Source organism: Amphiura filiformis, chromosome 3 (assembly GCF_039555335.1).
Source record: "Amphiura filiformis chromosome 3, Afil_fr2py, whole genome shotgun sequence".
In the NCBI taxonomy this organism is placed as follows: Eukaryota; Metazoa; Echinodermata; class Ophiuroidea; order Amphilepidida; family Amphiuridae; genus Amphiura; species Amphiura filiformis.
In genome coordinates this window covers 44,618,940-44,691,028 of record NC_092630.1, presented here as the reverse complement: position 1 = coordinate 44,691,028, position 72,089 = coordinate 44,618,940, and the positions used below count along the sequence as shown (strand labels likewise).

Below are 72,089 nucleotides of genomic sequence, written 5' to 3'. Positions count from 1 at the left end.
TTTATGCAAGAAATTAACTGACATTTATCAAAAATGGTACACATGTAAAAAATGGAAAAAGTTGATTTAAATCAGTGATTTTTTTTTTTTAATCAAGTGATTTAAATCACAATTTAAATCAATAAATCAGTGTGATTTAAATCAAACAACCCTGATTTTTGGCCAAAATTAGATTTTGGTACCAAAATAATCCTTACAACACTGGGCACCTTATGATTGTATGGCCATAATGAAGCTATAGCTGTAGAAACTTATCAATTAAAGTGTAAAGTGTGAGAGCTAGAAGGCCCTAAGTACAAAAAACACCTGTATCATTAAATGGCATTTTTGTACTTAGGGCCTATTGGCTTGGATCCCTCGATATGTTTGTTGAATCCCCCTGCTAAAATGAACATTTGATGAATTCAATGCGTAGCCAAACTAATGGAGAACAGCATTCTGGATTTTGTTTAAAAACAAACATTTCAATTCTTCAAATGCTGTATGATGCACAACAAAAATCACCATTGTAGTCTACTGTGCGTTTGGGTCCTATAAATATATAAATGTAGATTCTCAATAAATAATTTTCATAGTGTGTGTGTGTTATATTTGCAGTAAAGATACCAACAGGGGTCTTGTTCGTGAGTATGTGGTGCTGATGAGGCTGATCCCATCAATGCATACTGTACCTGAAATATGTGTCTTTTATGACACTTCATTGTTTGCAGCTTTTCTGTTAGATTTGCTGTATTCCTTTTGGTCTGTGCTTCCTCTGATATTTTACGTCTCTTGCAGTCAGATTTTTTATGTTAATGTTACATATTTGTGTTGTGTCATGTCAAAAACAGACACTTTTGGGCATGTTATCAATTTTGAGGTTTTAACATATCTTAAATATAGAGATATTTTGCTCCTCAAGACCTCAACGCCGTTTCCCCAATGAAATCAAAATATTGAGTTCGTAAATTATGGTATTAAAAAATTGGAAATTGAGCCTTTAAAAATATTATTGACAATGTTGAGAGTAGGAATTACCTTGAAAATGTCTCAAAAATACAAGATGCCAGTTATATTCCTGTCTGAAACTATCAGACAATATTTTAAACATAATAATGTCACAAATTCGCAACAAACCCAAATTGTGAAAAAATCACCCCGGGCAGATTTTCGAATATTTCTCCATTTACGATCCCACCCAGAAAGTGTCTGCTTTCGATAATCCACATATGTACATCACATTTATGCCTGCCATATTTTGTGTTAAATATTTAGATGTACCTTTTGATGTCATAAATATGTGTATATAATTATGTGCTTTTGTATTTTTTTTTATGTTGATATATACTTGTTGTTACTCATAAGCCACAATTGGTTGGTCACCGATTCTTATTTGTATGATGTGAGTGTGACACGGTCCCTGGTGTGACTTAAATAAATATTAATGAAACTGAAACTGGTATAAATGCATAAATATATTTTAAAATAATTATATAGAAACAAATTATTGATTGCCAAACTTGGGTTGCTGGCTGGTATCCTAAATCAGTGATGTTTGAAGGGCTATGTACACTAGAAATATGTGACCCCTCAGCACAACTGAGCCCTGAAGTCGCCAATCATAATTTTTGAGATATTCAACCAAAATATTCTGCTTGAAATTAGCTTTAAAATGATGTATATCATGTCTATAGTACTTGACATTTAATTAGTGAAAAATCAATAAAACATTTAATAAATCCTTTGTTTCCTATTGTTTATTGTTAAGTTCAATGGAGCAGATCTCAATAGTGGCACTGGCGACATCCGGGCTCAGTTGTGGAGGATGGTCACATATATGATGTAGAATTCTACATCAATCTATTTCAATTCATTTTTTAGCTTCTAACAAATGTTTAATAACAGAAAATCAATTATATTTGTGGAAATATATTTTTGATTATAAAAATAATTTTAAAAAACTTGTTAAAAGGTAAACATGACTGGAAAGAATTATGGAATAGATTAAATAGTGAAGACATGTTGCATTAGATAATTCTATGTTACTTAAATGTTGTGTGGAATGTGTATAGAATAAAAGAATACATTTCATGCTACTCAAAATACATCTCATTTGTACTTTTTGTGTGGAGTGTTTTTATTGTTTACTGTAATCAATAGTATTAATACAGTGTTGGCACACATTGGGAGTACTTGTAAAGCACTATCAGTGTTCCCACGAAAGGTTCAAAATTATCTGATATTTTTGAAAATATATAGCATAAAAGTGAAGGATAAGCCTTAGTGCAGCTGCTAAAGCTAAAACATTGTGAACTTCCTGTTATATGTATGAGAATTCCCAATGATCGTAAGTGAGGGTATTCCATGAAACTTTAAGTAACGGTTGCCTTGCCAGAGGTCTATACTTTGAATTTGTATCAGAATTCCCACATGTGGTACAACAATAGGTTGTAGATGGACAAACTATGCATTGTTTTGATCCTTGTGAAATTGTGATCAGACAAGTAATTTGGTATATCTTTCAACAAGATCAGAGTATTTTCAATATTTTGCCCCAGTATGACCTTTTGTGACCTTTAGCAGTCATCAGGGGTTAAATTTGAAATGGCTCCACATCTTAAAATCAATATTGGACCTTGTACTTCATTTGTGGAAACTCCCATGCAGTAAGTGCACAATAGTTCCCAGTTTGGGCGCTTTATAGCAGCTGTACTGTTTGTTTCATATTATGTAAGAATATCAGTGTTGAGAAAATTTGAAACTCCATTCAAATAAATGTTGCTGTTAGTGTCCATACAGGCATAAGCCAAAAGAATATATTTTAACACACCATACAATGCAAATATCTTTGGACGGAGACTACTCTCCATTCCAGAAAAATTAAGCACTAATTTTTTGGAATTAAAAAAATATTATTAAGTTCTGCCAAATGAAACATATCTCAATCCTAATCATTCATTTAGTCCTAACTGGAGATAAAAGAAAAAGTTCACTTTTTACTAATTTCATGAAAAAAGAGTCAAACACATGCATTTTCGGCATGTTTTCTGACAAATGATTCACAAAAATCACAGAGTCTAAGCATTCAAAATATTGAGTATATGCCAAATTTTGCTCTAATGTCCACTTTTTTGAGTTACTTTAATTAAATGATTGGTTATAAGAATGAAACACTTCTTTTCCAAAAATTAGTATGCATAAACTGAAATTAGTCCTAGTACAAGTCTTTGGGCTTGTCATAGTATATGAAAAACACCCTTAAAACGCATATTTTTTGCCCTTATTTCCAAAAATTGACCAAATATTAAAATTTGACTTTTGTGCTAGTTAGGACTAAGCTATAGCTATATTTCATTTGGCAAAACAGGATAATATATTTTTAATCCCAAAAAAATTAGTGCTGTATTTTTCTGGAATAAGGAGTAAGTTAAAACCCCAGCTTTATTGGGTACCTGTGCAGTGGCAGCACCACACAGGGCATGAGAGGGACAAATGCCACCCTAGTCAGAACTTTGCCCCCTCCCCTGTTCCTCGCAGTAAAAATCCAAAATTACACAAATTTTCACTTTTTGCTGCAATTTTATGCAACCTTTGTTGATTTTACCCCCAAAAAAAAAATCACTTTGCCCCCCCGCCGCCACGTAATAAACCTATGTTAACACCACTGAAACCCTAACGAGATCGACCAGTAATGGAGTAGGCATATACGTAAATGCAATGGAAATTTTTAATCATTCATATAGCTTCATCAATAATTTGGTTTGACCTTTAATTTAAATGTTATCAAATCTTTCTTGCTTGTAACATTTTCCCATGTGGGACAGAGTACATTAGGACTCTGGATGTAAATAAACAGACAAACAACACATGTTCATTTCCATATTAAGGCTATTTGGAGAAACCAACCAGTTTGTTTTTTCTTTTTCTTTTTTTTATAACAAACATCAAATAATTGCCTCTCGTTAATATATTGCAGTAATCCGGCAGTAATGCAGACCCATGTTGCACTATATATAGCAACTTGAATCAGTACAGAAAATTGAAATGGGAGAAATGCATTATGGGAAGTGTAGGATATCTTCTCTGATTTCCCTTAGCCATGCTAGCCCTACTATAGAGCCTTTTAAAGACGCTATATTCAAGAACCGCTTAAACCCACCAACCGCTCCCTTCTGGGGAATTGGCAGTCACTGGGTTTAGCAGTTCTCTGGATATATAGCCAGGTTTTCTGATATAGCATGGTTTTGGATCACCACAGTCAAAGCATAGCCATGCTTACTTTTGCGCATTTATTTATGCAATAACCATGTGAATATTCAAGCTCTTTTTCATTACACTGGGCAGCTATTCCAAGATCATTAGCCAATAGGGGCATAGTGACAAGAAACTTCCTCAATGAACAGAGCACATCCTGATCTTGAAATCTATGTTTGTATCTTGACTACCGACCCATGTTTAAATTCTCAAAATGAAAACAAAGGGAAACTTTATAAAGTAATGGGAGTGTCATTTGATGAAACATGGGATGTATCATGTTGCAAAGGATTCTGGGAAGGTTGAGATTTCTCTCTGAAAGGAAATTAAGCCCAACTTCAATTTGGCATGACTGAAGCAATGCTATATGGTTTTAGCTTTTTAAAACTCAGCCGGTCTTGTCACAGATCTATGTCTCCAACAAAATCAGATTTTGAATTGTTTATAAAAAAAAAAATATCAAAATAGAAGAGTTTCCAAATCACCTTAAAACATTAGGCAATGGCAGATTCATTTATAATTTAAACACCAAAACCCTGTGATCTATTACTGATTAAAGAAACGATTGGATAACATATGGTAAAAAGGAGTTGAGCTTGTGCAATCTAGGAGTGGATACACCATTAAACTTAAAGAAGGTGTTCTTTTTAATACCAGGGTGTGAGGTTTAACACTGAATACTGACTAAAGTAAAGCAAGTGATTTTAAGAGCACGTGCAAGTTACATAGTGGTGATATAAAACATTCTAAGACTCTAACCTAACTCGCTTTCAACAAACCGTGTTGTGTTCTTGACCATAAACAAATCTAGAATTGTCATCAAATTTTGATTTTCTTATTCTTTACTCAAAATGCTGAAATAATATTAGTAATAACTGTCAGGAAAGGTCTCTGTCCATTTTAAACCGAAATAACGAGGTAAAGTTAAAGAAACCCCGCTGGCTATTATGGGCCAGTTTCTCAAAGCATGGCTAGTGTTCAGGCTTCCTAAGCAATCAGGCTTAAGCCTAATTAGTCCTATATCAGCGATTACAATTTCAAATTGTATATCACTTGGAAAGATAAGGGATCCACATTGATATGGCTAGCCTGCTGGATATAGGAAGCCTGAGAACTAGCCAAGCTTCGAGAAATCAGACCTTAATGTCTATGAAGGACTTAATGTCTGAATACGACATTATGTCAAAATTGCTCTGTTGACCTGGCAAATACAATGAATTTGGTTGATTCTGTTTAGGTGAAGTTGGAACATAATATGAAGAGCTTAGTTTCAAAACCCCTTACATCCACTTGTCCAATTTTGAGAACACATAAAAAAATCATCAAAATAATCACTGATATAAGGTGTTTTTCAACAAAAGCAGTTTTTGGCAGGATGCTCATCCTACCCATGCATCCCGCCAAAAACTTGCTTTTGTTGCAAACCCCCATCAGTGATTTTTTTGATAATTTTTTGATGTGTTCTCAAAAATGGGCAAGTGGATGCATGTAAGGGGTTTTAAAACTAAGCTCTTCATATGTAAACATTACAAATATGCAAAACAAAATGAGGTTTGAATTGAAAATAATGCCCTAAAGGATATGATATAGGGCCTACACTACCACTGTGGTCACCACAATTCACCACATTTTTGTTCACACCATCTGAACAAAATTCTTGAGTGCTAAATTTTACTGGGGTATAAATGAGAAAAATATGAGCTTTCGTCTGATACCAAAATCTCAGTTTTGATGAAGACAATTAGGGGATGAGGCTGTCAATAAGGTCAAACCCCTTTCAAGTTTCAGTCAAAATACAGTGTTTTTTGCATTCGGAATTGGACCCCTTTTTAACAACAAATTCATGCAATCTCCTTTTATCCTTTGTATTGCTTTCACACTAAACACATGATAGTTTAAAATCTTAAAAGTAGACACACATAAGGCCATTTTGGCATCATCATAATTGAAGAGCTTTGTTTCAAAACCCCTTACATCCACTTTTGGCTGAAATTGAGTTATTGACATGACATTATAGTGTAGGTGGTTCTTTGACCTTCATACCACTTTCCCTTCCCGTTTGGGAAATCTTAGGGAATTTCCGCAAATCTGAACATAAAATGAATATAGAATTGTTTTGTTTTAATTTTCTGAGGTATACTAGTAGCATGGAATGTTCTTTACCTATTAAAAAAGGGAACTGTTTTTGGGTCCCTATTTTTGAAAAAATCATTTTAATTAACAAAAGGTGTGGCTTCGGAAATACTCAAAAAGTGCCATTTTCCCAAAATTGAAATTAAAAATTCATAATTAAAAAAGTAAATGAGACATTTCAATTTTTTTTTTATTTGAAAAGCATTAGTCAAGTTACATAAAGTAGCGCAAACAAATGGGCTCAAATATGATTGCAAAGGTGGTTTCTAGAAAAGGGGAAAATTTGTTTTGTTACAAAAGCCCTTACATCCACAAAAGGCGCGATATAAAAGATATAATAAAATAAATAGGAAGGCTTCAAAATTGTACCAAACCTATTCTTTTAGTTTCTATTCATCAACACTTTCTCCAAACCCACATTGAATCAAATCGAACCGGTAATACTTGCATAATTAAAAAAAGCTGTTTTTCTCAAAAAGTCAAAAGTGGATGTAAGGGGTTTTGCAACAAAGCTCTTCATATATGAACGGAACGATTTTAGGGAAATCTGCGTCTTCATATATATGGACAGAACGTTACAGTTTATGGCTTTTAAAACGCCGATCTGTCATCACATAATGATGTATGAGAATGCATCGTGCATATTAATTAATATCGTAAGATCAAAACTACAAGTGTGTATGGTTTAATCATCTTCATTATCACTGTGACCTATTGGGCTATTCCAGTTGAAATCCATACACCCCCTATGGAAGACATGACCTTAATTTGGGAGTGTGAATTTCAAATGGGGGTTACCTGAACGGATGACTCCGTTTGAAATATCATCACACCCTCTGTTGTAAATTTATAATAAGGTCATGTCTTCCATAGGGGTGTGTGGATTTCAACTGGAATGGCCAGTTCAGCGGGACATGTGACATTACACCAGTGGTATATGATCATCAAAATTTATTACAGATCATATTTTTATAAAACCATATTCTCCAGTGTGATGTACAGTTTTAATTAGGAATGATGGTACAATTTATGAGTTATATTTCAACCAACGTATTAAGGGGACTGTGCTTTCAGAAGAAAAAAAAAAAAGCGCAGTGATTTACAGTACGCTACGCACAGGCACAACTCCTAGACGTTGATCCACAAGCCTCAGCACACTTTACAGGTTGTCGCTGACCACTATGGCCCCACATCATTCCAGAAACCATTAAACAACAATTCAGGGACTTTTTGCTGCTTCAAGAGCGCACACCCTAGACAATCCACAAATAACCATCGCAACCACTCCAGGATCAGCTCCCCGAGTTTCCACAATTCACCACATTTTTGTTCACACCATCTGAACAAAATTCTTGAGTGCTAAATTTTACTGGGGTATAAATGAGAAAAATATGAGCTTTCGTCTGATACCAAAATCTCAGTTTTGATGAAGACAATTAGGGATGAGGCTGTCAATAAGGTCAAACCCTTTCAAGTTTCAGTCAAAATACAGTGTTTTTTGCATTCGGAATTGGACCCTTTTTAACAACAAATTCATGCAATCTCCTTTTATCCTTTGTATTGCTTTCACACTAAACACATGATAGTTTAAAATCTTAAAAGTAGACACACATAAGGCCATTTTGGCATCATCATAGTTGAAGAGCTTTGTTTCAAAAACCCTTACATCCACTTTTGGCTGAAATTGAGTTATTGACATGACATTATAGTGTAGGTGGTTCTTTGACCTTCATACCACTTTCCCTTCCCGTTTGGGAAATCTTAGGGAATTTCCGCAAATCTGAACATAAAATGAATATAGAATTGTTTTGTTTTAATTTTCTGAGGTATACTAGTAGCATGGAATGTTCTTTACCTATTAAAAAGGGAACTGTTTTTGGGTCCCTATTTTTGAAAAAATCATTTTAATTAACAAAGGTGTGGCTTCGGAAATACTCAAAAGTGCCATTTTCCCAAAATTGAAATTAAAATTCATAATTAAAAAAGTAAATGAGACATTTCAATTTTTTTTATTTGAAAAGCATTAGTCAAGTTACATAAAGTAGCGCAAACAAATGGGCTCAAATATGATTGCAAAGGTGGTTTCTAGAAAAGGGGAAAATTTGTTTTGTTACAAAAGCCCTTACATCCACAAAAGGCGCGATATAAAAGATATAATAAAATAAATAGGAAGGCTTCAAAATTGTACCAAACCTATTCTTTTAGTTTCTATTCATCAACACTTTCTCCAAACCCACATTGAATCAAATCGAACCGGTAATACTTGCATAATTAAAAAAAGCTGTTTTTCTCAAAAAGTCAAAAGTGGATGTAAGGGTTTTGCAACAAAGCTCTTCATATATGAACGGAACGATTTTAGGAAATCTGCGTCTTCATATATATGGACAGAACGTTACAGTTTATGGCTTTTAAAACGCCGATCTGTCATCACATAATGATGTATGAGAATGCATCGTGCATATTAATTAATATCGTAAGATCAAAACTACAAGTGTGTATGGTTTAATCATCTTCATTATCACTGTGACCTATTGGGCTATTCAGTTGAAATCCATACACCCCCCTATGGAAGACATGACCTTAATTTGGGAGTGTGAATTTCAAATGGGGTTACCTGAACGGATGACTCCGTTTGAAATATCATCACACCCTCTGTTGTAAATTTATAATAAGGTCATGTCTTCCATAGGGGTGTGTGGATTTCAACTGGAATGGCCAGTTCAGCGGGACATGTGACATTACACCAGTGGTATATGATCATCAACATTTATTACAGATCATATTTTTATAAAACCATATTCTCCAGTGTGATGTACAGTTTTAATTAGGAATGATGGTACAATTTATGAGTTATATTTCAACCAACGTATTAAGGGGACTGTGCTTTCAGAAGAAAAAAAAGCGCAGTGATTTACAGTACGCTACGCACAGGCACAACTCCTAGACGTTGATCCACAAGCCTCAGCACACTTTACAGGTTGTCGCTGACCACTATGGCCCCACATCATTCCAGAAACCATTAAACAACAATTCAGGGACTTTTTGCTGCTTCAAGAGCGGACACCCTAGACAATCCACAAATAACCATCGCAACCACTCCAGGATCAGCTCCCCGAGTTTCGTACGGGTTACAACGAGACAAAAGCAGTGAGTTCCTTGTTCAGGGGAATTTCAAGCTAACTCAATTTTTCCACGAGAGCGTACTAAATACATCAATTGAACCTAATTATTCATGCAAGATATATAAAGTATACATTTTTGGAAAGGAAATAGCAACCTACATAATTATATAACACACATTTGGTGTGTGTTTTTTGTAATCTGGACATTCCACTCATTTTCATTTTTGGTAATGACTGTTTCAACCAAACATGTTAACAAGTTAATATTATTGACCTAATTGACTAATAATTCCAAAAATAGGGCCAATATCCAATATTATTATGTTTTGATAAATCCAAGGGTGTGAAAATATTGGATCCAAAACATAATAATGATAAAATTGGATGCTTTACGCCCAATATTTATTGGTTTCGCTATGAGTTTTAAAATATTGGACTCGACGTCCAATATTTTAAAATTCATAGCTCGACCTATAAATATGGGTTCAATCAATCCAATTTTATATCAAATTTAGGCTCTAAAATAGCCCCCTCTTTAGGTGCACCCTTGCTTTATGTGTACTTTTCCTTTCCGGACACTCCTCATATTATAAGACTGCTGCATGTTGAGAAGTAAAGGCATAAGACGGAGATTTAGTCATACCGTATTAAACTCCAGTCGAGGTAAGCTAATTCTTCAATATTTAGTTAGAATAACTCCAGAAAAATGAGACAGCGGGGAGATAAAATGTTTTATACAAGAATGAAACACATAAAACAACTACTGGTTACAGAAGTTACAGACATGTTGCCATTGTACCCGAACAATCTAAATGTTTAGGCCCTACGCATCTTACACATAGGTTGAGTGCTGGTGTAAATATTTTGCTCTTAATCTTTCTTACTCTATAGAGATTAAATAACTTCCAGAGTACAATTATGGTAAAGATTGGATTTCCTAATGCAATATGCTAGTTCCAATCCTAAATTAGGAATATGACTGTTATTGTGGTTTGTCTTACACCTCCCCTCTAGCTTTGCATAACTGAGCATAATATTTGAGCTCGCCTTTGACCCTAACCAAGCTTAAGTTCACTGTCAAGCAACATATTAACATGTGAATAGTGCATAAATCTTCTCCCTTACCTCCCCTAACTGACTTGAGAATTCCAGATCTGTTGTGGTAGAATGTATTCTAACGTTGATATGTGTAAAGTGGTAAGGTATTTGACATGTTTGAGGTTTTCCAAGCTAAATGTCTTTCAGAACTTGTTTACTAAAGAGTGTTAAGAAGTATCATGAATGTTGCAACACTGTTGCAATGTTTTACATTTACTGGTGAGATACATTTAGTTTTCGAGTTTTAAGTTTTCAGTTAGCATGGTTAGTAGCACTTTGTTTCAAAAGTTATGTTGTGTTAATGAATGTCAGATTCGTTTATTGGTAACGCTAAAAAACGCTAAAACAGTACCAACTGACCAGTAGGGGAACTTTGGATAGCTGGGATAACTTCTTGTGCAGCATTTCTTGATTTAAATTTGGGATAATAAAGACGCACTGAGAAAATGTTACTTTATAATTTGGTTAAACAGTTTAGTTTTTAATTTGATTTGAAAGTTTGAGTTTAGTTGGTTTAAACATTGAAAAGTTTGCGGCGTATACTTAATTTGTATATATTTGCTTGATTTGTTTTACATGTTTTTTTGTTCTTTCAGACACAAATGATAAACCACATTGCCGAAAATATATCTGGTATCTCGGACTATAGTTGTTTTGCTGTAATCACACCCGCATCAAAGAATAACCAACGTGAGAAATATAAAATGGAGTCGGTGTACTAATTTCACCCGTTTATATATTAATAGGCTACCACAAGCAATTGCTGAAAACATATCTTGTATCTCGAAATGAAAATGAAAACCAATAGCGCTAACTATAACAACGGCGAGCAAACATATACCATTGTATGAGCACCTATAAGAAGTGTCATATTTTGTACTTTTGGACCAGACTTATTTTCATACAAACGGAAGTAAACTTTATAAGTACATGAAGTGGAAAATCAAATGACTGAGATGGCGCAAGAAGCATTAATGTTGAGAATGTTCATGCTTTCCAATGTACAATTTATATAAGCAGAAGGAATGGTTCTATTTTATTACTTTGAATTGCGATATCAAGTTGTGTGATTTATAAGTGCCCTTAAAACGTGATGACGAAACGCTACCTGCAAAAAAGAAGAACTCATTACTGAATCGCTCAACTGTATATCAATTTATTATTAACCAGCTGCAGTTTAACACAATCTAGACTGTATATGTGTGTCACAGGCTTGTCAAATGATCGGACTTACTAGCAAATCTTAAAGGACGGGTACATCCAGCCAAGTGACACATTCCCTGCTGTACAGAGGAATTGGTACTTTACAAATACAAAATCCATATGACACATTTGGGATAGTGCTATATTCGGATCAATATTAAGTTTCTACACAAACTGTTTTTTGAGCCAGCGATAATGTTCAAGAATATGCCATTGCTTCTCTTGCATATGTGTGTTATTATCATTACCCGTTTACAGTTGGTGTGTACCATCATGAATACTACTACAGGTATTGTGAACCCATATGATTCGATTTACGACTATGAAACATATGAGTCGTCATTCAACTATTCTTACTACCAAAATGGCTCTCAAATGGGACTGGACTTTTATGATGAACAAAGTACATCCGATGTCAAATTGTTACTTGTCGATCCATTGGTACCACTGGATAAGATGATAACCGTTTCTCTTGTTAATGCAACATTTGAACCATACGATTATGCGCTACTTATTCAGATTTCTTCTCAATGTGCGAAAGTGATCCAAATCAATGACACCCGCTGCAAATTTAATCTGAAGAATTTTGAATGGTACATTCGACTGTTTATACGATCTGCAGCAACTGAAGAACTCACAAGAGACGATATTAACGTGGAAATGATGAGTGATAATTTCAGTTCCGTTGCCAACGTAACCGATAGGGGTTGTATGGAATGGTCTATGGATGGCGAATGTCAAGGAAACCAAGTTTATCATACTTACATGGTCTGTAGACCTGTTGCAGGAGATAGTGTTCCGTTTTGGTCTCCAGAGTATGTTCCTCATTTGACGCCATTTGATTGTCTTCTTGGTTGCACAAGCAATTGTAGTTGTTTCTTACTTAACGGGATCTTAATAACTTCATGCGCTAACAGCACTGAATATTCAACTGCCATTGTCTGGAATGCACCTGGTTTGGAAAGATATCTAGCTATATTACTGCAAGGGAATGTAGATCGAATCGGACGAGATGCATTCTCAAGCTACTATTTTCGTGATGAAGTTACGGAATTGCAAATTAGCAGCGATCAAACTATTCGCCTCTTCGAAAAGAATTCATTCAATGGATTTAGCAATCTCTCTGACCTCAGTCTTGGTTATAATGGGATACAAGAAGTGAAAAACGGTACCTTTAATTTCCTGTTTAAATTGAAATACTTACAACTCAGCTGGAATGAAATCAAACAGATTGAAATTGACGCTTTTAGTTCCTCCAAAGTCTGGAAGATTTGCGAATGAGGCATAATAGAATCACTCATCTACCTTTTGGTTTATTTACTTGTTTACACTCTATGAAATACTTGCTACTCAGTTATAACCAAATACACAATATGCGCCCTGGATTATTTGGCGGTCTTGATAAATTAGAAACGTTGGATCTGTCATATAACAAAATACATTCACTTAAACGTGAGGTGTTCATAGGGCTTTTCAGTTTACATACGTTATATTTAAAGGGGAACAATTTGCGACGTCTGTCCGACGGTGCGTTTATTAGACACAATCATTTTGTAGAGAGCAGAAGAGCAGGAAACATTCTGTGTTATACGAATGACAACACCTCATCACAACATATCAGTACTTGCCAAGAGGAAGATACTTTGTCAAATGTTGACAGTGTAGAACGGATTAGTCCAAATATGTCTTTACCAACATGTCCTTTGCAGTTAGTCACACTCAATGAAAACAGTATCACTGATTTTACATTCGATTCTTTTAAAGGTTTGATAAATGTAACCGTAGAGGTCGATCATGATTGGCTTTGTTGCTTTTTGACAAGTTCTAATTGCGTAGTTCCAACCAGAGTACGTGAAAAGACAAACTTTTTAACATGTAATCGCCTGCTTCCAAATATAATAGCGAAGATATTACTCTGGATTTTTGGTTGCTTTGCTGTTTTTGGAAATATCTATGTCATATTCTGGCAACTACGTTTGAAAGCAAACAAAAAGGTTCAACCATTGCTGATTGTCAATTTGGCTATATCAGACCTTCTGATGGGAATGTATATGTTAATTATCGCATCAGCAGACGTGTACTACGGGGATTATTTTCCCGCCCAAACTGAAACCTGGAGAAACGGCAATACGTGCCTCGCGGCGGGAACGTTGTCTATGATATCAAGTGAATCCTCCATTTTATTGGTTACGTTAATTAGTATAGACAGATTGATGGGTATCAGATATACTTTTAGCAAATTCAGACTGCACATTAAAGGTGCTAGGATAGCCGCCCTTTTAATGTGGTCTGTGTCTTTGACGCTTGGTTTATTACCAGTATTCGCCAATTTATCAAATCTGAATTATGAATTATCAGAGGTTTGTGTGGCTCTCCCTCTGAGTATGAAAATCGCGTACAGAGTAAAAGGCCAGAGTGCCGTGTCTTATTCGGCAGTTCAATACACATATTCTGTGTACAAATCAGAAATGTACTACTCCATTGCAGTTTTTATAGGTTTAAACTCATTATGTTGTTTAATTATAGTAGTCTGCTATGTTTGGATCTTTGTAACTGTCAAGTCAACAGCATTGCATGCGGGACGACATCGCGCCCGCCAAGAAGAGGTTCGCATGGCAATGAAAATGGCGGTGATCGTATTAACAGATTTTTTTTGCTGGGTGCCCGTTATCATCATGGGTATTATTGTACAAGCCGGTATTAAGGAAATCCCACCAGTAGCTAATGCATGGATAGTAACGCTTCTTATGCCTATAAATTCCGCTATAAATCCTTTTCTGTACACCCTGGCAACGGTTATTGCGGATAGGTACCAAAAGACTAAAAGAAAATGGCATTCGGTAAGACTGGATGTGATACATAAACATACTGCTGACACGCGTCTTTCTAGCCTTGAGCACTCCTAACTGGAAATGCCCAATCCACTTTTTACGTAGCCATGGTAGCCATTGTGCTGGGTACGTAAAATGGGGGGGGGGGTGGTTGTTCGTATCAAATGTTTTATTTCCTTAACAGGCTGGATGTTGAACCAACACGAGGAGAACTCATAGTCACGGTAATATTGGACAAGGTGCATGACACGACAGACAATTGATGAAAGCTCATATTTTTTCATAACCTCTTTATGCTTTAGGCCTGAGGTATATTCACTTTATATGGTATGTAAAAGAGTTGGCCTCAACCATTGCCCCCCCCCCCCAATCGTTTGCTTGTCTTCGTCCGTCCGACCTACCTTCCCAAACGTTTTTCCGACCAAAATATTCGCTGACAATAATCGAAGATCGTGCCTCTGGTTGTTAGTGATTTGCAAACGCTGAGTGATAATGCTAGCATATAATAGTAGGCACTTACCAGTGGACTTCGGGTATATATATAAATGCGCTTTTATAAATGCGCACGTGACATCTACAAGTCGCCATACCGTGTTCAACGATGTAAGGTACCCGGATGTATACAAGTTCCACACGCAAAAGTATAGGCGAAAATGACAGGTTACAAGGAAAATTGTTTTTGCAAAACGGTGGCATTGATTGCAAAGGGCAAAATAATTTGAGCAAAACATTCACTCTTTATTTAGATTTTCCATTACGGACAAAAAAAAATTAATGACGGAAAAGCTAGATATAGCTGATTTAAAAACTTGTATTTCAGTATTTCCGTGCTAAATGGGCGTGGCAATTGGCTATATTGATGACGAAATGTGATTCTTACTGGCATTAAGGTCAGAACTGAGTAGCTGCCGATGATGTTATTTGATAATTTTTGCATGTGATGATAGGGAACTTAGGGGGCTGTCATTTTCTTCGGGAGGAATGGATCATGGATTTATTTATTTGGGAGTCAAGATAAGTATTTCCACTCCCCCACCCCCACCCCCCTCCCCGTAGTGCCGCCACTGAACATAACCCTGACCCTAATTTTAACTCTAATTTTAACTTAAATTGACGAAACTATATAACTTTAGCCCTTTTCGGAATAATGACCCTCTCGAACTTAATAGGCTAGATGCCCCCGCCCAACCTCCTCAACCCAACTTACTCATTCGCTCGCTCACATTCAATTAAGAAGTATCAAAATGGACAAAAAAACCGAATTCAAAATGTGTTTTTAAGCACCTTTTTGTGTCCCCCATGCTAAATCGGTAATCTGTACACCCTTTGACGTACAATTTAGAGTATTAATACGTAGATGACTGTACATGATCTAATCATCCCGGCTGGAAGATGTTGAGGAAGACTCGTATACTACACATCACGCTCATACGTTATATGACAATTTGACGTATAATCACGTATGTTATGCATGGTATATTCTTCTAGTATGGTCGTCATACACATTATTGTCATGGTATTATATATTGTAATTGTATACGTCAATTTTGTTCAGTTTGGTTCAAACGGCTTATAAAGTTTTACTTTACACGGAAGGGGAAACATAGCAAAAAAACAATTAATTTATAAGTGTAAAAGGGGGGAGGGTGGGTTTTGCCTAGCCGAAAGGGGGAACAAAAAATATTTATAAAATTACAAGGAAGGCTAAGAAAAAAAGAAACTCTGTTCTACGAGCGGACGGACCTTTCAAGTAGGGTCGGTCGGTCGGTTTTTTGTTGTTTTTTTAAAAAAATTATTTCTCAATTTGTTCAAAATCTGGGTTGGTCGGGCCCGTAGAACAGGGTTTTCTTTTTTCGTCGCCTAAGTACAAAAGTAATAATAAATAAAAAAATAAATAAATAAAAAAATAAATAAATAAAAATAAATAAATAAATAAATAAATAAATAAATAAATAAATAAATAAATAAATAAATAAATAAATAAATAAATAAATAAATAAATAAATAAATAAATAAATAAATAAATAAATAAATAAATAAATAAATATCCATGATTTATCCTTGCAAATTTATAGCATCGAACCTCCAGCCAATGTTCCTTGTCAGTGCTAGCCACGAAACAAGGTCACAACTGTAGCCACTCCTTCAATGGTCGCCATTTCAGTGATTGACAGTGATGTAATGCAAATATGGCGCTGGCCATCTGGTCAAATGCGCATTTATAAAAGCGCATTTATATATATAACCGAAGTCTCATACTGCTTACGGGGACAGAAAAAAGAAGAAAAACAAACGACTGACCTGACCCATCTATGAAAAGTGGTATGTGGGCAAGCAAACTATCTAATTTTTTTTCGGGCCTGATGGTACACCAACGAAAGAGTATGTATTGTTCTGTGAGCCCGAGATCGCGATACCAATTTTTGCTTCTAAAATATGATCACCCACCTTTAAATGGATATTTTGATACGATACTACACTGTATAACAAAATTGTCATTAGTTTTGAATAAAAACAGAATTAGTTACCAACATTTTGTTACAGCTGTCTTAATTTTACATTCTTGTATCGGATCGAATCATATTAAGTTTTTAATAGCTACTTCCAAACTTGCATTTACAGATACCAATTTTTGCTTCTAAAATATGATCACCCACCTTTAAATGGATATTTTGATACGATACTACACTGTATAACAAAATTGTCATTAGTTTTGAATAAAAACAGAATTAGTTACCAACATTTTGTTACAGCTGTCTTAATTTTACATTCTTGTATCGGATCGAATCATATTAAGGTTTTAATAGCTACTTCCAAACTTGCATTTACAGAGCTGTCGCTTTCATAGCATATCTATATAGGTTCACCGTCTTTTGGAAGACATTTAATCGCATACGGTAGTTTCATGACATCGCTGTAAGATAATAAACTTGTCGTCTCTTGGAAGACATTTAGTCACATATTTTCATAACATCTATGTAAAGGTAGACTTAGATCAGCGTAAGTAGCCAAAAGTTGACAAAGCGCTAAAATTTGACAGATGTAACTAAAGACTGTGGCGAAAGTTTTGTCGAGTAATCCACAAGATAAAGGAGCTCCAGCAGCATAAATATTGATATTGGTAAAAAAGGTAGAGTAGTCGAAAACTTGTATTTTTATATGATGGAGTGTCCGTTTCTCTCGTTAGCGATTAGGCCAGACTGTAGGGTGGGGGGTTGCCACACCTCCACAGCGAGTCGGTTACCTTCCCATCATTTAAGAATGCCGGTATTCATTTATACACCTGGCACGGCCCTGCAAGGTGCTAACACTTCAAAGTGTTCATAGTTCTAGTCGCTAGGGTTCAAATCCCCGCACAGGCATGGAATCCTACGTAATATGTATCATGTTCGCTTCCATCTAGCGATCAATAACCTGAATAACCATTGTGTAATTCAATTCAATGCACAAGCTCATACACATGTGGTTCTTTGACGTCAATCGCATACAATATAACCCGTGATCAATAATGAACGTTGGTCAAAAGACGAGCTTACTGAAGTGAAAAATTATGTACATGCAGATTCATCATTTATGCATAATGCCTTGAAAATCATAAAAAGCAACTGCTTGATCAACCCAAATGATTTTATTAGCGTTATTTCTAAACCAAATTTCAAAACCACAAAGTGTTTTACCTGACTTTTGACCCAGAAATGTATGAATTCAATGAGAAATTGTGATGAAAAATAATATTTTACAAGTCAGATTCAGAAAGAGAAAATCTCATTACACACGTTAATTACATCACAATCCAAACATAGATGGTTAAGTTCATAGAGAATGTTACAAACTGTTGTATGTTTTGCCATATTGTTTTTCTATAGGGAATAATGTTTAATCGTTAAAATCGGACATGAAAACACAACAAAAACGTGCACCGCTATTTGTATGCATGAAACAAATTATAAGAATTGTACAGAAGTGACCTAACACTTATGAAGGCTGTATCTTGAGAAAGCGCATGGTCTGATGCTAGAATCTTGGCAAGGACACTCTGGTGAAATAAAGAAAAATATATGTGATTGATTTTGTGTGACTTTTGAGCGTTAACTGTTTCAAAATTTAAAAATGAACAAAATGCGAGTAACTATGATGTCATCAACATGACAATAATATTCATGATAAATAATTATTGCTCCCTAAAAAGAAATGGTTAACAGATGGTTTGAATACATCGCACGACTTTATAGTAACTGTATCTAGAAATTTGTGCAAGTTACTTGTCAATTTTCGCCAGAAACGAGCTTTTTCTACGGTTACTGCCCAGCTCATTAGCGCGATATGGGATATTCTTTACCTCGAGTTTACTGCCCTCTGTTGACGACAGGGCTTCGAACTCTTATCAAGGCGATCTAAGAAGTGCAGGGCCGTGCTGGGTGGAGAGGGGTAATCGACATAAAGTACCATAATCAAGGGCACAACACGATAACGTCGCCCGGGCTCGAACACACAACCTTCCGATTATGAGTCGGAGCCCATTCTGTTAGGCCCCCGTGCTCCCTTTTTGGGATGCGAGGGCAGTGCAAAATGATAGAAATTGGGAAATCCTCTTAGTGGAAGCCAAAAGATTCGATATAGATATCCTAGGCAAATATGAATCCTACCGAACTAAAAGGTCTAGATCGCAAATAACACAGGCATAGATCTCCAACAAGCAAAATGCCACGCACACGGAATACCATAATGGATGATGATCATTCGGCAGAGAGCAAGTACGGTACATTTTACCCTCTTTCGACAGGTAGATATATATACTGTCTCCTGAAAGAAAACATTTAATCACATACCCTGATCACAACATATCTATGTAAGGTAGACTTACCGTCCCCACGGTTGTGTGATAGCATGTAAAACTACGTCATTTTTAAGAAAAGGTGAACACCTTCATCTTTACAGGGGTATAGGCCTACACTAGTATAATGGCATTAAAACAGAAGAAAAAGATTAACAGATAGCAGCGAAATTTTCAAAAAAACTTTTGATCATGAAATGTTAGGAATAAATTATATTATTTGGCTAAATTGAATTAAAAACATGTAAATAGCGCCCTCAATTTGCACACAAATATACAGTTCATAGAATAACAAGAATATCTTTAAAAAGACAATGCCACGGATGAAGACCATGTTTCATAATTTGCATTGATCATGTTGATAGTCCATGATATGCTGGTAATTTGTTTTATGTGTAAACTAATTACCGGATGGGACATATGGGTATTTATTGGTAAATACCACCAAGGATATAGGAAATACAAATTTACTCTTAAAATGTGTGCTAAGTATATCTAATTCAGAATTGTATAACAAAAATCTCCATGCATATCAATCCAATCAAGTTTCCTGACAATCCGACAATCAATATTCAGTTGACCTCAGATAACCTGAAAAATGTTCCCCACTGAAAGATGATAACACCAATCCAACAGCAGACCTCAGATGACCTTGACATGACCTTGAATATGTTTGGCGCTTAATGGTGATCACATCCACCGCGTTTCATGAAATGCTCAATTGACCACATGCATGACCTTGACATGACTTTAAATTGTGGGCGCTCAATTGTAATAACATCAAGTAAAGTTTCACGACAATCTATGACATTTTTCGCGATTACATCTACCATTTCATGACAGTCCAAAAGACCATCAATAATGGGACATGCACCCTTCAACAACAAACCAAACATAAACTCCTATCCTAAAACTTTTCTGTCAACTCTCTGATTTATAACTCCAAACAAACTTTTCTGTCTTTTACCAAAGTTTAATATATTATTAATGTTAAATTGTATTTTCTATCTTTTATCAATGTTTAATAGTATTAAACATGTTTAAGAAGTACACTGTGACTTTTTTAAAGGTTATACATAGCTATAATTGATCGCATTAGATCAATTTAGGGGTCTTTTAGAGCTGAAATTAAGGGTCTTTCAACGCACTGTTTTGTTCAAATTCAGGGGTCTGTGGGAATTGCGCTGTCCAAAAGCTGGGGGGTTCTCTTATATATCCGTATGGCCATTTAGTTAGGTGCCCCTCGAGCATTATTTCAAAAGGAAAGAGAGCAATGTAGGAACAGTATTTTAAAACAAACATGACAAAAGATCGTTAGACATAATAAACCATAGACCATTCAATTGTCTATGTACAAGCTTGTCAGATTCATGCCTACATATGATCAGTGATGATTAATTATGCTAGTTGTATTTATAATATAAGTCATAGAAAAATAGGAAAAACTTTATCATGTTTATTTCAAACCCGTTTTTTTTTAATTGAAAAGACAAAATTAATGTTAAAAGTATTATTTAGTTCAATTTATTACATTTTGAGACTACATTTAACCAACCGAATCACATGAATGTTCTATTATAAAGACGTTTTGCTTAAATCTTGTTGGACCAAAGTCATTTATAATTAATAAATAAGTTATTTAATTAATACAATAATTTATTTATTTTCCTTCCTATTTACATGTACAAGTCAAATGGGGGTACATTTGTTCAATATTATAGCCTACGTGTATAAATTATGCCTATGTCATAACTATGCCCTAAAAAACTTTATTTTGCATGGGATTTTTCCCGTTGAAAAGACAAAACTGATGTTAAGATTTCAATTATTTTATCAATAACATTTTGAATCCTTTTTTTTATCCATAAAACGATAAAGGATAGGAGATTTACTGAGTCCTACATGGTATACATACTAAGATTTTAATTCTATATACAATATTAGATCTGTTATCAACATGATCACAACCAAACATATCACACTATGCTCAGTGGTCGTGCAGGTCTGCAAGGATACTACCGACAACTAAAGTATTGTTGATAGGAGGAAAAATGCCAAACATTACTTCAAAGAAAATATCATATTTTCATCAAAATGTTAACAATTCTCGCGATTCCAAATACAGCACGCCACCAACGACGGCAGTGAAAATTGGCATTTCCCGTGTCTGGGGTTGACATCCTTTTTCATCAACCATAGCTGACAATGTTTGTGATTATTACTCTAAAAACACAATGTTTTATAGTACTTTTTGAAATTTTTTGAGATTTTCTGTGTTGAAATGAAATACCGTAAAATTCCGTCTACAAGCATATATATGCCTCTAAACGAGGTTTTTTTGACACAAGAGACAAGAGGCAGACACTCTCAACAAAAACGTTATTTGGAGTTTGAACAACTATATTACTGATAAAGACGGCTGTACAAACATGTATATCTGTAAGACCAATCTATTGCAATGTTTTTGAGAAGGGTATTGGCCTTTCATATCTTTCGTTAAAAAAAACCCTCGTTTAGAGGCATATATGCTTCTAGACGGAATTCTACGGTATTGCAGTTTGATATTCACAGATGTCCTTTTCTAAAACCCGCAAACTTGATGTTGATACTAGGTGTTTCCTTTTTGTTATACATTTTCTAAAACCGCCCTTTTTTGTTTTTAAACTTTGCGATGCTTTTCAGCCCGATACGCGCGAGCCTAGTCAAAGCGAAGTAGGCCTAGGCCTGTCCTTTTTTTAAATGGAAAACGCATAGGTTTTATTTTGGTTATTAAAATAAATTGTTTTTTAATTTTTTCTGAATTTATTGTTTGTTCAATACGATAATAATATAACACCAGCATACTTAAGAACATCCATACTATAGGTGTTGCGTTTTTGTAATCGGCCTACATTTTCTAAAAATGGGGTTTTTTTGAACGAATGCGCTTATAGCGGCCCGCCGCGCGGGATAGGCATACAGCAAAGAAATTCAAGTAAATTTTAAAAAGATTCTTAATGTCTCATTACTTATAAACATGCATCACATTGGTTTGCCGTTTTTGTTATTATTGTAATTGTTTGATTTGTCTTTATTTTATTTTTAGCCTAAATTTGAAGAATTTGATTATCCGGGGTCGGAGTTCATACCGGTATTTCAGTTTTACGTGTACAATTCTTCATCCGAACTCATGAACTGCTGTCAGCAGTACATAGCAAGTCCATATTCATCATTAAAATTGGGAGGTCGGACACTCGGAAATGTTTTCCTTTTTTTTACATTTTAGAGCCAACATGGTAAAGCCTATAATCGTAACTTTATTTACAAGACACCATATTCATTAAATTAAGAAATATATTGAAAGGAAATTTGTCTATTTTACCTGAACAATCTTCCACATTGTGGAATGTCGTTCCTGCCGAAAGGCCAATCGGCCTTTCCATTGCCTGATTCCACAGACTCCCCGTTGGTGGAATTGCAAATCCCCTCGAGTCGATGGGGAAGTCGCTCTCAGCATCATCATGATGATCATCATCTACCCCCGGATTCACCAATCTACTAAATCTAGCCCGCTTGTTACTAGTAGATTCACTTATAATACTTTGGCTGGGTGCCATTTCTTCATCATTTTCTGAATCAAAGGGGTCTCGCCTCGCTGGACTCGCCATCTCGATCTCCCAGATCTTAGCAAGGTTCAAGTTCACAAAGTTTTTCCCGCGCATAGCAACAACTCAGATAACAAATAGCCGATTATAAAAATGGCTAAATAGGTTCAAAGGAATCACACACAACAATTTTAAGAAAACAATACTGTGTCACTTTTATTTTTAGGCGAACTCCAATTTATTCAATTATACAATGTCTACATTATGGAATCCATAGCATTTGTTGCTATGAAATAAATAATGCCCAATCAATTATATAATCTGATACTTTCTAACAGAGCATATTATTGGTTGAAAGTTAATCAAGAAAGAGACCACTTCTGTGATTGGTTGAAACTTTTCAGTTTCAGATCGTCACAAAAATATTTAGCTGATGAATTTTTGTATTATATTTTGGTGGAAAAAGCATCCATTTCTTCAAAACTGTTGCAGATTAGTAAGTTTTAACAGTGTAATGAGAAAGTTAAAGGAGGATTTTGTGATCCTAGCATATTCTTTTTATGACATTTTCCAGTACATATCCACGAAAAAAGCCTATTCCCAAAATTTCAGTTGATTCCGATTTTGCGTTTGCGAGTTATGCATGATTATGTGTATTACACTGCTACATAGACAATACGTTGTAATTTCGTTCTGGTGCACCAGAACGAAATTCAAATTTCACGATATCTTTGCTAAACGAATTAATCTGCAAGAAATATTTTGTACATAAACATTATGTAGCCAGAGGTTTCCAGTGATACAAAAATCTCGACTTTTTTTGAGAAAAGTGGGGGGATGAGGCTGTGGATCACGAAATGCCCCTTTAAGTTACTTGTACCTGTTTCTGTATACAATTAATCCAATAATGGTGTTACGAGATTGATTAAATTACCTTCACAGTGTAAATTTTGACAGCTCACTCGTCAGTTCTATCACCATGATCACAGTATTTTGAATGGTTTGACCAGTATTGCGGACACAATTGGTCCTGATAAGACAAGGCTGTCGAAAAGGGTGCAACTCTACCATGTCTACTAGTCTTAATATAAGACTGCACTACCATAAACCATACTCGCGTAAAAGAGGACTGTACTCAAGTCTAGCAAATTGCACCCTCTTCGGGTAATTTGCAGAGGATGATTTAAGGAAGCCCCATCATGCACTGTAAAAGTGTTATCACTAGAGTTTCAACTGCCACTTTACTTTTCAAATCCCATTGAACTCTGTGCAAAAGATGTTGTTTTAGAATTGCCCGTGTGTCATTATTACTTGGTCGATTTCAGATCTAAAGTGATGTATGCATGAAGGATAATTCACACCTTCTGTAGATAACATAAAATGTGAAATCGACCAACTTTAGGAAGGTGTTTTTACTGTAAATATATCTGTCCAAATCCAAATTTAACCATGCACGTGTGTATGCAGTGGACGGGCAGTGGTGTCATGTTCACTCACACAGCTGTGCTAACCGCAAGACCTGCTGGGAAGTGCTTAAATCATCCTCTGGGTAATTTGTTGGCAAAATGGTTCATTTTCGAGTGACAGATCATAATGTGCCTATACTAACTAGGCTTGGCCTAGCCTCAAGTTGGTATTTGAGGCATCTTCATGACGTTTTTAACAGATATATTGAGTAGGTCATTGAAGCTAATTGGACATACGGCTTTCGTAATATAAACATTTTAAATATCTGACCTTTGAATTGTATTTATCAATAATTAATACAATAAATGAACGACTTGAAAGTGCTCATTAATATATATGCATTTTTTTTACTAATAGTTTGCTCAAAATCCTTAAATGTTTAAATGAATATTGGCTTCAAACTTGGTCAAAGTGTTCCTGATGACTTCCAATATATTTTATGAATAATAACAGCTCAACTCCCTATTCAAGAAAAAAACAGAAAAAAAAAGTATTTATCCTGTTTTGCTAAATGAAACGGCTAAATAGAAGTCAAATTTTAATATCAAGCCAATTTGTGTAAATAAGGGCCAAAAACATGCGTTTTTCGTATGCTGTGACAATCAACCCCAAAGACTTGTACCAAGACTAATTTCAGTTTTTGCATTATAAATTTTGGAAAGACCTGTTTCATTCTTAGGGACACACCATTAGATTCTCAGGTGGGGGTAGGAAGTTTTTGAAAAAAAAACTTCACCCACTACATGAGCAAAAAACTTTCCCACCAACACTAAAAAAAATTGAAAAACTTCCCCACCTAGCTATATACAACAAAAAATTTCCCCTGACCCCAAATTCCTACCACATGGATAATCTAATAGTGCGTCCCTTATAACCAACCATTTGATTAAAGTAACACAAAAAAGTTCCAAGTCTGGGTTTGTTGTGACTCGATTGTCGAAAAACATGCCGAAAATGCATGTTTTTGGTTCTTTTTTTAAAGAAATTAGTAAAATAGTGAACATCACCACCTGTGTATAAAAAAAAAACTGCCGGCAAAAAAAAAAATTTCCCCTGAGGCTGATTTAAAAAGAAACTGTTCTCGGGCGGACGTACCTTTCAAGTAGGGTCGGTTTTTTTTTTTTTTTTTTGGAAATGACCAAAAAAAATCACCAAAATCTGTAAATAATTAGCAATTTGAGAAAATACACAAAAAAAATTTGTTCCTGAAGTTTCCGAAATTTGGGTCAGCATTCAATTGTACAGGAAATTTTTTTTTTCCCGATTTGTTCAAAATCTGGGTCGGTCGGGCCCGTAGAACAGGGTTTTCTTTTTTCGTCGCCTGACCACAAATTCCTACATCATGAGAATCTAATGGTGCGTCCCTGATAACCATTTGATTAAAGTAACACCAAAGTGGAAATTGGAGCAAAATTTCGGCATATACGTAAGATTTTCAATGCTTAGACTTGTTTGTTGTGACTCGATTGTCAGAAAACATGCCGAAAAAGCATGTTTTTGGTTCTGTTTAGAAATTGGTAGAATAGTGAACTTTTTCTTTCATCTCCAGTTATGACTAAATAAGGATTGCGCTAGATTTCATTTGGCCGAATTTGATATTTTTTAATCCCAAAAATGTATTGCAATATTTTTCTGGTATGGGGGGAGTAATCCCTAACCCGTTCTGGCAAATACGGTCACCTAACTGTTATTATTATGAGTCAAACAGTGAAATAATTATGTAGTGTCGTAAATACCACCCCCCAAAAAAAAAAAAAAACTAAGGTAAAGTAGGCCTACTACTGCAAGTTGTTAATTAACATCATATCTGTTCAGCTTTAAAGGGATACTACACCCATTGATAAATATGGTCATGTGCCATGAATTGGGGGCCAAATGCGTTACATACTAAAAAATTGAACAATTTACATGTTTTTGTACTTAAACTGGTCTAATTCATAAACTGTTCATCAAGACCCAATAAAACTCTTACAGCAGTGGGGTAACTCCTTCAAGAAATATGACCTTCAGAACATTTCAGAGCATAAATGAATAGTTAACACAGTAACGTATAGGAAAAGCTTAGAACCCATGACACAGAATGCAGCACACTTACAAATTAACCTAGCTTGGAGTAAAACTGGTCAAATTGTAAACTAGACATCAATACCAAAACAATGGTACATAATCCATCTCAATATCTTGCTGAGTTACAAAGTTGCAGTAAAAAATAAATTCGGGAGACACGAAAAATCAATATTCCCTTTACTTTAACACATGCCTCAACCGTAGGCACCTCCACCCCTGACTCTGCATCGTTTGAATTGCAATATTTAAAAAAGTATAGACAGTGTGAAGTTTTTACTTTCCACAATTTTAGCTAGATCAATTAGCAACAAAATGAGACCAAAACTAGCCCAGTACCCCTCTCCATTCTTGAGATCTGGGACAAAACGTCCCGAATAAAATGAAAAATGTAACGCCTCCACCTTTTCCTATACCCCAATTCATAACGCATACGACCATACATCTTTTTTTTTTTTTTTTTCATTTTTCTCAAAAACTAATAACACAGTGGTAACAAAAGTTATGTATGTGGGCGATTCCATAAGGCACCCACTTTGTGACATGCCTATTTCAGCCCTAAAATCAGTTAATTAACTTCGTTGAAAATAATCTTTGAAATTCTGCATATTGAGTAATTTCCCAACAAACCGTGATAAACAAATAATAATTAAAAATAAATTATAACTAAAATCACAGATTAGCACCCAAAAAAGCCAAAGTGTCCAGTGTTGCTTAATATGGATTCCACACTCAAACTTAAGGCCCCAGATCCATAGGCTGTTCCCTTGTTCCCCATAGACCTGCCACACAGACAACGAACCTAAGCAAAACAAAGGTTTGTTGTCTGTGTGGCAGGTCACATGGGAACAAGTGAACACGGAACAAGGGCACGCGCCACAAGGGAACAGCCTATGGATACAGGGCCTACGGTTAAAGTTCCATGTGTAAGCAGGACACCCAAACCTTGCACATGAAACCATTTATAGAGTTTCGCTCATGCTAAAAAAATCCATCATTTGATGTATGATTTCAGTTTATAGTTTTTAAAATTGGTTTGTTTCTATCGTTTATGAGTTATGGCCCTCTTTTTAAAATACAGTTTACTTCATTGTCAAGCTGTAGGCCTATCAAATTGACAGCAAGGTCAAAATGTCACAAATTTTTGTCCAAAAACTTTCATTGGATTCCTTGCCCCAATAATATACAAACTTTTGTTACCAGTGTGTTATTATTTGTTGAGAAAATTGCAGAAAGTAGTCACAAACTTACCACAGGGGTGTAGTACCCCCTTAATTTGTCTGCAGATTGGCCGAAATTGCTGAAATAGTATATTTGGTTAATTTATTATAAATAATTATTCAATGATAGATTTTTTATTTCGTTTTCTTTAACGTGTAGTACCACCTTAAATGAAATTTTCATAAAATATATATTTTAATTCAATTTAAATGCAGAACAGAAATGAAAAGGCGAGCTTTAAGCCACCAATGCTTTGATTGTGGATTGACATTTCCCATACCATCAAAATTAAGCAAACACCATGAAGGACAACTTCATCTACAGCATGTGCTATTTACACAAAACACATTTGAAACAAGCGAACCAATCATACCTGACATGCAACGTCAACCAGAGATTGAAAAGGGTCAACCAGAGATTGAAGATGTGATAGGTAAGAGGTGTTTAATTTTTTTCAACTGAATAACATGATCTCACTTTACTGATCTCAACATTTCTTCTTTCGCTTTGTAAGTTTTCATAATTTACACAAAGGTTAAATTCAAAATAACTTCAGAATTGGTTCAAACATACTAATGTAACTCTAATCAACAACATAGAAGGATAGTAAAGCAACCTAGAATAAAGGGCATGTACAGGCTTGACATTGAATATTTATCTTCGCAAAGTGACATTACTAATCTTGAAGGGGTCTGCATAAACCGCACAGGCTAAATGTTACTTGGAGCGAGTCGGGAGATGGTGTAAAATAGTTGTTAGTTAGAAAATTGTGCTTAAAAACCCATGGGAAGCACATTTTCTATTGAAAATTATGACACCATCTCTCCCGACACACCCCAATAAATATTTAACCTGTGTGGTTTATGCAGACCCCTTTCCGATTAGTCTTGGCACGATTTTCAAGTCAAGTCTGTATTTGATCTATTCTACTTCTGAATTCCCTAAACATCCTCCAATCTTCTTCAACCTAAAAGCTACTTTGTCCAGACCTAAGTTAGTCCAATCTCACTGAATCCATGTCCCACTTGACTTGGGTCATTCCCACTAGGGCCATGACCCACTTAGGCCATGTCCGTCTAGGTCCATGTCCCACTAGGGCAAGGCATTTGCAAGAGGGGTGTCCAGGTGTCTTGAAAGTGTAACAATTAGGCTATTGTAAGCATCTAAACCCCTTATATTTATTCCAATTATTAATATGAAGAAATATTATTTACCATTTTGGACAGCCTAAAGACAACCCTGTGGCTAATGCCTTGCACTATTTCCTATGGGGTTGACGTAAATTTTTCATGGCCAAAAGAGGGCCCTGAAAATAATTTTAGGTCATTCCCCTAACAAACGCTTGTGAACAGTCCCTAAGATAGTCAATGTTTCATTTCATTTTATATGCACGGAAAAGCCCATACAGATCAGCCATTGAGTTGGTCTTCCTGTGGTCTGGAAATGGGATTGGACCAAATGGGAATAAGCCTCATAATACAAACCATGTTCCAGCTCTTAGCAAAGTTCAAGTTCACCAAAAATTTTTTTAAAGAAATGATTTTCAATGTCCTCAAAATACTGGTAATTACTGAGGATGATGTGTTTAACATTTTGAGTATGCTAACAGCTGTTCCAAAGCTCATATACTAAATTTTACCATAGTCCCTTAATTAATGGAATCAACCATTATTATTAACAAAAACAAATTATGTTACAGATGATGAAATACCAAATTTCTTGAATGAAGATGTACATGCAAATCAGGATGAAGAAGACAATGAACAATGCTCAACATATCCATATCCTGATGAGCTGTTTTTCCTGTTGCATTGTTATGCAAAAAACCTGCACAGACCAAAAGTAAGTAGTTTCAACCACACCATCACATGCTCTGCTAGTGCAGATGTGCATTAGAATGCACAGCGATTTCGCTTAGTCCATTCTGTAATGAAGAACAATAGTTTCAACCATCCATTATAGTATTTCTCTTTACCAAACAATGTGATAAAATGTGGTAACTTAGTTCAATCAGTTGCAACCCTGGTTCCAAAGTTGTTCCTGCGCATACCAACAACTCAAAAGAACGGTATCGGAGTCCATGTCGTTTTTGTGCTACGGCTCTGGAAAATTTCTGTAAAGTGTCCAATATATTTGTCTAATTGGACTCCATCCTCTTTGTAATCTCTTGTAGGCTACTAGGTCTATATACGTGAATATAGTCACTGCAGACAGATATAATTTGCCTGTAGCGGTGAAGATGATGTTGTGTATCATTAGGTTACTTATTTCACTTTATTTTGTTCCTGGATTTGTCATTCTTCCTTTCCCTTATCCTCATGTAGTATGTGCACTGCAAGAAACAAAGGTGATAATAATACAAATAGTGAGCAAATGTGTTACCAGGCCGGTGGGTTCAGTCTTCACTGACGATGTGTACGCATGATGGTTCCAATTAGGGTATACTTTTCAAGAAATGTGCGCGGAATTTTCGAGGACAAAATTGTTCGCGATTGTCCAAATTAGGGGTGTTTTGGAGCAAAATTGTCCTTGAAATGAAAAATAGGGTGTATTTCTAGGACTTTCGTCCGTGTTTTACCGCTACAGTTTTCATTTTTTGTATTTTTTCTGTCCGTTTTTTTAGTAGTTCCACACAAAAATTGATAGGGTATTTTTCCGATAAAATTGTCCTCATTTCCCCGTGAAATAGGGGGGGGGAATTCAAAAGCGTCTTTGAAATGGTAAAAATAGGGGTATTTATTTCGGAAAAAATGTCCTTGATTCCTCGTGATAAGGGGGTGAAATGAAAATGCGTCCTCAAAATGATAAAAATAGGGAGGTATTTGGGGCAAATTTTCCTTGATTTCAATCGCAAAATAGGGGTAAAATTGCTGCAAATGTCCTCGATTCCATGTGAAATAGGGGTCATTTTCAAATCCTGGAACGGTCATACGTCCTACCTTTAAATACAAACTGAACCCACCGGGGTTACCAGTGTGCATGATTTCATTTATACCCCAAGGTCTTCTGGATAGCATTGATGAAATGAATCCAATGCAATCTAGGATTGTTGCATATTTAGTATATTTAAAAAAAAATGCATTTTCACCTACCAAGACAGGTATTTTTGCAGCGGATTATAAACAACCATTAACCCCAACTAATTAATAGTTTAAACCCGACCAGCGACTGAATATTACTTACGAGAAATTTACCAACATAATGCACCTGCACTAACATAAATTATCTGTAAAAGCATGCCATTTGCGTGTAGAGCATTTGACAGCAAAATGGCCAAGAAACAAAAAGTTTTGAAGCATTACCATATATTGTCGTTAAAACATATATATTAAAATACATGAACACGTTGAGCTCATGCTTCTAAACTGTAAGTTGTAGCAACATTTCATTTTGAAATTGAATTACAGTGATTATTGCTAAAAACCATTGTTTTCTTAAATTTCAGTCTGAGCAAGATCTGGAATTCTTATGGTACATCCTTGAATCGCAGGGATTAAACCCACCTTCGATGAGCAAAGTCCTCAATTTTGATCCTCTGGGTGACAGCGGCATCATCCCTAAGCAGGTTTGTGACTTGTACCATACTATGTGGTTGAACCTGAAAACACAAAATAGCAGATTACATTGATAAACATGCACTTTCTACAAACTAAGGATAAGGTGATGAAAAAAACATCAATACGCTTGACAGGCTATTCAAGTAGGGTCAGTCGAGATTTCTTTTATCATGTGGATAAAAAAAACAGGTGATTTTACATGGTTTTTGCAAACTAAATAAAAACTCTAAATGCAAATTGTAGGCAAATTAATCGTTTATTGTAGTTTCTTACAATTTTTTACAATTCTCTACTTCTATTGCAGATTTCAATACAAGGCCAACCACTCTCTTACATTCTGCCTAGTGACATTATACGGCATCAGTTGAAGATACCAATGGTCGCAGAAACAGTTGCCCGTTTTCCAATGCATACAGAAGGTTAGAGTGTTTAAAGCCATAAGTAAAAATTTCATAAGATTTTCATGAGACAAAAACTACAATTTTTACAGCCACATTGCAACACTTATCTATTTATCTTTAATTTAATTTACAGATTACGTCAAAGAAATGTGGGAAGGAAGGAAGTGGAGGGATGACCCGATATACAAAACACCTATGATACCCATTTCAGTAAATGAAAATGTTTATCTTCATGATCTAGTTGAACTAAATGGAGAAATTCCTTTTGGTAAAGTCATGGACTTTTTCAAGAAAGGTATGATATTATTGACTTTGATCACCATGATATTAGTACCGGTGCTTCATTGATATAGGTGTGCTCATTGACATTTCTTGATTTGATTTGTTACACACATGTGCCACAGATTATTGGTACACTATACAATCATCTATACGCTGAGGTGATGTAATAATCGGATTACTACAATAGCAGTAAGTTAAAACAATTTTTGAATTATTAAGTCACTTAGCCAGCGTATATAATACTGCATATGGTAACTCAATTAATACAAAGTTATCTAGGCCTCACAATTTCATTTGTGATAGCAGTAATTTGTCCTATCAGGTTGCATTATAAACTTATTGTTTTAGCCAATAAGGAATATCATTAACCGTAACCACACTTAATGATTCAGAATTGAACAAAAAGAAACCAAAATTTCTTGGTACAATGTATATGGTCATTTACAAGAAACAAGGCCTTCTTTGTGCAGTATTAGTGATGATTTAAACCATGATATATCCACCATGTATTAATTTTTTTATAAAAGTTCTTCTCATCCCATTTTCATCATAATATATATTATCATTTAGATGGTGAAACATGGATTGAAGTGATTGGAATCCTGGATCAACGTACAAGTGTTTTGTGTGGTCTTGACCTACCCGCTGGGTACCAAGGCTATTGTATGACAGATATGGTATTACAGCTACCATCCCGTTCAATAAAGAAAGTTGTACACAACCCAACAGTGAAGTATTCTTGGAAATCATCAGAAAATGAAGTACAGAAACTTGATGAAAATGTGAGAAAGGACAATATATCATATTTGATTAGAGCTCGTCACAAAAATATTTATCTTAAGGGGGTACTACACCCCTGGCCAATTTTTAGCCTATTTTTGCATTTTTCTCAAAAAGTATATAGCGCATTGGTGACAAGTAAGATATGTATATATATTAGGGGCAATGACTACAACTACTGCACTGAAAATTCAGCAAATCAAGGCAAGTAGTTATTGATATATTGATCAAATATTGGTTTCCCTCATTTTGTACTGTAACTCCGCAACTTTTGTCTGTGTTGAAATAAAATTTCCAGTGCAGCAATTGTAGTCCTTGCCCCTATAATATACATATCTTACTTGTCACCAATGCGCTTTTTGAGAAAAATGCAAAAATAGGCACAAAATTGGGCAGCAACGGGACTAATTGATTCTAAGCCATAGGTAATTCTTTGTAAAATGTAGGCTTTCATTTGATTAAAATTTGGTATACTTATGATTAATATACTTATTTGAATTGAAATGTTTAAGAATGAGAATAAAGGTATTGTTGTTAGCCGCTGTCGTGCATCTATCGTCTCTTATGTGACCATCCAGCACAACTGAGCCCTGAAGTCGCCAATCATCTTTTTTGAGATATTCAACCAAAATATTCTGCTTGAAATTAGCTTTAAAATGATTATCATGTCTATAGTACTTGACATTTAAGTAGTGAAAAATCAATAAAACAGTCAATAAACCCTTTGTTTCCTGTTGTTTATTGTTAAGTTCAATGGAGCATATCTCAATAGTGGCACTGGCGACATCCGGGCTCAGTTGTGGAGGATGGTCACATATAACACGCGACATCATTATTTTTGGCGTAAAAAAACTCGGCGAAACTTAAAATAATGATGTCGCTCGTGTTACATGTATATGAGACGATAGATGCACTCCAGCGGCTAAAAACAATACCTTTATTCTCTAAAAATAAAATTGTCTATATTTTGGCTGTAAGTGCCATGCGGAAATCCATACTTTAGAGCCAAAAGTAATTACTTAACTTTAACATGTCCTACATAACAATTTTTGTTTACAGATAAGTAAAGAATTTCAAGAAGTCTCAAATGTCAGAACAAAATGTCAAGGCAGGAAAGCAGTGTGCCTACCTATTATCCTCTACAGTGATGATACCTCAGGAAACAGGAGTAAGAAGTATAACTGCTTCAATTCCATGGGGATGATGCTTGCAGGATTATCCAGAAATGAAAACCAAAAGCTTCACAACATACATTTTCTCTGCACGTCTAATAAGGTATCATTGTCGTATTTCTCTATCTCCAATAATAGAAATCTGAAAAAGAATGAGATAGCAACTGTCGATACTGAATATCAAAAATTCTGTAAAACTGTGGTGTGAGTGATCACCGGTTAAAAAAGGCTGAAAAAATCTGAACTTTGAAAAGTTCCTACAGATACTTTTGTACTGGAGGAAGTGCAGAAAAAGGTCAAAATTGAGAGCGAGGGCGCTTTTCAAGATTTTTCGCAAGTTGTTGATCATTCCTTGTTTGTTTGCAACAGCTCCTAGAATGTCTATGGTTATGCTAAAATTGAACTCTATGGGATAAAAGTGCATTGACCCCAATGCATTTGAATAGGAGCATTGCAAATACATTCAAAATCAAAAACATTTTTAATTCAGATGAATGAAGCCTCAAACCTTCATGATACAATTGACTTGGATTGATACTAGAGACCTAAAAAAATTGTGGATTTATTTTTTCTTCTCAGATTCATCCTTTAGACATGGCAAATGTAATTGCAAAGGACCTGAAGACATTAGAGTCAGGAATTCTGGCATACGATGCCCTGACACAAGAAGAAGTTATAGTATATGCACCTGTTCTTTGCGTCATAGGGGACAACCCACAGAGTTCGCTACTGTCCAGCCATCTAATATCAGCACGTGCAAAACAGTTTTGTCGCATATGCAACGTACACATAATTGGTTAGACTAAATCCTATTATCTACTCATGAAAAGATGTAACTTACCTTGATTGCACAAATTGTTCTTCTTGATACTGTGTGAATGTTCCATGCTGTATTGTTTCGAGACCAAGCCATGTATTTCCATGATATAACATAGTATGAATCTAATCATGTCTCTTTGTACCATAAGAATTCCAGATCTTGCTCAGACTGAAATCTAAGAAAAGAATGGTTGTTAGCAATAATCACTGTACTTCAATTTAAAAAACAACTACCGTATTTAGTCAAATAAACGCCCGAGCGTTACATTTTCAAACAGGCGTTTATTCAAGGTCAATTTTAGAACGATAATTCCCGTTAAAATCATTAGGTAAAATTAAAACTCACGCTAAAATGACGAACTATGAACTAGAAACACTGACTTCTGGTTCACTTCGGGTTTCAATCCAGATTTTAAGCCAAAAAGTGACGCTATTATCGACCATGTGTGCAACTTGGTAAGCTTACTACACAAGATACCAAGAAAATATCGGTATTTTTGAAACAAAATAAAAAAAAAAAGTGGTGGGGGCGTTTATTTGAGTGGGGGCGACTATTTGACGAAATACGGTAAATGAAATGTTGCTACAACTTACAGTTTAGAAGCATGAGCTCAACGTGTTCATGTATTTTAATATATATGTTTTAATGACAATATATGGTAATGCTTCAAAACTTGTTGTTTCTTGGCCATTTTGCTGTCAAAAGAGACATGATTAGATTCATACTATGCACTTTCCCTTCATAACTTTTAGGTTGAAGAACATTGATGGAGGATGTTTCGAGGCAATATTCGTACCAGAGCATCTGTGGCTGCTGACATAGTGAAAATAAAAAATGCTAAGTGAGTGTAAATTTAACATTCGCAACTGTAATTAAATTGCATGCGAAAAACAGAATGCTGAAGAATCACCAGCAATACTTTATGTAGGATACATGTATAAAGCAAATGAATCACTATTGATGACCAGTACCCGAGAAAATTACTAATAAAAACATCAATATGTTTAGAGTCATTATTGTATATATCGCTGATTTGCTGGTTTTTAATTATTTTAATGCTCCATGCATTGATCTAGACTGGCACCTTGTTAACATTTCCTGCAGTGGAATAGGTGGGAATAATAGAAACATAACATACATAAAATAATTGACATTTTTAATATATACGAGGGGGTATCAAAAAGTTTTAGAAATTGCCCAGAAGTGAAAGAGCTATATCAATGAAATTTTGTCAGTGCAATTACTGGTCCTTATGTACATTATGGTGCAAAAATGGTCTCATAAGTATGTTTACTTTTTTTTTACAGGAGCTAGATGTCACTACCTGCCTATGTAACCGCATAACCAGCAAAATGGAGAAAATTGAGGCATGCAGCATGATTAAGTTCCATTTTAATGGTTACAGTGCACAGAAAATCTGTGATGAAATAAAAATGCCTTTTCCAAAAAGCAACAGTGACATATCACAATCACCACCGAAGATAGCTTTCATTTCATCATCAATTTTCTAGGCACTGCAACCCTTTAAAAGCAGGATCTTAATAATGCTGCTTGCCTCCATTTTCTCAATCTTGCAGTTTATGCGCAGTAACTGGGGCAGCGGGTTATTGGCATCTAGTACCACCTGTAAAAAAAGTAAACATACCTATGAGACCATTTTTGGACCATAATGTACATAAGGACCACTGATTGCACTGACAAAATTTCATTGATATAGCTCTTTCACTTATGGGCGATTTCTAAAACTTTTTGATACCCCCTCGTAGAACACAGACAGAAAGAAGGCAGAAGATGAGCGAGACAGGCGTATCTCCAAAGGAGAATCTCCTAAATGACCTTAAAGCCTTTGACGGTGAATCGTAAGTTCCGCTTGTTTCGTAACTAATTGTAATTTAATGTGGGTAAATTTACCTGAAATAAGTCATATGAAATTTAAAATGGTTACATTCGAAGGACTTGATGAGACAAAAATATATCGAATAATTCTTTAAAAGTTATGTTATTGTTCCTTTTTAATTTCTTTTATACACATGTATAAGAGTTTTTGAAAGTGTGTCATTTTTTCGATGTCGGCGTATCTCTGCGCCCCTCAGGATATTCTTCAATTATAAAGCACAATAGTCCAAAACAGAAATGTTTTGTAGACTCCTAACAGAAGCGATCTTACCTTTCCGATGTTGATTAAGATACTTCTTGCATCGATCCCGAGTGCGGAAAAAACCATTGAGAGGATCCAGTCACTGGCAGCAATTGATCTGCATGCATTTTCTATGGCTGTAAATAAAGACAAAACCGGTTTCAAAGAATGTTCATTAATTTTCATGTCAACTAAAGCAATGTTATCACTGCATTCAAGCGAATGGGTGAGTCCACTGGGGGATCGTTTTTTTTTTTGTTATTTATTCATTTATCAGGCATGGGACTACGCATTTATGAAAAAGTCTGGAAAAGCGCGTAAAATTGGACAAAAACACCTGACAAGGGGCTGAAAATAAATAAAACTGTGGGAATTTTGACATCAAAAAAGACTGGTTCCAGTGTTTCCACTGGAAAATCCCATGCCTGATTTATGTGGGACAAAATGACCATTCGTTTTTTCCAGAAACGGTAAGATCGTCCGGTGTACGGAGTCTGTTGAAATTTTTCATAATACCCTCAAAACAACTGATGCAGTAGTTATCCTCATAGTGTAACTACAAAGGTGTTGTGGGTGCATGTCACAATGTAACCAGCACTGCAAAATAGTAATAAAATTATTTAAACACTACCAGTACACTGCTATAACATTAATAAATGATTATCCTTATTTCACAGTAAAACTCCTGTGGAAATTTTACATACTGTGTCGCTGGGAGTGGTCAAATATTTGACAAAAAATACATCGGAGGTAGGTGAAAAATAGCGGAGATAAAAAAATCCTATTTTCCAAACAATGGTGGAGTACTACATGTAGGATAGGGTGTGGGGTAGTACATGTAGGGTCAGGCAGTAACATGATAGGGTGGGGTAGGGTAAGTACAGGTGGATGGGCATGGCCTGGGTGGTTTTATAGAGGTAGGGTGGTGGGTAGGATGATAGACGGTGGTGGTAGGGTGGGGTTGGAGAAAGGGTAGTTGTGGTAAGGGTGTCCATATTTACCCATGGATTAGATGACATTTACCCCTAAAAAAAAAAAAAATTCTGAAAAATTCTGTCAGAATAATTGAATAATCTTAAAGATAAGTTGTATTCTACGACTAGTACCCAAAATTTGGGAAGCCAAAATATTTACATATTAAATTGTATTGAGAAAGTCTACAAAGAAAGGTGCTGTCCATAGGACGTGGGTTTGTCTCAACCAGTATAACCAAATACTGCGGTTCGTTTTTAGGTGAGGACAATTTTTGTATGTCAATGAATTTGATGAAAATAAGCCAAATGTTCTATATACCGTATTTTCCTCAAATATTCGGCCCATTCAAAAAAAAACCACCAGTTTTCGCAACAAAGATCTTTCAAAAAAGCTGATATTTCTGTGCCATCTTGTGTAGTGCGCTTACCAAGGTGCACACATGATGGTCAAAGTCTGGTCGTAAACCCAGAAGTCATCATCAGCGTTCCTAAGTTCATAGTTTGTCATTTAAGTGCGAGTTTTAAGCATAATGATACCTAATGATTTTAAAGTCATAATGTACGATCTTTTTTCAGAATTTACCTTTATTTTTTTCAAAACCGATTTTTTGGCATATTTGTAATACTTACACATGTTCTAATTTAAATCTATGAGCAAACTGTCAAATTCGTCCTATTTGTAGTAAAAGCGGGACGATTTTCTGTTGGTCCGACATAAAGTCATAATTTTTTTAGATTATGACTTTATGTCGGCCATGATCATAAACCGTAGTCTCCTACAAAACTAGCTTGAGTTACGCTCCCTCCACATGTGGAGGGAGCGTAACTAAACTGGCCGCGTGGGAGACTAACTCTGAGGCCGCACTCGCTGTCCTAATCAAAATCGTGCGAGATGTTTGAGTGATACAGGTGAAGTTTATGATGTTGTTTCTTTGCAAATTCCCAATGTTTTTCGCGTCCAAATGTATTGGGAACTTTCATAATGATTGCATATTATCATTTTAGAAGAAAAAAAGAAAAATCTAAAAATTTAAAAAGATCGTACATTAAGGCTTTAACCGCAATTATCATTCTAAATATGACCTCTAATAAACGCCCCTTTTAAAAAATACAACATCCTTGGGTGCAAGTATTAAGAGGATATACGGCACATTGTACTTCTTGAATGAAACATTAATTCATTTCATTTTGAGAGTGCATTTTTTAAAGTGTGTGTTTCACCGTTTGCAAGAGCAGAACCCATCATCATATTCCAGGAATCTTTCTTTGTTATATTGATGTTTGCTTTGACTTTCCAACATTTCAATTTATGGCATACATCAATAATTTCACATTTTCTTTATCTCCTTTCAGGAAGAGATTTTAAATCTTGGATACAAATTGCACCATTCATAATGGACAGCTTCATTTCACCTGAGGACTTGGAATTACTCGTGACATTGGCAGAGGTATGTAACCAAAGACAATGATGCCACATATTTGAAATAATGACAAGGAACTGTGTTCATGTGGAAACCAGCACTGCAATGTATGTGTATCAAAATTATGCTCACATTGCGCAGCAGCAATGGTTCGCTGAATCCCATCGGCACAGTATAAAAATGAAAGTTTATACCGTGTAATTACAATGTATGGCCCCAATTTGATTGCAGTTGAATTTGAACTATCCACATTCATGAGGCTTATATTTACAAGTTGACCCTGATTTTTGACCACAGTATCTGACCTTAGATTCCAACAATACATGAAGGTAACCACAATACATCGATGATTGATTGTAATACAGTTTTAATAGGATTGAGCTGTTCTTTTTTCTTCGGATGCCCTAACATGTACATTTAATTGTATCCCATGTTTTCTATTATTTATACAAGACTGTCTCAAAACAATACATTATTGAAGGAACATTCACAGTATCAATACTGTACTATTTATGTAACATGCAGGTAGCAAGAATTGCATTTACACCACAATTTCAAGTGAGTGACCTGGAACAATATGAAGACACAATCCAGCACTTTGTTCTGCAGCTCTGATGATGAACCTGCATGAGGAGGAGTTTGTAGAGAAACCAAAAGTTCACTACTTGCTGCACCTCATACAAAATATGAACGATTTGGGACCGGCAGCAGGATTTTGCACAGAGAAGTAAGTCTTTGGTTTCGATTCAATGTCATTTAGGTTTTTTAAGTTTTTAAGTCTGTGTTTTCCATAAATTCAACAATTCAGAACTATTGAAATGCATTAATAGTACTTTGTATTTCACAGATGCGAGTCTTGGAATGGGATTATCCAACTGTTTGAAATGACATTAATTGTACTTTGTATTTCACAGATGCGAGTCTGGGAATGGGATTATCCGACTCGCGAACATTTTCAACCATTTGTCACCCTCTAGAGACATCTGCCGCACATTTGCAGAATTTCAGAAATTGAGATTCGTCCTGTTGGGAGGGTATTCTGCAGAATTTGAAGAGTAAGTTTAAAGCAACTTTGATCATAAAATATCAAAATCCCAGAGTTTACTTTTGACAACACTGCATGAATTTCGTGAAAAGATAACTTGAAAAATATTCAAGCAAAATGATAACTTTTTGCATAAATTATCATTTAGAGCACATCAAAGTCTAAGGAATGTTTTCATTAAATAGGGAATGTTTTCATTACATAGGTATTTCAAACATAATTATGGTAAATGTTTGCTTGAATGGAGTGATAACATTGCCCTAGTTGGCATAAAATGAACATATTGTGAAATTGGTTTTGTCTTTATTTATAGCCATATAAAATGTCTTAATTTCAAACATTTATTTCATGCATGCAGATCATTTGCTGCCAGTGAATGGATCCTCTCAATGGGCCAACACCCCAAAATCAAGAAGTATCTCCTGGCAGAAAAAGAAAAAGATAAACCCATATTCAAAACAGGAGCATTGAGAAAGGCAAGTATTAACTCTTGAATCATTTCACATGAACACAAATTGATTCCATGCCTTGAACTTTGAGGAATGCTGGAGCTGTCACTCTGCTACAGCTCTCATCTCCTTGCTTTTGATATGAGCTGTAAATTTTAAAATAACTTTTAAGTTTAATCAAGGGAGCTTTTCTTTAATTTCATGACTTATCTCAATAGTTTCACACAGTTTATTCACAAATTATGACCTGATATCCTCTATTGAACTCTATTGATTATAGGTTAATACATGAGTATCACTTGTTGGGAGTGAAATTGTACACAATAATGCACACGTACTGAGATGTTGATACGTCTAATGTACTACGCGGAGTGCGGGCCCGTGCAATTGTACAACATTTATACACGGCTAGTAAGTTACTAACGTTTCATCTGATTGGCTCTCACCATCTAGGAGTGTATGAATAGGTTTTATGATCCAATTCAAATTCTAGGTCCACAAAATATCAAATAATTTTATCAAGTATTAATCATTGATCAAATCACATCCTATCTACATCTACATACAGGGTGTCTGCACAGAAAGATCCAACAGCATCAAGAGGCCTCCAGTCCACCAAGTGATCAAGCCTGAAGATCTGGAACGTAGCTTGATAGAATGGCAGCCATCTCTTCAGTTACCCTGGCTTGTTTGCCAGCAAGTAATGTTGTACAAATGTGAGGAGTACAAGGCTGTAATTAATGGGGATTGAGGAGACCATGGTCAACAGTGGCGAATCCTTCTCTTTCATGAAAAAAGGAGAGGTAAATTAGAAAAAATATCACTGTCTATTGTCTAACAATTCAATTTCAAATTGATAAGATATTGTGACAGGCTGTGGGTTATCCAAATTAATGGGAGCCATTTTACAAACTGTAACTATAAATTTAAATATATAAACTTGACATAAAACTCTTCAGAATTATATCGTGAATTTCAAAAATCAAAATTTATTTGATATCAGTTGGACATTCCGTGGAGGCTTGGAATCAGAATGCAATTCGATACAAGTTTGATTGTGCTCTGTCCCATCAAATATTTTGTACAAAACTGCAAACGTTGCTATCCACTCCCTTAAGGGTTGAGTAAGTATTGTTAATCGAAGCAGCCAAAAAAATAATTTCATTGCCTAAATCAATAAATTATTAAAGAACACCTTGATGTTTTACATAAATTTAGATAAAGCTCCTTACCCTTAAGGGATGCCAAAAACTTGTGTACTGGGAACCATGTTACTAACCTTAGGTACTACATCCCTTGATAAATTTGAACTATTTTTTGCATTTTTCTCAAAAACTAATATAACACTGGTAACAAAAGTTATTTATATTATAGGGGCAAGGAATCCAGTTTCTACACTGGAATTTCAGTGACTCAAGTAGTTATTGATTTATTGATCAAACATAGGGTTTCCCTCATTTTTTAACTCCACAACTGTGGTCTGTGCCGAAATAAAATTTTCAGTGTGCTGAAATAAAATTTTCAGTGCAGTAGTTGTAGTCCTTGCCCCTACAATATATACCGGACATATCTTACTTGTAGCCATATCTACATGTAAATCATTTATGATTATTATCATGTTTTTTTCAATTACAGGTTTGTTATGCCAAATTTACTTCTGCTTTTAGACTCCTAAATTCAGCAAGCCATGGACTTGAGGATGCAGACTGGATAGCATGTACCGAGTACAGACGATGTGGCGAAGATGAAGAGATGGAGATGAGATACCACTGTCCAGTCTACATCCTTGAACAGGATATTTTTTACATTCCAGCAACTGTGGTGGGAGAAAAGATGTCTTTTATACCTTTTTATACATAAAATCACAATAACAAATATTTCCTGAATAGATTCAAATTTAGTTACAAACCATGTAAGTCGTTTCAAGAATATTAGGGACCTTTATTTCAATTTGAGTCATTAAAAGCCAACTCATGCATCACCAGGGGGTTTGCAGATGACCCAATCAGAATTTGCTGTTACTCAATCAAAAGATGTTGTATTTTGATCGCAAATGAATGCACTGAAAACAGTAACGAGCCCATGTCGTTTTTGCTCTAAAATCTTTAGATTTTTAGCTATTTGATCATAATTTTGAGGGCTCAGTGCATTAAAAGGCATTCTGATTGCATAATCTTAAAATTTGTGTTTAAGTTACATAGAGTAGCAATTTGTACTTAAACTTCATATGTACAATGTACTTGAACTTCATATCCCCAAATGTTACAATAATGAGGAACTAAACAAAGAGTAAAAGTGGGTGTCCAAATAAATTTTTCACATACCGTAGCACAAAAATGACATGGACCATTAAGTTGCTGCTTTCGGTGCATTTATTGTGACCAAAATAGAATTAGAATACTTTGATGAAGTAACATCCATTTCGGAAGGGATCACCTGCCAAATTTTCTGAAATTTCAGTGAGTTGACAGGGAATGACCCATTTGTTTTATCTGGTATTGAGTAGTCTTTTTTGTATTTTTATATCTCATTTATGTGCAATATATATGACATTTAGAATGCATTTTTAGCAGTGTCAATTAGGGATTCATCATTCAATCATGTTTTACTGTTGTTCATCACTTTTTAACAACAATGTGTCAGCGTGTTCTGTGTGGTTTACTTCGCAAGGGCAGCTTTAGTTGATAAAGGTGATGAACAACTGCAAAACATTTTATCCCTTTCAAGACAAGCTAAAGATCATCCAATTCACATGAATATTTAATGAGGAATGTCAGTTATTCATTGCCACTAAGCCTTACATAAAGATCAGCGATTTCTCTGCAGATTTCAGCAATAAAACTATGATACAGAATAAAATGGCAATGTTTTTTAAATGTGCTACATCCTAACATGATCCCAAGCTATGAATTCAGCTTGTAAGGGTGCTCTGTGGAGATAGTAGGGTTAGCATTTTGTCTTGCTAAGTGGCAGCAATGATTTTAGGCATCCTTGCACCTCAACAGATAAAACTATAATATGTTCCATTTTTCTATGCCCCTATGATTCCCACATTGGCTGAATTCGGGTCGCAGGTCATTAAGGGGGCCAAAATGTAAAATTGTTCTATCACGCCCTCAACGGCTACTGTTGACTATAAAAGGAAGCAGTCAAGATGTGATGAGTTGCAGTCTGAAGAAACCACTAGTAGTGGTGAAACATCACTGAAAATGTGAGTAGATCAACATCATTTTGCACTGGAATTGTTCAAAACGAACCATGTTTACAGTTCAATCCAAAATTCCAAATGAACTTGTTCAAAGATTTGTTCTATTATGTTTTAATATACCTCACATTATTCCTCTCAATGTTGGGAATAAAAAGTCATTTGTCATATTGCGCTAGGGTGCTTAGTTCAATCGCGTTTTGTCTCAATTTAGTCTTCTCGACAAACAAAATAGGAAAACAATTTGTTTGGGAATTTGTAACCTCGGAATCGAATGAAATTATGGGTCATGTATAGGTTATGCATGTAGGCCTACATATTTCTATTGGACTATGGCTGCATTAACTCTGAAATGGGACATGACAATGCAAAATTGCACCAAAATTTTAAATTAGATATATGTTTGTGATTTCTTAAGGGGAGTAATTTGACACCAGTTTCGATGCAATCGGATCATTTTTAAATTTTGACGTAAGGCTATGTGTATAAAAATTTTGACATTTGAACTATAAGATTCGACCTGATAACTACTGAACTAAGCACCATAGAAAAATATGACAATTTACTTTTTTTTATTCGCTGTGATGAGAGGAACAATTTGAAATAAACTAGTACAACATGATAGAACTATCTATGCGAGGATAATGTGACCCCACTGTGACCGCCGACCCTCATGAGACTAACAGGGGGCATAGAAAAAAAAGGAGCCAATCAAAATTTGTATCCTTTCAGTTTTAAAGATGATAAAAAAAAAAAGGTTCCACTAATGTAGCAAAACAAAATCCCAAACCAGGTTTATAGCTAGGCAAACTTTAGTGCCGGGTAAAATTTACCGCCCAGTGTAGCTACAATGTACAACCCTGTCCCAAACCCACACCACCCTATGTCATAATGTCAATACATGTACCATATTCATTCCAATAAGCGCCCAGGGCGCTTAACAAAGTCATTTTGGGTGGGCGCTTATTTTTTACCTGGTTTACCTGGGCGATTATTAGAGATGAATTTACGTATGTTATAAAATGGTCCTGAGATGTTCTAGTAGCTTTTCTGATGTAGAAAATGTATTGCAAGTTTACACCGGATGTGTAGTCCTCCAGCTATTTCACTATATCAACATCTATCTGTCACTTCAACATTAATGGTACCCTTTAGCAAATTGAATTTACCCTGGGTGGGCGCTTATTGGGGCATGGGCGCTTATTGGAATGAATATGGTAGTCATGTTGCCTCTGATGTTCCATATGCTCACCTGTTCATGTGACCTCGTGACCATATTTTGGAATAAACCAACAGATCGATGACATACGTGACAAATCTGCAAAAGAAATTGGACAAAGAAGTTTATTTTCAAATATCAACGGAGGATGGTAAGAGTTATTCCATATTAAAATATGTCACTGTGAACTTTTTCAATTCAAATATCCAGCTCAATACATTGATATACATTTGTTGTCAAATAAATACATTTTCACTCCAAAATAAAAGTGTAAATCATGAAAAAGGCATGTTTTAACCCAAATTTTGCTTCAATATGGTATAATGAAAAATTTTTGTTCACAGATATAAAATATTCACATACCCTCTATTATTCAGAGCAAAAATTACGGTTCCGGTCAGTTTTCTTTTGAATTTATGGCTACTTTAATATTTGACATTTTGGAATGAAAATTTGAAAAAGTCACAAAAAACAGGCGAGGCAGCCATTGAATGTGCCTCAATGTGAAATAAAACCTAGGATTGAAATAATAGGGTACATATCTTTCCATTTTGGTTACTTTTGTTAGGTAATCATGGATTATCAGGGGGGAGGCGGAGGGTAGCAGATTTGTTCTAGTCAGAATATAGCTTTGCAGGGGTTTTTTTGAAGCATTTTGTGAATTTTTCCTTTGAAGGGTCCAATTAACATTGCCCAAGGGTATTTTTATATTATTATAATAAAGCCAAAAATTGGCAAAATGTCAAGAGCAGAAGCGAAAATGGCCACTTGTTTATCCACTACGCAGGGGGTGTCTGATGGGGATGTTCCACCCTGAGAGGGAAAATTAATTTTGCAAAATGATGGTCCAATTGAAGCCATTTGGTGCATCATTTTTACACAATTTAAATCATTGCTTTAGAAAAAAAGGACCCGAACACAGGTCTAGAACTAGCCCTAGTTCCTCGGCTGGGATCGAGGCGCGTAGCGCCGAGAAAATGAATGGCAAAAATAAAACTAACATGACTCAGTCACTTTGTCAATTTTACAAAAACTTAAAATACTGTTACTAGTGTTAGTAAACTTAAAAGTACAAGGTATGATACTCTCATTCCTAGATAGAATAACAAAATATTTATGTCACATGCCTTTTAGAACACTTTGTTAAATGCCCTAATTTGCCCTGAGTGACACCGAGTATACACCAATTCTATCTATAAAAGTATCATGGACATAATAGGAGGTGACCTGCGTGTATCATGTGCTCAAGCATTCATAGATTTTGATACTTGTGCTAATGTTGTTAGATCTCTCATCATCTCCCGTCTAGACTACTGCAATCTTCTGTTAAATGGTATCAAACAAAAAGATTTGAATCGTTTGCAGAAGCTCCAAAACAAATGTGCCCGGCTGATTTACCAACAACCAAAATCCTGCCATATCACCCCCTTGCTCACTGACTTGCACTGGCTCCGTATTGATGACCGCATCAAGTTCAAACTTCTCCTCTGTGTGTATAAGTCACTGAATGGACTCTGTCCCCAGTACATGGAAGACTGTCTGGTGGTGAAAAAACCTGCGTCTTGGGTCAGTAACCACCCGTTCTTGTCACAACATGAACCTTGAGGTCCCTAAGACACATAAATGTGCTGGCGACAGGGTCTTCTCAGTGGCTGGCCCCAGAGCTTGGAATAATCTCCCAAATCACATTCGCAATTCTCCAACAGTTGAAGCCTTCAAATCTGCTCTCAAAACTCATCTGTTTCAGATTTCCTATGTCTAGTTTTCTTGATTTTTGCTTCTTTGTTTTTATTTTTATTGCGCTTTGAATCCAGCGGTAAAGGCGCTATATAAGTGTCGGTAAATGTAAATGTAAATGTCACAAAATAGTAACTCAATTATGAGTTAAATCAAAGATACCAAAATTTGGAGAAAATAAGATTAACAAACATGAATGTGAATAATTTTGAGAAAATCTCTGGACATCTCTTAATGCACAGGAAAGTTTCATAATTCAGAAGCTTAAACATGTTGAATCAAATCAACTATTAATTCTCAAAATATTACATGCAAATCTTAAATGGTGTTAGTACCATAATATTATGAACATCAAAGTAATAATCTTAACTCAATACCTTTAAAATCAGATATCATCATGTTTAGGAATAGTTTCCATAATAATAGGCTTTAATAGCTCATCACACAAACTTTGAATGAAAGTGACGACACCAGGCTTACTTGCTCCAGCTACGTTCAAAAGGCCCTCCACACTCACTGGACATCATTCTGAGCTATGTGACAGAAAAGTGGTTCTTCAAGTTCATGCTCCAGATGAGAGGGGATCTTCAGGGCAGCTATCTGAAGGAGAGTGGAGCACATAGTTGTAGCAAATCATGACCTGTGACTCCAAGTAAATTGAGGTTGATTTGACTCAAGTGACTTGAGTTGAATTAAGTTAAAACATAAGGCTAAATGAGTTGACTCAATCTGAAATTTTGGTGACTCATTATAACCCAGGTGGAACAGCCAACTATAAAATGGATATCTACTTTCTACTGATCACATGCTTGAGACCAAGCTTCACAAAAGTGGCATTGTTTACAACGGATTTACATTTTTTACGATACACTACCGAAGTCTGCAAAAGAGACTAAGGAACACTGGAAACCACTCAAACTTGTTTGCTGGGGAGTGAATCATTGAGTGAAAAATTGATGTGGTTTTGTCAAACAAAAATCAAAATATACTGATTTACATTTGTTTCACATGTTTTGTGTTGTTTTAATTTTCTTCTATTGAATTGTTTTCTTTTTCCTCGACTTACAAGCACCAAGACATTTGTTTTGTACATCAGTATAAACCGAAAAGAACAAAGCCTCTTGTTACATGGGCCGCTTGAAATAGATCCACCCAAATGGCCGCCCAGGTTGCACAAGTTGCTTTTTGTTTTACACCATCTCTGCTTACCTTGGAGGTGTTTCTAGACCGATGATGGAGTACGTTCCCTGGAGTAATTAAATTCCTAATTCGGTTTGATCATGTTTTCCAGACCACTGCAGGGAGAAAGAAAGGTGTGAATCAGGTGGTACATTCACCATAGTAACCTAATCAGCCAAAAGAAGGTAATGTTTCTTTGCATTTTTTTAACACAAGTCAATTGGTAAAATTTAGGAAAAGTGCTGCTAACACCAAACTTACTTTTTTTCCAAAATCAGATAACATTGCTGGTAGAATTACCTCAATTTGTTCTTTAAATTTGAGAACAAAATAATATTTTAGCGGACCTTTATCCAACAAAGATATGGGGGCGTACAGGGTGGGGTCCTTAGAGTCCCCTTCTGTGTGGAGGTTCAAGCATGAGCTCATGCACTTTTTCTGATGGAGAGTTACATTCTCCTTCTAGAGCTCCATATCAATTTCTAAGCGCTCTTTAAGCAAAGACATTGTTCATAGACTTTACAATCGTATGACAAAACAGGCAAAAATAGTAACTTTTTGCACAAGATTTGCAATTTAAAGAGAATTAGCCATTGCTCATTGCAATTAATCTAGTATAATATAGAATATAAGTGTGCTCTTTCATTTAATGCCATAAAATTAGCAAAATATTGTAAGGATCAACCGGGGCTTTGACTTTTAAAACCTACATCTTGGTCAGAAATTGTATGTGAATAGGCAGTTTTCAAGAGATTTACCACATTAGCCTTGCTATAAACATTGATTCCTGTCATCTGTTGACTTAATGAAAAAAAGTGTTTTTAGTGGGAAGTGTTAGCTTTCATTCAATATAAAAACTTTCCTGATTGGATAAAGGGAGCATTCAGATTTTTGACAAAAACCAATCACAGATCCCGTATTTTTCACTAGTCACCAGCTATAGAAGCTCACACAGCTCTTATGATGCTGTGCACACAACCGTGTAGTGTAAACACACGACTGTGCAGAGACATGGCATTGCTATGCTGACTGTGCTTGGACAAATTTGTTTGCTTAGTTGTATGGAGGTGGAAACTGTGCATATAGATGTATTTATAAGAGAATCATTTTGTTGCCAAACCTTTCAATATGATGCACTTTTTCCTGATGGAGAGTTACATTTTACTTCTAGAGTCTGGACTCTGTTTTTCAAGTTACTTAATCGTGGAGAACACAATGGGGATCTCAACTTTGGTTTGGGTAGGGATGTGAGGCTGAGATTTTGAAACCCATACCCCCCATCTCCAAACCAATTCTCTGAAAATTGCAACACAAAGTTGTACCAAAAAGACTGATGCACCTCAAATCTGCCACACTTACCCCTATACCCTTAGGTAACATCTGGCATATTAGGTATAATATCCTTGACTGCTTCCCCCCTCCTTGCCCCCCACCCCCACCCCAAAAAAAGACCTGCTATGCCACTGGTCCTCAAAATATAGCTCTTACCATGCTTACCTTGGAGCAAAAAAATTTTTCGATTCAGTACAAGTTGTAGGATTGGTCAGTTTTTGTCACATGACATGTTCAGTCTCCCCTACATCTTGATCTAGGGCTCTATCGTAGCTTATCATCCACATTATACCCCACTGCAATTTCATCCATCCTCAAGAAACACTTTTCCTATCAAAGAAGAATAACACAGATTACCTTCAATTTTCCATTTTATTAAAATGTGATTTTATCAGAAATCAAATACCCCATTTTGAAATTTTTGTCAGTTTTAATATCATCAGATGGGAATCAAACACCGAAGGTAGTGACAAAAATGTAACTTACCTGGCCTGGGCAAGCAAAAGTGGAAAAACTGGAATATGTCTATTTAGCCAAGCGTGATGAGGAAGACACAAAGTGCCCACTGACCATGCTCAGTCAAATAGATCATGATGGTGATCAGTGGCTGCAGTCTGTAAGGGCCACAGACTGCAGCTACAAATGTACTGTAGTAGTGGCGTAACCAGACCTGACCTTCCGGGGGAGGGGGGGCAAGATAAAAATTTCTCAAGTTCTGATCAAAAGTTGCAGTTTTTATGTACGAGCTTAATTTTTTGCCTATTTTCTGATCTTCTTCAGTTTTTTTTTTTTGGGGGGCAAGCTGCCACTGGTTACGCCACTGTGTTGAAGTGTGTGCAAATTTATATTTTAAAAGCTAAAGTGGTCAAATATGAGGCTAAATTTGGTTGGGCACATACACGCATACATTTGCATAATATTGGGGGACAGTTGTAAGGACACCCCCCCCCCCTTGTTGCAGTGGTGTAGCATCATAGAGGCACAGTCCACCCATCAATTTGAAAATTTAGAAAATCCCACAGGAAAATTGCTGAAAAATGGCTTGTCCACCCCCCCATCAGGTCTGCTGCCCCCCCCAAATAGGATGATTCAAGTTACGGCACTGCCTTGTTGAATATTGGCAGGGTTTATTCCCCTCCCATTCCCTGTGATTTATTGCATGTTTGAGCCTCAAAGATACATGTATGGTAGTTGCAATTACTTGATTGGGTATCATTATGGTTATAAGCAGGGTTTAGGGTTATAACAGAGCTATTGCATGGTCAAGTCAATGTCAAGTCATTTCTGGCTAATTGTCAAGTCAGTTAAGTTGAATCTCAAGTCACTGTATTATCTCTATGGGAAAATTAAATATCTGAGTTGACTTATTTGGTTTCTGAAAACTTGAGGCAAGTCATGACTGATTGTTTGATCTTAGACCTCCGTTCTCCGTGAATTACTATAAAGTACAATGATCTTGAGTAATCGCGGAATATAAATCCATGGATTTTTAATACTGATAAATATGTTTCCTGGTGCCTTATTTTTATAATAATATTCTTTTCATTCTTTTCAGTAATATCTTTAAAAGTTCATCCACTCAGATTTGCTGGTAGGGTTTGGACCTTTTTCAAGTATATCTTTAAAAATCCATTCACTAAGATTAATACTAATTATAACAAGAACTTCTAAAGGTGCCGATATCCGCTTAAAAAATATGCGCATAAAAGAACAAAATTAAAAATAACCCTACATGATTGGTAGGGATAGGTTTAGGCTTCTTTTTTTCAGTGATATCTTTTAAAATCTTATCTGCTTATTATCTCTAGATTCAAAAAATTCTTTTGCACATCAGGACATTTTTAACATCTTTTGTGAATAAAGACCCGAGTACAATAATCATGTCATTATTCATATCAAACCAGACATATTTTACAGAATTTTGACAGATAAAATGGGCGAACAAAGAAATAGTGATTAACAGATAATGATAATCCTACTTGTAATCTTCAGATTACTACCCTTAATCCCATTATATCTGAATAGGATCTAATACATGTTTCATATTAATATGATTAAGTATGGTAAGATATGGGATCATGAAATAAGCTGATTATAAAATATATCTTAGTATTTTAGGCCCTGATTTTAGGAGACCATATTCCTAGATCAATGTGTTTCCTTTGGAATCCTACCTCAAAATGCCAACTAAAAACTAAAACTCATCACTATCATGACTATAAAACAGTAGGTTATGAACCAGCAACTATGATTTTATATGGGGACAAACTTCTCTAAATAGTTTTGACAGGAGTTTTGAACCTTTTGCAAAGAACTCTCATAATAATGAGGATTATTTACCCCCACAAGTTCTAAGCTATTCTGTATAGAAGGTTCTGTAAAGCTATAAAATGCTCTTCAAAGAACCAAAAGTGTTTTAGAGCTTAGAACCTTTTTTTTTTACTCTTGATAAAGTTTTTTTCTAGAAGGGTTATCATTACGGCCTATTATAAGTGGAACGTCCGTCCGAGAGTGCTGTTGTGCACTCAAAATGTGACATGATCAAGGGGAACGAGTCACATGTCGACCGGTTGAAAAAAACCCATGTTGATATGACTTTTCTTTGCGAAGTTACGTTAATTTATGAATCGCTGAAAACAATTTAAAATAAAAGAATTTTAACACTTTCTTTACCAATATCTCAAAATCAATATAAGCGCCATCCGACTCATTTCCCTTGATCGTGTCACAAATGGTTTTATAGCAATACTCCTGAACACAGAATGAAGTACAAACCAATCCAACACTTAACATGCCAAAAGTATACAGAACCAGGAAATAAGTAAGTAAAAATTAGTACTTAGGCTATCCTATTACTAATAGTACTTATGATTTTGGACGATTTGGAGGTTTCCACAATTTCATCAGGCTTGTGCTTTTGAAATTGCAGGCAAACTACATGTACAATCTTTAGGATGGCTGTTAAGAGTAATTTAACTTGAGCATCATGTTTACAAATTCAAATTGCCGCTGAGCGGACCCGAAGCCAAAATGTGGGGGTGGGGGATGCAGATTTTCCAAATGCAGACTTTTGCAAGAAAAATCTTCATTCTGGCCAAAAACAGACCTAGTTATAGATGTTTATCCCATATTTCTGGATCCTATTTTTTTTACAAATTTCCCAGAAAGTTCATGATTTGGGGTATATTTACCAAAAATGTTGACATTTTTGGCCCAATTTTGCTATATGATAAGACCTTTTGCATATTTATTGGGAGTGCATTGCCACCACCACAACCACCCTTGGCTACAGGCCTGGGTTTAGGAGAGCTTTAAAAGGAATTAACAACACTCACTCAAAAGTCATAGCCTGGTTCCACCTAGGATCAGAATGTGGTTCTTGCATGACAAATATGAACAAAATGGAAAATACCAAATATATCCCAGGTTTGGTCACAACAAAGTTTGAACAAATCTTAAAAAGTTCATGTGAACCAACAGTTTTACAGGACATGTTGATTTCACATAAAAGTCTGTGTAATATGAAACACGAGCCAATCCATATGATCTTTAAACAATGATGCTATAATTGGAGGTATTGAGACAGAAAATTGAACTTTTCACAAACTTGAGAAAGGTTTTTTAAACTTAAGAAACCACAGCACAACAAGTTGATGTTATCATTATGAAGTAATGTTACCAGTTTCAATAATTTCTTAACAGAAATAAAAAGTTTGGGAAATTCACCAAGACAGATTTCATTTGCTTGTGGTTGGTCATCAATCATGGAGGATGGAAAACAACAGTTCGAAAGAAAAGTGACTAATTTGGAAAGAAAGAAGCATTTTTATAGACCCATTATTGTCCCCAGTGTTCTTAATTAACCGGTAAATTATAAACGGCGGTTAATTAACCGTTAATTAACGTTAATTAACCGTAAGATTGGTTAATTATGGTTGGAAAATATATAAATCCGAGCTTGGAATTCACTATGCCATCATGCTGAAGAACATTATTTTAGTCATATAAACTTATAATGTCAATTCAACCTGTTTAAAAAAATTTACACTCATTGAGTTGACACAGATTCACAATGGCACTGTAAGTCTGTGACTCGCATACATTTTTAATTTTATTAACTTTTTATTTACTGATTGAAACAATCCTGGGTAAAAATGGTATAATCTGCTCACCCTGCTGTGGATTTTTGGGCACTTGTACAACGGTGGTGTGGTGTGTGTGGGGGGTATACTGCCTGGTTGAAGATATATGGGGATGTGCCACGGTTTTGGGATACCTTTTCAGCAATTTTGGTATATCTATGGGTGAAGACGGAAAATGTGCGATGCGCAAAAGGCGCCGAAATTTGCACATTTTGGGTCATCAATTTGTAAGGGCTCTTTAGCAATGTCATATTTCATTGAATTTACAACTGTATGAAAAAACAGATGAAAATAGTAACTTTTTGCACAAACTTTTCAAAGAAACTCCCCTCCCCCCCCATATTAATTTGTACATGTGCGCGCATAGACCATAATATAGTCTGCATGGTCTATGATGTGCTGCATGACACTCTAGCTTGTGATATACTCCAGAGTTCAGTGAATGTGAATGTTGTTTTCACTCCAGTGCTATTGTCAGCCGGTTCATGCCCGGATGTCCGACCGACAGTATCTGGATCTGGATCTGGATTATTTACTGCCCAACGCCCCTAAAGAGGAGTCACACGAGCAGGGTGGTGCTAATCTGCAGATGCTTTGGTGGTTGCTTATTCTTTGCTTTCTTTGAAGTACTGTTTCACTGTTGTCTTAAACTTGTCCTTATCTTCTATGTCTGTGATGTAATGTGGTAACTTATTCCAGTCAATAATAGTATGATTGATAAATGAATATTTCAAACAGTTTTTCGTTGCTGGTAGTTGAGTGAATTTACTGTGTCGAGAGGAGCGTTGGACCGGGCGAAGGATATTATGCATTGGAATGGCGAGGTGACCCATTAGAGCTTGGTGGAAGACTGAGATTCTTGTTGTCATCCTACGTTCTTCGAGAGGCTCCCAATCAAGTTTGTCTTTCATGGTTGTCACACTGCTGAATCTTTCATAATCGGCCATTGCAAATCTTGCGGCCCGATTTTGCACCGCTTCAAGTTTCTGTATGAGTTCCTTTGTATTCGGATCCACACAGATCCACAATACTCCATACCTGGACGGATGAGAGGTTTATACGCCAGGCGTTTTAGGTGTCTTGAACATGAATACAGGTTTCTTTTAATAAATCCCAGAGTTCTGTTTGCCTTTGCAGCAGTATTATTAATGTGTGAGTTCCAAGTTAGTTTTGAGGTCAGTGTTACCCCCAGATATGGGTACTCACTAACTTCGTCCAATGGGGTGTTATTTAAGGTGTATTTATAATCTAATTGTTTTCTAGCATGAGTAATTTTGAGGACAAAGCACTTTTTGGCGTTAAATCTCATTTGCCATTTTGACTGCCATGCAGATAGCGCATTCAAATCATTTTGTAACATGTCGGCATCTTCAGATCCGGTTATTTTCCTAAAACCACGCAGTCATCTCGTAACAATTTCACAGAAGATGTTAAGTTCTGAGGCAGATCATTAATGAAAATGAGAAAATCCAATGGGCCAGTAACCGTGCCCTGAGGGACACTAGATTTAACGTCTACCCAATCAGAGCACTGGCCATCCAAAACAACACGTTGTTTTCGTTGGGTTAAAAATGCTTTAGTCCATTCAAGTGTTTTCCCCCGAATCCCGTAATTTTTCAACTTCAGTAGCAAGCGTTGATGTGGCACCTTATCGAACGCTTTTTGAAATCCATAATTATAACGTCCACTTGTTGTTTTTGATCAAGGTGGGTAGCTATTTCCTGGATGGTATTGATTAGCTGAGTCTCACAAGAGTGGTTTTTCGTATACTTTTTTGGTTAGCGCACAAAATGCCATGTTTGTCCAGATGTTTCATGATGTTGGATTTTAGGACATGTTCAAAAATCTTGCTGCAAACTGAGGTTAGATTTACAGATCTATAGTTTGCTGGGTTTGTCTTGTCTCCCTTTTTGTATATCGGCGAAATGTTTGAAATCAACCAGTCACTAGGAACAACTCCACTGTCATAAGAGTGTTGGCATATGATTTTTAAAGCCTTTCCTATTTCTTTTGCAGTTAATTTCAGATACTTAGATGAGATACCATCAGGGCCTGTTGCTTTATTTTGATTAAGATCTTCTAGCAACTTGATCACCCCATCTTCATAAATTTCAAAGTCTGGCATAGATGGAATTTCACTATCAGGCATTTTAGGCATGTTTTCCAAATCCTCCTGAGTGAATTGGGACATGAATTGATTGTTGAGAATATCAGCTTTTTGTTTACTTTTGGAAACCAATTTTCCTGACGATGGATCTCTCAGGGCGGCAATTCCTGAATTATCACTTTTTAATGACTTGATAAAACTGTAAAGCTGTTTTGTTGACTCTAAACATGTTTCATGTATGTATTTTCTATAGGCTCTTCTTGTTTCTTTCTTGACTAGCTTTCTTAACTCATAATACTTGTTCCAATCCTCCTGTGTGTTTCTCTTTACTGCACTATTATATGCTCTCTGCTTTCGCCTCTGATACCGCTTAATTTTTTGTGAAATCTAGGAGGTTGTGTTGTTCTTCTTTACTATTTTTGAAGGAACATGTTGCTCAATCGATGTTTCCACCTTATCTTTGAACTGACACCATAGGTCGTTTACATCAGTCACTATAAGATTTTTACGCTCAAAATCCTCACTTATCTTAAGTGCATCTGCCTTCAAACCTTCGGTGTTAGCTCTGTGATACATAAACACTTTCCTGGGGATTTGTTTTGATTTTTTAACACAAATATCAATGACTACTGATCATGGTATGCCGTCATGATCGCTCATCCCAGGGACGGTTGTTGCCTTGACAATCAAAGTAGGATTTGAGGTGAAGAAAAGATCCAAAGTTTTCTTCTTCCTTGTTGGCCTGTCAATAAGCTGCTCTAAACCGAAATCATTGGCTAAATCAATCATCTCTTTACACAGACCAATTTTTGGCCTCCCGGTTTGACGGACTGGGTTGGCCAATTTATGTCACCCAGGTTTACGCCACCTCCGATCCAGACGTGGCCAAACTGATCTTTATTGATCTTATCAAGGGATTCTCTAAATTTACCCAGGTATGCCAAATCTGAGTCTGGTGGTCTATAGAAGGCGCCAATGATGACAGGTTTGGCACCCATAATTTCAATTTGAGCCCAAAGAACCTCACAATCAGTGTCTAGGTCAGCTCTATGCACACCGATAATATCATTTTTCATAGCAATTAAAACACCACCATAAAATTTTTGATTTTTCTGATTTGGGTCCCTGTCTTTTCTAATAACCGTATAGTTTGATGGAAAAACCTCACTACTTTGGGTGTTTGGGCCCAACCAAGTTTCGGTACCGATAACAACATCTGGGTCATGTGTTTCCAAGCAAACCGCTAATTCGGCTACCTTGCCCTGTATGCTTTGGAAGTTTATGACCAGTGTTTTTAACGGTCGGCTATTTCTTTTACTAGCTTGGTTTCTCTCTTTGGACTTTTCTTTAGTTCCAGTTTTATTGTCTTTGTTCACCTGTATGCGTTCTTTGTTAGACTTTGGATTGCTTTTGTTATGAGGAGAGGATGTTGCAATTGGTGATTTGATGCAGAAATCTTCATCTGTTTTATCTGTTGTGTCCAGTGACTCCAGCGTGCTGTAACTATTGGCAAGTTCAATGGACCCTGAATCAAAAAGGCTGCTGGAAAAGTTTGGCATGTTACAATGCCAACAAATCCAAGTTATCTTGCTGTTTTCAGCAAACACCTTCAAGTTGGTAGTATTCATACCCAAACAATCAACATGATACCACCCGTCGCAGTAGTCACAGCATATCGCACGTTCGCCCCACAGACATGCTTTGTGACACATGGGGCAGGGAAATTGGGAATCAGAAGCATTTGTACTGGAACCCATAGTTACATCAACACTGGGCGTCGGCCCTGGATTGGGATGACAATCATGAGCCTGCACTATGACAAGCATACATGTACATATATACAATAAGGCAGATTTATTTGGTTTAGTTGAACCATTATTATACCTGTATGTATGATTTATTTACTTTGAGGCAATGGGTAGGCACATATTTGAACATGAACTCTGAGATCAAACCTGTCATGTCTGTACAATCTCTCTTGTATGCGTATCTTATACCCCGGTCGCTAGCATTGTTTACACTTCCCGCTTGGTCGTCATGTGACCATGGTGCCGCCGGTCGAACCATCATCCAGGTGATGATAATTAGAGATATTGTACTCACAGTTATGGAAGCCATAGTCACACAAATGAAATATGTAGAACAATTGAAGCACAAACAAGATAATAGGTCACCCCACACAATCCGCCGCTACCCTACGCCCGTCCTTTGCTGATGTCTACTCCATATCCATAGCGTCAATCACGTACGCCATCTTCCACAGTACAGATACAGTTCAACAGAAGGCTATTCTAATCTTGTCAGAAATCTACAGATAATTCAACCATCCGATGTCAAAAACGGCTCAAAAAGCAACCACCTTGCAGATAAAAGGTTTCTTGATGTTATGAATCCTTTATTTGTGGGGAACTTATGCTCAAAAAGATGAAATTTTCGAGCTTGGGACGGAGCGATGTTCAGACACGTCCTCTCAGTTCGCAACCACAGCACCAGATGGTGGAACTTGCTTCCCGGTACCATCCTGGTCTCACCGTCTGTTCAGACTTTCAGGAGAGCTGTAGCCCGAGGTACTCACACCTCCGTCACTACGATTTCCACTGGCCTTCCCCTTACTGTGAGGAAGGAGCAACGTTGGGCCATGGTGTGTCGGGCTCCCGGGTCGGGCTATTATAGGGGTAACCGCTGCATCAATCTCATCTGCAGCTGTTGGTTTTTTACTCGCACACTGTATTATACCGGTACGCACTGGCACACTCACTCCTGCACCCCTCATGGACAAATTCCATCGGCTATACATCCACATGTGGATCCTACCGCCGAGTACAAGTAGAAGTAGAAGAAGTAAATCAAGTTTTTTTGAAATTGAATCATCGGGTAAATTCTGCAAGGAGAAGAGAGTGACAGTGAGGGCCCGAGTGAGAGTAAGACTTACTTTATAAAGAACTCTGCTAGTATGATCCCAATTTCATGAATGATCTCTTGCAAATGTCATTCGTATTTACTGTCTAGTCTTCTAAAGTTCCAATCCAAACAGCATCCAACTTTCCTGATCCAAACTCCAAAATCATTTGTTTTCATTCAGCCGGCTTTGTTATTTGCAGCTTGTCATACCATCAATTAGTAGTCTCGATTCCCAGGCGGTTTAGGACTTAATCAGCAGCAGGCCTTGGCGTAACCTTTTTTTCCGTAGTCTCCTCCGCCGCCGGTTTGTGTCGAGCGAACGGAATCAACTCGGCTGTGGGGGATTCTAGTGAAACACCTTTTCAGGCATTGAATAGCGCCCCCTACAAAAATGTTTTGGAAGCAAAAACTAAGGACATCACAAAGCATTAGCTGATCTTATTATGAAATTGATTTAGATCAACTTATGATTTGTGATGTACAGGGGACGTTTTACTTCTAGGAACCCTAAACCTAGCGTCCTCTTACTCATGCAATCTGAGAAGAGGCTTAACTTCACATCACAATCTTAGAAAATTCACAGGTTCCTTATAAATGCTGCAAAAAATACGAAAATACAATCCGTGGTGTCAACACGAAAATCGGCGAAATCACGCTACGTACCCTTAAAATGGACGACACGTCCCCTTAAAATGCGATACCGTCGACGAAAAGTGTTTTGGCCCTCTATTCATGTCAAACGAGTTCGACGATAGAGGCTGCACTTCTAGTTGTCTATGTTTTTACCCTCAAATCAAATAGAGAATAATGTCTTCTGGATTCTGATTGGTCACACCCACTTCACTCCCCCTTTACACTTGTTTATACTCCAGTAGATAGCGACGAGCGATAAACAAATACTAATGAGATCGAATGTTACTTTGTTGGCCAGAAAGTACAATCGATCTCATTGGATCAAGTTTTTATTATGCAATAACCTATTGAATACTATCACAGCCCATTCCATTGAGCCGTATCATCTCTGTATTGAACGCAAACACGGTGAAGGAAACGTGTGGATTTAGCTGATGAATTATGTATCAACAGTTACTGGGAAAAGCCAAAACGGACCAGAGAACTTATGAACGGACATGCATGTAATTATCATTAAGTTATGCCGTCCGGTGAATATACTAGACATGACAGATAGAACCACTTTTGCAAGTCGGTTCATGACCACAGATACATGGCTGGCTAATTAAGGACCGGGTTCCGCAGTCTATTTGCATCTGAGTTCGTCGGACCCGTTTGCAATGTCTTCTTCTTCTTCTTCTTCTTCTTCTTGGTTGAGTCGGTAGATACAGATTATTAGCTGCAGTTCACCAACTTTTTGGGTCATGGTCGCGGATATATGGTGCGTGTCTGACGGTGTCTCTATCTAATTGTTCTGTTTGGTTGACTGTTGAGCCGGTTCTTGAAGCTGTCAATTGTGCTTGCCTTGATTGTTTCTTCTCCTGTTGCGTTCCACTCCCTAATTGCTCTTGGAAAATAGCTGTACTTGTATGTGTTGAGTCTTGCATAAATTGGTTTATAATTGCTGCTGTTCTTCTTCCTGGTTCTTGTTTCTTTTATTAGCTCCATATGGTCGTTCTTGTTTATGCCCACCATGCTGTTTGTTATCTTATACATCATTGCTAGTCTTGCTTGCTTCCTTCTATCTTCCAATAAATCCCATCCTAACTCCTGTATCATCTTGGTCACACTACTTCTTTGCTTGAAGTCCCCATGCAAAATCTGGCAGCCTTACGCTGCACGGCTTCAAGTTGATTTATTGCTCCATCCTGGTATGGCCCCCAGACTGTGCTTGCATATTCGAGTATTGGCCGCACTAAAGCCATATATGCAGTTTCTTTAACTTCCTTGGTGCAGAACCATAGGTTTCTTCTGAGACAACCAAGCACCCTGTTTGCTTTAGAAATTGTGTTTTTCCTCTGTGTATTCCAATTGAGCTTGTTATCAATTTCTATTCCCAGGTATGGGTGCGATGACACTTCTTGCAGTTTTTGCTGGCAAAAGTATAATCCATATCCGGAGGTTGCATCTTGTTGCTAATTTTCATTATGTAGCATTTTGCTGCATTAAAGGACATTCCCCATCTATTCTGCCATTCTTCAAGCTTTCTCAAGTCATCTTGAAGAGTTTGAAGGTCCTGCTGTGTTTTTGTTGCTGTGTAGATGACACAGTCATCCGCATGAACATTCTTGCCTTGTTTGCAAGGTTATCTGGAAGATCATTTATATAGATCAAAAAATCCAGTGGTCCTGTGACTGTACCTTGTGGTACGCTGGAAGTGACTTGCTTGGTTTCAGATGTGATCCCATCGCAAACAACTCTTTGTGTTCTTTCTGTTAAAAAGTGACGAATCCATTTTTGCAGATTCCCTCGGATTCCGTAGAAATCTAGCTTACTAAGCAGACGTTCGTGCGGCACTTTATCGAATGCCTTTTCGAAATCTAGAATAGCCATGTGTACAGTTTCTCCCTCTTCCATACTTTTTGTCAGATCATTCAATGTCAGTATTAACTGGGTCTCTGTTGAATGCTTGGCCCGGAAACCATGCTGGTTATCAACTAGAATATTATGCTCTTCCAGATGATCCATGATGTGCGAATGCACTATGTGCTCTAATATTTTGCACACAACACTTGTTAAGGAGACAGGTCTATAGTTACTTGGTTTAGCCCTGTCCCTTTTTTAAATATAGGACATATGTCTGCCTGTCTCCACTGTGTTGGAAGAAAACCCTCATCTATAGACTGCTGAAATAATTTGGTGAGAACCGGAGCCAGTTGCTCTGCCATCATTCTCAACATCCACGGGAATATTCCATCTGGACCCGGTGCTTTATTTGGTTTGAGTTTCAGCAGTTGCTTCTTGACTCCTTATGTAAGTCATAATGCAGTGGTCAATTGTAAATATATTAAGATTATGGGCTAGGGTTTGGTTCTATATTGTATTGTCATCGCTTGATGTCATTCCCGAGGGCAATTCATAGGGCATGGCAATGGTTTTTGCAAAGGGAAAGGCATGGCGGAGAAGTCAAAAATAATTCATAACCAAAGGGCAGTCCCGTGTGTAAGTGTACGGTACCGGTTGCTCGAGAAGTCTAGCCAATAATTTGCTCACCGATAGCTTAACATTCTAGGCTAGAGACCATTGCATTCAAAATCTAGTCAGATTCGCTGAAGCATGACACTGTGTAATGCAATGGAAGTTCAGAAGTAAACAGAGCCGATCACGACAGGCGATTGCATCAAAAATGTTGTTAAAATTATACTTCATCAAAATTTTAGACTGTCCAAAATAGGCAAATCTTCCTCAAAAGATACAGTTAACTTCAGTTGACTCATCTAAATAACTTTCATCCAAATTTCAACTTTAACAAAATAAAATATGCTCCGGTGCACAAAATTGCACCACTGTCCGACCGAAAATCGATAGCAAAGGACTCGAGCATGTGTAACTATCGTGTGCAAATTCGAAGCTAGAGGTCTTGAGTAATGTACCGGGTACAGGGCGTTAGTCCGACACGCTGCTAGTCCGACACGCCGGTAGTCCGAATCTAAAATACACTTTGTCAGTCCGACAAACCGCTAGTCGAAAATGAAAACCACTGCGCTAGTCGAAACTGAAAACCATGGCGCTAGTCGAATCTGGAAAACACTCCTTCAGTCTGACTGCACTAGTCAATTCTAAAAACAGGAGGAAACACTGCGCTAGTCTGATATTCGCACTAGCGCAGTGTTTCCTCCTGTTTTTTTTTATTTGTCTAGTGCAGCCAGACTGAAGGAGTGTTTTCCAGATTCGGACTAGCGCCATGGTTTTCAGTTTCGGACTAGCGCTGTAGTTTTCAGTTTCGGACTAGCGCCATGATTTTCAGTTTCAGACTAGCCCAGTGTCGGACTGAAGAAGTGTTTTCCAAATTCGGACTAGCGCAGTGTATTTCGGATTCGGACTAGCGGCGTGTCGGACTGAAAACTGTGTTTTCAGATTCTGACTTTGCATTGCGTCAAACTGTTGCAGTGGTTTTCATTTTCGGACTAGCGCATGCCTTTTTTCGGACTAGCGCCGTGCTTTTCATCAGTTTTGGACTGACGCACCTCTAAGTACAGGGAATTTGTGTTGTCCGACTAGCGGCGTGTCGGACTGAGCGGTGCACCCCCTGCGAGGTCACCAGTCCCACAAAATATCCCCGTAGGGGAAAACCAAAATGGCTGATTATACGGGGTCAAATTTCAAAGTTTATTAAATCTGGTTAAAATCATACCAATGCATGCATCATATTTAGGATTCAGAAAAAGTATAGTTTGACCTTTCTCCTACGGAAGCTCTGAAGGGACATGACGACTTGACGAGATGATGACATAAGTGCAACATAATTTCGAGATGATGAGATAAATTACAACATAAGTGACAACATAATTTCGAGATGATGAGATCATTTTGAGATGACGACATAATTTCGAGATGACGACATAAATGACGACATAAATGACAACATAATTTCGAGATGATGAGATAAATGACAACATAAGTGTTGACATAATTTTGAGATGATGAGATAATTTCGAGATGACAAGATAAATGAGGACATAAGTGACAACATAATTTCGAGATGACGAGATAAATGATAACATAAGTGACAACATAATTTCGAGATGATGAGATAAATGACAACATAAGTGATGACATAATTTCGAGATGAGATAATTTCGAGATGACGACATAATTTCGAGATGACGAGATAAATGACGACATAAGTGACAACATAATTTCGAGATGATGAGATAATTTCGAGATGACAACATAATTTCGAGATGACGAGATAAATGATTACATAAGTTACAACATAATTTCAAGATGACGAGATAAATGATGACATAAGTGACAACATAATTTCGAGATGATGAGATAAATTACAACATAAGTGACAACATAATTTCGAGATGATGAAATAATTTCGAGATGACGACATAATTTCAAGATGACGAGATAAATGACGATTAAGTGACAACATAATTTCGAGATGAAGAGATAAATGGCGACATAAGTGACGACATAATTTCGAGATGATGAGATAAATGACAACATGAGTGACGACATAAGTGACGAGATGATGAGATAATTTCGAGATGACGACATAATTTCGAGATAAATGACGACATACGTGACAACATAATTTCATGATGATGAGATAAATCAAAAAAAGTAGTAGTTTGACCTTTCTCCTACGGAAGCTCTGAAGGGACATGACGACTTGACGAGATGATGACAAAAGTGACAACATAATTTCGAGATGATGAGATAAATTACAACATACGTGACAACATAATTTCGAGATGATGAGATAATTTTGAGATGACAACATAATTTCGAGATGACGAGATAAATGACGACATAAATGACAACATAATTTCGAGATGATGAAATAAATGACAAAAGTGTCGACATAATTTTGAGATGATGAGATAATTTCGAGATGACGAGATAAATGACGACATAAGTGACAACATAATTTCGAGATGACGAGATAAATGACGACATAAGTGACAACATAATTTCGAGATGATGAGATAAATGACAACATAAGTGATGACATAATTTCGAGATGAGATAATTTCGAGATGACGACATAATTTCGAGATGGCCAGAGATAAATGACGACATAAGTGACAACATAATTTCGAGATGAGATAATTTCGAGATGACAACATAATTTCGAGATGACGAGATAAATGATTACATAAGTTACAACATAATTTCAAGATGACAACATAATACAACATAATTTCGAGATGATGAGATAAATTACAACATAAGTGACAACATAATTTCGAGATGATGAGATAATTTCGAGATGACGACATAATTTCAAGATGACGAGATAAATGACGACATAAGTGACAACATAGTTTCGAGATGAAGAGATAAATGACGACATAAGTGACGACATAATTTCGAGATGATGAGATAAATGACAACATGAGTGATGACATAAGTGAAGAGATGATGAGATAATTTCGAGATGATGACATAATTTCAAGATAAATGACGACATACGTGACAACATAATTTCGAGATGATGAGATAATTTTGAGATGACAACATAATTTCGAGATGACGAGATAAATGACGACATAAGTGACAACATAATTTCGAGATGATGAGATAAATGACAACATAAGTGATGACATAATTTCGAGATGAGATAATTTCGAGATGACGACATAATTTCGAGATGACGAGATAAATGACGACATAAGTGACAACATAATTTCGAGATGAGATAATTTCGAGATGACAACATAATTTCGAGATGACGAGATAAATGATTACATAAGTTACAACATAATTTCAAGATGACGAGATAAATGACGACATAAGTGACAACATAATTTCGAGATGATGAGATGAATGACAACATAAGTGATGACATAATTTCGAGATGAGATAATTTCGAGATGACGACATAATTTCGAGATGATGAGATAAATGACGACATAAGTGACAACATAATTTCGAGATGATGAGATAATTTCGAGATGACAACATAATTTCGAGATGACGAGATAAATGATTACATAAGTTACAACATAATTTCAAGATGACGAGATAAATGATGACATAAGTGACAACATAATTTCGAGATGATGAGATAAATTACAACATAAGTGACAACATAGTTTCGAGATGATGAGATAATTTCGAGATGACGACATAATTTCAAGATGACGAGATAAATGACGACATAAGTGACAACATAATTTCGAGATGAAAAGATAAATGACGACATAAGTGACGACATAATTTCGAGATGATGAGATAAATGACAACATGAGTGATGACATAAGTGACGAGATGATGAGATAATTTCGAGATGATGACATAATTTCAAGATAAATGACGACATACGTGACAACATAATTTCGAGATGATGAGATAAATGACAACATAAGTGACGACATAATTTCGAGATGATGAGATAATTTCGAGATGACGACATCATTTCGAGTTGACGAGATAAATGACGACATAAGTGACAACATAATTTCGAGATGAAGAGATAAATGACGACATAAGTGACGACATAATTTCGAGATGATGAGATAAATGACAACATGAGTGATGACATAAGTGACGAGATGATGAGATAATTTCGAGATGATGACATAATTTCAAGATAAATGACGACATACGTGACAACATAATTTCGAGATGATGAGATAATTTTGAGATGACAACATAATTTCGAGATGACGAGATAAATGACGACATAAGTGACAACATAATTTCGAGATGATGAGATAAATGACAACATAAGTGATGACATAATTTCGAGATGAGATAATTTCGAGATGACGACATAATTTCGAGATGACGAGATAAATGACGACATAAGTGACAACATAATTTCGAGATGAGATAATTTCGAGATGACAACATAATTTCGAGATGACGAGATAAATGATTACATAAGTTACAACATAATTTCAAGATGACGAGATAAATGACGACATAAGTGACAACATAATTTCGAGATGATGAGATAAATGACAACATAAGTGATGACATAATTTCGAGATGAGATAATTTCGAGATGACGACATAATTTCGAGATGATGAGATAAATGACGACATAAGTGACAACATAATTTCGAGATGAGATAATTTCGAGATGACAACATAATTTCGAGATGACGAGATAAATGATTACATAAGTTACAACATAATTTCAAGATGACGAGATAAATGACGACATAAGTGACAACATAATTTCGAGATGATGAGATAAATTACAACATAAGTGACAACATAATTTCGAGATGATGAGATAATTTCGAGATGACGACATAATTTCAAGATGACGAGATAAATGACGACATAAGTGACAACATAATTTCGAGATGAAGAGATAAATGACGACATAAGTGACGACATAATTTCGAGATGATGAGATAAATGACAACATGAGTGATGACATAAGTGACGAGATGATGAGATAATTTCGAGATGATGACATAATTTCAAGATAAATGACGACATACGTGACAACATAATTTCGAGATGATGAGATAAATGACAACATAAGTGACGACATAATTTCGAGATGATGAGATAATTTCGAGATGACGACATCATTTCGAGTTGACGAGATAAATGACGACATAAGTGACAACATAATTTCGAGATGAGATAATTTCGAGATGACGACATAATTTCGAGATGAGATAATGACGACATAAATGACAACATAATTTCAAGATGATAAGATAAATGACGACATAAGTGACGACGTAATTTAAAATTCAAATTTAAAATTAAAAGATTTAAAATTCAAATCTATTAATTTTCAATCTAAAATTGATTAGTCCCTAATTACAATCCTTACGGATTTATTTTTAAATCCTTGTAATTTAGAGTGTACCCTAAACCTAACCCTAACCCCAACAAAGGCTACCTTACTCTCTTAAGGTTATTAATTATTTTAAACTGTTGTGATTTGGTAGTTCACAGCATCTTACGAATGGTAGTAAGCTTTGGCAAACACTGCATTGCTCAATTCATAGCGAGCGTGTAGATGAATTAAAATATCATAAATATACTTTTATAGGTGCTGCGGTTCTTGAGTTACGTTGTAAAGAGGGCTGAAACAACAACACTTTTGTAAAACGTACGTAACTCATTAACAACGATAAATTAAGCAAGTTTGCAAAGTATACGATTTGTAGAATGAACTTTTGCAAAACATCAAGGTGTTAATTTTCAATAGTATATTAATCTATATAATGAAAATGGATTTTTAGGTTGCTTCGACCAACAATACCTCGTCTACCCTGGACTTGTTTCAAGTCCTTTGGCGTCCATAGTTAGTGAATGTAAAATTCATGGAAGCTTTGCCACATCTTCCAAAAATTTCTCTGTTTCAAAAGTTATTCTTTCAAAATAATTATTTAGCATCATAACTTTGTAAAAATTTATTTGACATTTGAATTGTTGAGGCCAGTTAGTGGACTTTCTTTACTCCAGGCATACTGTGCACTGCAGGGGTAGTGTTTTAGCAAAATGACCACCACGCCCACCCCACAAGGCACACTTCCCCAGCTCATACACAAAAAATCTGACCTGACTAAAAATTTTAGAGAGTCCAGTTTATGATAGGCCTACTTCTACCACTGATTATACATGGGTCCTATGAAGAGCATGAATAGAGAAAAAGTAAGGAGGAAGCCTTGATCAAGGCTACGTCTACCCTTAAATTGCCCGATTAAATATTCAAAAAGATTGAATTTTCAATCTCGCCGTCCCGAATTAGGGACAAATCGTTTTCGACTGTATATCACTCAAAAGGAGTGATTCTCAATATTTTACAATCTTTTAGTGATGAAAGTTAGAGGCAAATCTTTTTTGATTGAATTTTCAGTAGAAAGGATTGATTTTCATTGTTTTTCAATCTTTTGTCCTCCCAAATTAGGGACAAGTCCTTTCCAGTTGAAACAGTTTAAAATTTCATTCCAAACGTATGCAACACATGTCATTTGGTAGTACATTAGGAGTAACACTTGATTAGATAGTGAAATCAGTCTCAGAGTTAGAGTGAAAACAAAAAAACATTTCAATCTATTTAGATTGATTCCTATCATCAATAGTTAAAAGATTGTATCAATCGGCCAATTTAAGAGAGTAAGGCCGAAAAATAATGTTTTGATTCTATTCCCCTCCATCCTCAATTTGGGATTTGTCAGAATTTTTTCTTTCTTTTTTAGATTTGTCAAATTTTGTTAGACTTTGGAAAGCTTTATACATTATACATAAAAATTATTATGTTTATTAGAGAACAATTTCCATGTCTTTTTTGTTTGTTTCTTTTTTGCTGTTGTTTTGTTTTGTTTTTGTTTTTTTTTGGTTTTTGGGTGTTTTTTGGGGTGTGTTTTTTGGTAGGGAACTCGAGAACTCTGAGCTTCGAATTTGCACACGATAGTTTACGCATCCGAATCCGATTGTGAAGCTCATCATGTGAGCAAATTCGTGGGTAGACCATAGACCCTGGAATTTTATATTTCCAGGGTCTATGGGTAGACTAGACTTCTCGAGCAAGTTTATCCATCAGAATCTCGCATTAGAAAACTCAACAATGCTGATTTTACATTCAAAAAAGAATGAAAAAAAATGAGCATCCTTAGGACGAGAACCAAAACATTAATTTTACACGGCCCTACTTTTGGACTAAAGAATCTTTTTTTCGGACTAGCGAACCTTATTTTTCAGGACTAGCGCCTATTATAGCATCATAATATAGGCCTACGACATGTAGGCCTACTACTAGTATAGGCCTACTGACGTGTGACGCGAGGGAGCACGCGAAATCTGTTGCCATTTTATTTTATCCCCACATTTAGCCTACGTATTGATCGATGCCTTCTCAACTGTACTGATAACTGATTTTAGCAGCCAACTTGGAGGGATTGAAAAACTCTGTTAAATTTTTTCAGGAAATGAAAATCCCTGACCATTTCACAGTACACTTCACATCAGCAATAAATTAGACGTGTTAGAGGATCAGTTATTGAATTCAATTGAACATGTTGAATGTAGTCAAGTGGAGGGTGCGAATCCGGTAACAAACACTATTGTCCTGAATTTTATAGGCAGTTGACACAAACATACCAGACTTCTTGTATTGTGTGAAGTGGGCTATGCCCGGGGGCTATGAATAATATCGATAATATAACAAAAGAATCGTTTTAGTTGTAGAGTATGCAATGGCCAGATTTTGCCAACCACGCATTTTCACTGTTTTAATAGCCGGGTGCCGTGAATTGGTATTGCTTCATAAAATCTGTGATCGTCCCTGAACAAAAATTGTTATCAAAAACCTTCAAAAGTAAAGGACCATAATGGTGTTCTTATTGACTGCGTAAGAAGCCCTGCGTGAATTATCGATTGACTCATCTAAACAAAGGATTCGAACTAGCTCCTCGTACGTCGTACCCAGTGTGCGTCGTACCACACGTGTAGCGTCGTACCAGCATAACACAGCAACATAGCCTAATTTATAGATCAACCTATAGACAGTATTCTCAACTGATAACTTGGATGGTGCATGTTTTCTGTGGAATAAACTGTATGGGATGCAGGAAGCTATGTAATGCGAATGCAGAAATACATCCACCCGTTGCTTGCATAGGCCTAATTAAGCGGTGACAAAATCTATAAAATAATTTGCAATGGCTTTTTCCCTTTTCGTTTTATGACCAAGACTGCACCAGCATTATGCTGAAGGGAGTTTCTCTATTCAAATCTTGCAATATTTGAATGTGACGTTTCAAGATTTTGTACGCGTTGGACTTTGGGACTTTGGATTTGAAGGGGTCCGCAAAGTGCCTGAACGTTTAAATATGCGTGTTTTGTGCGTTAAAGTAAACCCTGTAGCTTTGCATATTTATTTCTTAAACAGGAGTATTTATTTCTTATGAGTGACTGACTGCATTTTTAGGGGCCGTGCAATAATTATGAGGCCTGGGGAAGGTAAAATGGGGGGGCAAGACATTTTTGGCGCACATTCTTGGGGGCCTTTTAAATAAAACGCTCTAAAAGACTTAGGAAAACCGTACGGAAACGCTTAAATATGCAAATTTTCCTGCTCGCTGCGTTCGCAACATGCGTATAAACCACCTAATTTGCAAATTGGGATCCAAAAATTTTGGCATGTACAAAGGGGGGTGCAAAGATTTTTTGGCGGGCCGAGAGGGGGGGGGCAAGCAATTTTTGGCGGGCCACGAGGGGGGAAATTGATTTTGGCAAGCCGTTTGGAAATTTTACCCCTTCCCCGGGTGGCTTATAATTATTGCAGAGCCCCAGACAAGAATACAGAATCTGAACATGTGTTATTTAGTGACTTTTTTTAATAAATACTGAAAATGATATGAATATAAACATTTAGATGACCAAAAAACTATGTTTATAACTTTGTACCAATATTTTATTTTGTTGTTTCAGACAGGAATATCACATCAGAAAGTATCGTGACTTGATCAACATCATTCACAGAGCCAAGTATGAAAATGGTTACATGCACAGTGGAAGCAGACAATTGGAATGACTTCATCAACATAATAGATGTGTCACATGTGTTCCAGTTCGAATGTTGTTGAAATTGCATTGATTTTGCATATTTTCAACCGTGACTCTAGGAATACATACCATTCAAACCAACCAGGCTAGAATAATTGCATGATACAATGGAAAATGTACCGTATTACATGTATCTGAGCAAGCATGTGAAGATGAGAAAATGCGGACAATAATAATTTGTAGACCTGTTTACCTATAGAGTGACATTGAAAATCAATGTGCTAAGTATACAACCAGGAATAAAAACTTCCAATTTCGACCTTTTCCCACAAAGTGAGAGGAAAGTTGCAAATCTTCATGGCTATGGCCAGATCCGTAGGCCTAATCTATGGGTCATATAATAATTATTATCTGGGTCATATAAGTTTTAGTCAATATTTCAGAGGAAAATTCCCTTGCTTTCTATTGTTTTCTAGCAGGTTCAATGAACCATGCATGTATCGGGTACAGGGCGTTAGTCCGACACGCCGCTAGTCCGACACTCCGTTAGTCCGACATGCCGCTAGTCCGAATCTGGAATGCACTGCACCAGCCCGACACGCCGCTAGTCCGAATCTAAAATACACTCTGCCAGTCCGACATGCCAATAGTCCGAAAATGAAAACCACTGCGCTAGTCCGGAATTGAAAACCACCGCGCTAGTCCGAATCTGGAAAACATTCCTTCAGCCCGACACTGCACTAGTCCGAATCTAAAAAACACTACGCTAGTCCGAAACTGAAAACCATTGCGCTAGTCCGAATTTGAAAAACACTGCGCTAGTCCGAATTTGAATTGGAGGAAACACTGCGCTAGTCTGATTATTCGGACCAGCGCAGTGTTTTCAGATTCGGACCAGCGCAGTGTTTTCAGATTCGGACTAGCGCTGTAGTTTTCAGTTTCGGACTAGCGCCATGGTTTTCAGTTTCGGACTAGTGCAGTGTCAGACTGAAGAAGTGTTTTTCAAATTCGGACTAGCGCAGTGTATTTCGGATTCGGACTAGCGGCGTGTCGGACTAAAAACTGTGTTATCAGATTCGGACTAGCGGCGTGTCGGACTGTTGCAGTGGTTTTCATTTTTGGACTTGCGGAAAAAAATCAGGAAATCTGTTCACTACACAAATGTGACTTGTCATGTCAAAAGGAGACACTTTTGGGCAGGGTCGTAAATGGAGAAATAGCCAAAAATCTGCCCAGGGTGATTTGTTTTCACAATTTGGGTTTATTGCGAATTTGTGATGTTATTAATGTTTAATACACACCTATGACGTCGCGCTATTGTTTTACCG

General features: G+C 36.3%; 1 long non-coding RNA gene across 3 annotated transcripts; it reads right to left on the bottom strand.

The window, feature by feature from the left end:
• Positions 1–28,924: 28,924 nt before the first annotated feature.
• On the bottom strand, positions 28,925–48,286 carry LOC140148580 (uncharacterized). 3 transcript variants are annotated; one of them, XR_011858498.1, is made up of 8 exons: positions 48,199–48,286; positions 47,470–47,589; positions 45,286–45,351; positions 36,970–37,076; positions 34,824–34,977; positions 33,940–34,124; positions 31,294–31,388; positions 28,925–30,122 (listed from the first exon to the last, which is right to left on the bottom strand). It is a non-coding gene; the product is annotated as an uncharacterized lncRNA (long non-coding RNA). The 3 variants fall into 3 exon arrangements; XR_011858499.1 differs by lacking the exon at positions 47,470–47,589; XR_011858500.1 differs by lacking the exons at positions 47,470–47,589; positions 48,199–48,286 and adding an exon at positions 47,367–47,388.
• Positions 48,287–72,089: the final 23,803 nt, after the last annotated feature.